Source organism: Leopardus geoffroyi, chromosome A1 (assembly GCF_018350155.1).
Source record: "Leopardus geoffroyi isolate Oge1 chromosome A1, O.geoffroyi_Oge1_pat1.0, whole genome shotgun sequence".
Classification (NCBI taxonomy): Eukaryota; Metazoa; Chordata; class Mammalia; order Carnivora; family Felidae; genus Leopardus; species Leopardus geoffroyi.
Window position 1 is genome coordinate 37,357,847 of NC_059326.1, and position 72,089 is coordinate 37,429,935.

General features: G+C 36.8%; 1 protein-coding gene and 1 long non-coding RNA gene across 2 annotated transcripts; one reads left to right on the forward strand and one right to left on the reverse strand.

The window, feature by feature from the left end:
* Positions 1 to 16,320: 16,320 nt before the first annotated feature.
* Positions 16,321 to 22,011, reverse strand: PCDH20 (protocadherin 20). The gene is made up of 2 exons (XM_045478520.1): positions 21,633 to 22,011; positions 16,321 to 20,594 (listed from the first exon to the last, which is right to left on the reverse strand). Exons 1-2 carry the CDS (start codon positions 21,762 to 21,764, stop codon positions 17,868 to 17,870), a joined length of 2,859 nt encoding a protein of 952 aa, XP_045334476.1. The 5' UTR covers positions 21,765 to 22,011; the 3' UTR covers positions 16,321 to 17,867.
* A 157-nt stretch (positions 22,012 to 22,168) lies between these two features.
* Positions 22,169 to 44,560, forward strand: LOC123598374. The gene is made up of 3 exons (XR_006712572.1): positions 22,169 to 22,360; positions 24,016 to 24,121; positions 44,403 to 44,560. It is a non-coding gene; the product is annotated as an uncharacterized LOC123598374 (long non-coding RNA).
* Positions 44,561 to 72,089: the final 27,529 nt, after the last annotated feature.

Below are 72,089 nucleotides of genomic sequence, written 5' to 3' on the forward strand. Positions count from 1 at the left end.
GTGACTTAGAAGAATACAAAATCATGCAAATTCATGTTGAAGGCATCCACTGGTTCTTTCCATAATTAGCTCCTTTTCCCAGTTATTTCAAACATCCTCCGCTGTCCACAAATTTCTGACTCTCCCTTCTGCCATTAATTCTGGACAGATAATTTCATCTTTCTACTTCTTTGGACTTCACAGACAGGGTAGGTAGTTACTCCTTTAAGTTTCTTCAACCAACTTATTATACCATTCTACAATCTCATCCACCTTTGGCCTCTACCTCTTGTCTGGATAACGTGCTGTCCTGAATTGTCTTCAACTTGAGCCACGGATTCTTCTTGATTTTCTCCTTCTAAATCTCCTTTCATATGAATTCCACTGCATCCAATGTTTTTCACAGGAGGCAGGAGTAAAGAAAACGTCCTCCAACCACACACCCTTCTTCTACTTTGCCCTATGTTTCCCCTCTCTCTCAAAGCCAAATTTCTTGAAGAGAATTGGCTGCCCCTATTTACTTTCCGATGACTCTGAATTCTACTGCAATTTCGCCTTCACTCACATCACTCATTGAAACCTCTCTTGTCAAGGCCACAGTGACCTCTGCTGCTAAATCAAATCTAGCATTTGAGACTACACAAATTATTTTCATCCACCTGCTTTTCTTTTAGTATCATTTAGACCTCGTAGTATTATCTACATTTTCTGAATAAGAAACTGATGTTCTGAAAGCTAATTTGGTCAGTATCACCAACATAACTATAGCTGGTAAAAGCTGATCTCGAATCAAAGCCTTCTGACTCAGGATCCTATGTTTTGCCACGGTAAAATAAGGTGAATCAATTATACTTCTATTCATTATTCCACGGATATTCACCATTTATTTTTTACTTAATTCTATATATTTCCATGGCCCACATTGATAGCAGATGCCACAGCATCTGAGGCTATTAATAATTTTTTTTTTTGAGGCTATTAATAATTTAAGATGACCCAGAAATTTCTGGGGAAAGGGGAAGCTAATGAGAACAGTTTTGTCTCATGAATTTCTGAGCCAACATAAAGTCACTGAACGTGTTAGAAACACACTATTTTTCTTGTGTAATGTAAATGGACTCAAGTGAAATTCTTAAAAAAAAAATCAGCAAAAGAGTAGAATCTTACCCATTGTTAGGAATTAGCTTCTGGATTGGGCTTAAAAACCAAATATTGAATGATAGATCTCTGATCTGATTTGGAAAAAAATCCATTTTTTTTCTTTGTCTTTATAAATCTCTTTCCATTGAGAAACTTCTATTTTGGTGGTAAGAAACTCATGGAGAATAGTTATCCACAAGAATTTTCAGTTCACTGCTATGGTATAGGTATGTGCAAAGTGCCCTGAAAGCAGAAGAAAATAAGCTCTAGAGAGCAGGCTTTCCAGAATAAATGGCACTTGAGCGAAGACTTAATGGATTGTAGATGTTTTTCAAGTGAAGTGGGCAAGGGAGGAAAGACATCTAAGCTGAGGGACCAACATATGCAAAATGCAGAGACATAGATACTCTGGTGTATTTAGAGAAGTTCAACCAGTTGTTCCAATGGAATATTAGTCAAGTCTCTCAAAAATCTAATTACCAGGGTGACAATTCAAAGTAGTTTGGAGAACTAAAATCAGCAGAGTGGATTTATTGTTCACACAGTGGAAAATCTTGAGTGGCTGGTTTCAAGCACAGATGGATGGGAGGATTTAAAAGATGCCATTAGTTTTCTGTTTTGTTTTCCTCTCCTGTCTTTCTCTCCCTTTCCTTCTCTACCCACCTCCCTCTTTTCTCTTTTTCCTTCCTTCTCTGTTAGCCCCATCCCCACACAGGATCTTACCACGGAGAAATCAAAATAGCTACCAGCAGTGCTAAGCTAAACTCGTCCCCATATTCCTGGATCACAAAATGTGTATTTTCTACCCATATTTCAGTTATACACGTGCCAGGTTAAGAAACCCTGTTCTAGCTGAATGGGGAGCCTTTGTCAGGAGTGTGATAATTCATATGTAAGAAAAACAGGGTAACTCTAGTACTTTTAGAGATAATTCAGGGAAACAAAAAAATTTTATGGTGTTTTTCATGATTCAGACATATGTTGTCTTAACTATGTGTCACAATTTATATCACCCATTTTATGTTGATGCAAATATATGTTTTTTCATTACTGTTAAGCCCTGCAAAAAGTAAGTCTGCACACACAAGTTTGAAGCTCTGTACAAAGCGCAAAGGGAAAAAATGCACATTTTGCGGTGTATACATAACTGGCCAATAGCCTTCCATAAAATAAATCCCAGTTTTTACTTGCATCAGAAATCTACCTGTTTGAATTTTCCAGCATGGACTCCTTGAAATTATGTAGCTTTGTAATTGTCAATATGATAATACAATTCGATTAGAAGAGAAGTTTTTGTGTGTATTTTCGCAAAGCGGGATCTAATAGTTCCCTTCTGTGTCCATTTGCGGTTTGGTTAGTAACGAGCGAGAGAGATGGTTGTCTTAGCACTTGTACTGTTTGGCAACTTAGTTTTTAATCATAAACGTATCAGTGTGTCCACCTCCAGCAGTATGACAGGTGTGAAAAGGAATTGATGAATCCAGCATTTTCACCAAAACAATAGGGTGGCAGTGTAGACTAGAAAGAAAGGAGCCAAATGAAGAAGGCATATATTACTGGCATCATGTCTCAGATGGAAGGGCCAGGAAAACAAATGAGAGAACCATTTGGATGCAATTAGGAAGCAGGAGGCAGGAAAAAGGAAGAAAAGTCTGTAAACTAAGGAGCAGATGATGCCTGTGTAGCCCACAGTCCCCAAACCTTTCAACTTGCCTTTCCTGCTTGTTCTGCTGTAACAGTGTATGTGGACACTCGCTGAAATGTACTCAGCCTTGAGATTGTTAATAATTTTGAAACTGAAGCCAGCTGCATACAAAATACTGTAGACTGAAGGCTTCAAATGATTCTCCTGGCTTTATGCATCCCCTATTAAGACATTTATCTCATTAAATTGCAGTTTTATTTTCAGTGTCCTTAACTAAACCCTGAGCTCCAAAGCGTAGTTCCAATAGCACATTTGAAAAGCATCTCTATACATGCCACATGCTAGATACGTAATGAGAATTTTTAATAAATTAATTTATGAATCAATTTTCACGTGTCTTCATGGGTTTCCCTCCCACCCCCCATTCAAAGCAACGGAAACCCAGAATAATACCCACCATCTTTTTTTAATTATTATTATTATTTGTCCATTTAACAAATATTTAGTGCTAGGCCCTGAGGATTCAAAAATTGGCCTTGGAAATTTCTATGCCCTTGATGTGTCATACTTTAAATAAGGTGGAGCAGGTGAAAGAGAAATAAACCGTTGACTGCCATGTACAAGGCATAGTGTTCCCAACTTGCATGCATTATCTCCAATGCTCAGAACAACCCCAGGGTCATCTTGTGGTGTGCATTTGGAGAAAATGAGGCTCAAAGATACTTATGAAATTTCCCTAAGATTTTAATACCAGTTGTTGGAAAATCCAGGATATCAACACCATGGTTTTTTTACCTTGTTGAATGTTGCCAGTTCTTTTTTTCTTCATGGAGCTAGGCAGTAGTTTTCTATTTCTTTTCAGTCATATAACATGGGAGGATAGGGGCACCCGGGTGGCTCAGTTGGTTAAGCGCCTGGCTCTTGATTTCTGCTCAGGTCATGATCTCACGGTTGGTGAGTTCCAGCCCTTCATCTGGCTCTGTGCTGACAGTGCAGAGCCTGCTTGGGATTCGCTCTCTCTATTTTTCTCCCTGCCCCTCCCTTGCTCATTTGCTCTCTTTCTCTCAAAAAACAATATAATTTTATACAAGTACATAAAATGGGAGGATAAATAGTGATATTAACACCAGCACCTTTTTCATTCCTACTAGTTAAAATCTATACTAATCCTGTTTTTGTCTCCTTCATATTTTCATGCCTAAAATATATTTTCAATCCTTTTCTTCCATCGTTCTTCCTTACTAAACACTTCTCATATTGGTGGTCGAAATAGGGTTTCCAGATAATGGAGAAGACAACCTCCTGAATAATTACATCTTTTGCCCCAGTGGCCATCCATGGTACTTCTGTTACCTACTCCCTCATTTTTGCATGAATTAGAACATAAGGTCTATATGATGATGGGGTAGATCATACCTGTTCTCACTGCAGAACTTCCTTAGAGTAGCACTCCCAGGTTTAGCTGTAAGTCTCTGCTCAATTGCCTTTTAAAGTCAAGATAGAACAGTTTTCTTCTAAAGTGCGTAATTATTCCAATTTGTGTGTTAGGACTACCTGCCGTTCGTGCTTTCATTCATTCCACGAATATTTGTATAAGCCTCTACTATGTAGAAGACATTATTAGGTTTTAGAGCTACAGCTTTTTATTTTTTTTAGTTAATTAAAAAAACTTTTTTAGTGTTTATTTATCTTTGAGAGAGACAGGGAGACAGAGAGACAGAAACAGAGCACGAGCAGGGGAGGAGCAGAGAGAAAGGGAGACACAGAATCTGAAGCAGGCTCCAGGTTCCAAGCTATAAGCACAGAGCCCAACGCGGGGCTCGAACACATGAACCCTGAGATCATGACCTGAGCATAAGGCAGACACTTAACCCACTGAGCCACCCAGGCGCTCTGGCAGCCTTTTATTTTTAAGACAAAGTCGCTGTGCACATCAGGCTTATATTTCAATAACTGTCCCAGACTAAAATTTCCAGAAGGGATGAATAGACATGCTATATACCTTTCTAGTGAATGGTGTCTGCTTTTGATGATGATGATGATAACAACATTCTGATGAAAAAAGACCTGACTCACGCTAATTTATGAGTTTCATCTTTAAGTATTGTTGGAAATTGTGTCCTATTTTATAGCAGGTTTGGAGGGGATGCCAGTGATGAAATGAATCCCTAATAGGCTGGACGTTAGAATATGAAGTAACAATGGCAAATTACAGAAATAACGGAATTCAAACCTGGTGATTCTCAAACTTCGTTTCATATTCAAATCACCTGGGGAGCTTTTAAAAAATCTTGATTACCCTCCTACACCCCAAAGTCATTGAATCAGAAAGTCAATAGGTGGGATCTAGGTATCAGGTGTTTGTTGTTGTTGTTGTTGGTGTGTGTGTGTGTGTGTGTGTGTGTGTGTGTGTGTTTAACTACCTGGGTTATTTCGACATGCAGACAAGCTTGAGAGCCAGTGATCCAAACACATTTTTATCAACCTTTAATGTACATGCAAATTGACTGGGGATCTTATTAAATACAGATTCTGGTTTAATAGATCTGGGGTGGGTCCTAGATTCTCCATGTCCCATGAGCAACCAGATGCTGCTACTGCTGATCTGTGTGCCACACATCAAGTGGCAAGGCTCCAAACAACACTTCTCAGCTACATGACTGGAAGAGCTCTGTAGCTAGCTACTTAGCCCTTTTCTGGGCACCGGTTACTTCAAACCCCATTCATGTCAGTGTTCCGTGACAAGGACTGTTAGAAAGCATTCAGGGAAGAGACTGCAATGTCATAGGTTTTCTGACAAGTTTGAAAACCTTCCCATCCCAACCCAAGCCTGAGCAGGAATGCTGGAACATACATCTGCACGCACGGATCTCTTCCAAGGTCTTCAAGAAGTACCATCATCGGTACTTGGCTCATGTTTACCCAATGGCCAACCTCCGGAAGAGAAGAAAAGGCCAGGCTTGGCATCTCCATGTGACACAGCAGTGCTGTAGCTTCTGCATATTCTAACTGTGTTTCCTAAGTGATTAACCCTAGTATAAACTGTTCCACAACCTAGTGCGTTAGACAGATGTTAAGAAAGACCTGTTCCTTTTGTGTATGAAAGTATAGCTTAGAATTGGGCAACATTTAGAAATGAGATATTTAGCCCCAGAAGTGATCACCCCAGTTTCTTACAAAAATGTATTCTAAATGATCACAGAAGAAGATCCCTTTGTGGTGTCTCCACAGGTGAACCACAAAACAGAATATTAATTATATAGAACAAACTGAGGATCGATGGAGGGGAGGTGGGCACAGACATGGAGTAAATGGGTGATGGGTATTAGGACAGCACTTGTCATGAGCACTGGGTGTTGTATGTGATGATTCACAAAGTTCTACTACAGAAACTAATAATACACTATATGTTAACTAACTGGAATTTAAAGACAAACTAAAAAAATGAAAAAAAAAATCCCATGTCTCCACCCCAATTCTTTTTTCTTAACTATGAAAATTCTATTCTTGTAATATATTTTAAAATGTTTCAATGTTTGAATTTCAAATGTACTTGAACCATTGTCCCCACTTTTTTCTTAGATTAGAATTTGGAACAAAATGCCTATAATCATCAAAAATGGCTGACATACAAAGTGAAAGAGAAATGTACACGTTTAAGAAAGAGAAATTTTTGCCAATCGAGGAATAATAGGACTTTGTATTTTAACCTTTCAGTCACAGGAGTTCTGATATGAATCCAAAATATTTGACTGAACTGAAAAATTATAGCATTTTACCAGCACAAAATGTATTCTATAATCTGGTCCTATTGGGCTATTACGTATTGGTTATGCCAATAATAAATGCCCAATAAAAGTCAGTGTATACTAAGTCAATGATTCTAATGAACTTCATCTTCTACAGTGAATTTATTTTACAGTAGCTTTTGAATGGGAAGTGGAGTTGGTAGAAAAGTAGAGTAAGAATGTGTTTAAAAAGAAAAATCCCCAAAGTGCTTATTTTCAAAGAATTAAAGATTACAAATCACTTCAAATGATCCATGGATTGGAGAGACTTCCCCATTAGAAAGGCTCCTTTGTCTGCAGTAACAAAAGAAAGATACATTTTAACATGCATCTTTTTTTTTTTTAAATCATAGCAACCTTTTACACATGCAATCATAACACATCTACCCGTGGTATATCTCAATTACAAATATCAGCCATTCCGTTCATCTCATCCCAAATTGGGTCTGAGATGAATTCAGCAATTCAGCACTGTTATTCCAGCTTTAGTCAACCGAGAAAATCCTTTATGGAAATAAAAATACCTCTGGTTTTCTGTTTATTTCTGTGACCTAGTAAAAATAAAGTGAACACAGAGTTTAACTGGCATGGTTACACTGCCTGGAACACAGTAGATTCACAATACATGATTTTATGTTCTGTATATATTTATGTGGATTATTCTAAGATTTGTTTTTTTTTTCTTCACTTAGCAAATTGTAATTAGACATGAACTTAACACTCTTGTAAAGAAAAATGTGAACATCTATTGTAAAAGTTGCCCAAAATTCAAAAGGATTTGGTCCTAACGAGTCAACCAAGCTCGGCCTTTAATGGATGTGTAATATATTTTTCAGGATACCGTCGTAGTTTTCAATTATTGCTTTAACAGATTACCACAAAATTAGCAGCTTAAAATAACACCCATTTATTAACTCTTCTTCCCCTCCTCAGAAGTCTGAGTAGCGAGCAGCTCAGCTGGTCCTCTCCTGGGTGGTTTACAATGCAGCAATGAAGGTATCAGCAGGGTTGCACTGCTTTCTGGAAGCGCTGTGGATGAGTGCACTTCTAAGCTCATTCAGATTGTTTGTGAATTCAGTTCTGTATGGTTACAGGACTGAAGCCCCGTTTTCTTGCTGACTGTGCATTAGGAGTCTATTTCCTTAAGTCTGGGTATCTCCCTATTTTAAGGGCTATAATGTCCATTACATATGCAAACGCCTTTTGCCATGTTACATAACATATTCCAATTTCCCTGAAGTAAGGCATGGACAGCTTTGGGGCACTATTCTCCCTGCAGATAGGCTAAGAGATGGATTCTGAGATACTGAGCTTTCCTTATGAAACACCAATAGGATGCTTGAGTAGGATCAAGGAAGCTCAAAGGGGAAGAAAACATTGATGTCTGAAGATTCCTCCTGGCTCAATGAGACAGATATTTTGTAACTTTTCATAGATAGTTTACATCTTCCAATATGCACCTTCATTTCTAAGGTCTTTTAGAAATCATCTCCAATTGGGCTAATTGACAATCCCCACCAAACAGTTTGATTGCGAATGTTGGTATGTTATGACCCTTCCAACTGTGTGTCCTGAGTCAAGCATAAAGCACAAAAAAGAAATTCATTTGATTCACTTAAATTGTATTAAATCTCTTATTTCAAAGAACCTTACCAGGCAACTTCTACTCAGTCATTCTTCACAGAAATCTGCATGCTAAATTGCTAAATACATCTGTAAATGAGATGGAGAAGATAGTATGTTCTATAGTGCTTTTTGTTGGATGAAGTCTTTTGTGGACTAGATGGAGAGATCAGACATATGCAGGATAGTTGGCTTTGCTAAATTTGAATGCTTAGATGACTCAGTGTAAGCATTTTAAAGATAAGCTAAATACCTGTTATTGAAATCCCTCTCCTTGCATTGAATGTTAACTGCTATTTACACAAAATTCTGTAAATAAAATGAATTTTTTTTTTACTGTTGGAACATGAAAGGATCATAAATCGAAAGCTGTCTCAAAGCAATAGTGTTTTTAGCACCTGGTTTATGGTCAGCATTGCCCACACTCATCTGGACTTCAAAAATGTTTAGGATTTTATAACAACTACAAAAAATGTGAAGGAAACTGGTTTCCCAAGTTAATAAGGCAGTGGGGCTGTGTGGTGAGGAGGGAAGTTAGGTGGATGATGCTTTTCAAAAGGAAAAAAAAAACCTTTTAAGCTATTTAATTTTTTAGAATTTCAATATTGTTCACTTAATTTTTTTTTCTGCTGCTCATCCCACTCTACCTTTAATGTGCAATGTTTTTTTCCCCATGAATTTTCTAGGGTTACCTTCCCTGGAGTATTTCTTCTTCATAATGAAGTAGAGAATTCAGAATGTATGTGCAGTACTTTTTTATACATTAAAATTAAAATATCATCTCATCATCCATTTTGCCATATCTCATAACTTTGAAAATTACCGTTCCATAGTATTATTTGAAAGGTTTACATAACCGTTCCGAAAGTACATTTTACACTCCTATTAAATCAAGACCTCACATTGCCAAGATGGCACCTTAAGAAAGTTTATTAACACAAAACCATGACTTTGCAATGACTTAAAGTCTATTTGCAAAATAGAAATCAGGGCTGTTTGTGAAATATAGAGGCAGGGTTGCTTGTACATATGTAGAGTCCATGAATATCATATTTATGTTTTAATTATTCTGAAATATAAATTTATGATCTTTCTGAGGGGACTAAGTGGTTTACAGTGCCTAGTGAATTTATTCCCTTAATGTTTTAAGTGACAGTTTCCTTTGAGAGTCAGGGAATTCCAATTTTCAAAATGAGGAAAAGAAATATATGTTGTAAAGTCTTTCAATTTGCTCATTCTATCCACAGAAAACACTCAATTCCTATTTACTAATTCGTATACATTGCAAAGATGATATTCCCCCAGTAATTTTGATAGTTTCCTCATTAGCTTCCAGTATATACTACATATCTCTGGGTAGCACTTTGATCTGCTATCATGACCCTTGTGTCTCTGATAGAGGTACACACGTAAGAGGAACAGGTAAGGAGTAGAGGGGAGAAGCAGCATATTCATTTCTATATTTGTGTGGTTTATATTAGTTTCCCCAAACAGGGGAGTAATCTTTTTAAAGATGGAAGAAAACTTACCATTGTGCCTAGCACAATGTCTTGCATGTATTAGGCATGGCCTAGTCATGTTTATTAAATGTGTCTAGTAAATAAATAGTTAACGATAATAGTTTTTATCTTTGTTGAAGCTTCAGGAAATTGTCTCCAAAACTCTAAGGAGAAGGACAATAATACAAAGTTCCATTGAGGTTGTAAAGTTTGTGATTTAATGAGTTCTTAACATTCAGCCATTCTGGGTTTACCCTCGTTTACCTTACTATATATGTAAGCCTGGTCATCTCATTTTACAATCAGTCATATCCCGGGTGGCTGGGTGGCTCAGTCCGTTGGGCGTCTGACTTCAACTCAAGTCGTGATCTCGCGGTCTGTGAGTTTGAGCCCTGCGTAGGGCTCTGTGCTGACAGCTCAGAGCCTGGAGCCTCTTTCAGATTCTGTGTCTCCCTCTCTCTGACCTTCCCCCATTCATGCTCTCTCTGTCTCAAAAACAAATAAACGTTAAAAAAATTTTTTAAATCAGTCATATCCCTTGTATCCACACTTGGACTTACATTTTCTATAATATATACAGGAATTTTGCATAAGTAAACATTTATTCCCATATTTTAAATAAATTGTATTCCTTCTATATTTCTGTAGGGCTCATAAAATTGTCCCTGATTATTCTTCCCTATTCTCTAACCTCTTAACGTTTTATGTTTTCTTACTATTTTCTTGCAAATATTACATTTGTCAGATATATAATTTTATAACTTTCTATAATTTTCTCTTTATGAGGAGTAACTTTATCTTTTTAAAAAATATTTTAATGTTAATAACTTTATCTTTAAACTTGTGTCTATTTTTTCACCTAGTGCATGCAGGGAAGATGCATGATTCTTAATAATTCAAATGAATAATTAGTTTTGATTGACCTCATTGTTAGATGAGATTTCATCTCAGAGAATTTTTTTGTTCTGTTTTTTGTTTTTTGTTGTTGTTGTTGTTTTATTTTTTTACTTTTGGTATTGTCTCTGTAAGTATAACACTTTGGTTAAACTTTCTGATGAAGGTAAAATTGAAGTACATGTTTTAAGGGAAATAGTTGAAGAAAAAGAAAGTAACTACTTTTCTAAATAGGATTTTGAATATTTTTTTACATTCATAATTTCTGGTTTTTCTTCTAACTCCTTAAGCTGTCAAAAATTTTTTCTTGATATTCTATGTCTTAATTTTTTCAACTGTAAAATCAGAGGGTTGAACGAAAGTATCTCTAAAGTTCCATGGTCTGACCATTTAAATCAAAGCCCTGGTCCCTCATGAGATTTCCAAATGAAAAAGAACATATGAACTCATTGTAAAATAAAAGGGGAAAAAAAGTCAGAGGGCTTAAGAAATGGATAAGTATAGTAGATTGCTTTGAGCGTATGGGCCTTCAATCTAAAACATTATCAGTTTTATGGATTATTGTTGTAAAATAAAAATGCTGATACAATGAATCCAATGGAAGAATGAGTGGACAAACGGCTAAGACAACTTCACGACACATTAGTTAATTCCAATAGCAATAATAACAGTTACTTTTTGAGGAGCACTTCACTTGTGTGAAATATTTTACACAAATTCATTTATTTTCAAAATTTCACTATGAGATAGAGCAAGTTCATAATTTCCATGCCGACGAGTCTTAGGAGGACAACTTTTTGGAAGAGAGGACAGTGACTTTTCTTGAATCTAGGACTGCATACAATACTGTTTTAACATCTGCTCTGTGTTTATTGAGCCAGGGTTTGAAATTCCCACCAGTGAGCACTAGATACTAGTAAATTAATCACTTACACAAGATAAACTGAGGCATAAGATATGTTATATGACTTCTTTCATCCCAAAATGATGTTAAACCTCAAGACCTATGTACTTCTTCACCCTAGGTACCCATTTCACAGGCTCATCGTTTCTGGATCTTGTTCAGAATTGCCTGCAAGAGACATTTCACTGTTTCTTGATACACACACAACACATGAAATTATATTTGCGTCTTATTTGTCCATTTGACATTTTGTTGTCTTTTTCCATAAATTTTTAGTATGACTCTTCCGCCTCTGGAGATGTTTAGGGCAACTACAAGCAAATAGATAAAATATTCGTCATGAGGTCAGCTTCTTGTTGGGATATCTACCACATGGGCCCACGATGTTTGTTAAATTGAATAGAATTGACAGTCATCAATACGAAATAAACTGGGTATATTAGTGCCTTTATAATTCCATCTGTGTCATAAAACCCAACATTAGAAAGGGGGTCATAGCTCCAATGCTTTCATTGCTCATTTAATGGTTAGTGAATGAGTTCCCTCTCCTTTTCAAATTTGTAAAATAGGCCTGAAAACCAATTATGAAAATTGTGAATCTTCTGGTCTCTCACATGTGTATTTCCATTTCTATTGGTATCACAAGTTTATAGCTTTAGTTTATAGCTTTATCAGCTATAAATTACTTACCTGCTGTATTCCATACTATAGAATATCTCTTTTATATTCCCTGATTGAAGGCCTGATCTTTCCCTTAAATTGTCAGTACCTCTTGTAGTGAGTCTCTAGAATCTTCTTCAACACAAGCTTTATACATGGCCAAATGATCTTTTTATAAAGTTTATTTATTTATTTTGAGAGAGAGAGAGAGAGTGCACACAAGAGGGGAAGGGGCACAGAGAGAGAATCCCAAGCAGGCTCTGCATTGTCAGAACACAGCCTGATGTGGGGCTTGAGCTCACAAAACTGTGACATCATGTCCGGAGCCAAAACCAATAGTTGGATGCTTAACCGACTGAGTCACCCAGGTGCCCCAAGATGATCTTTTTAAAACATAAATTCCTTGACCAAAATCTTCAAAGTTCCCTTTGGGATACCCAAAGATACCTTTGGGATCAAATTGCAAGCTCCAAGTGTGACACAGAGGCTCCCCTCATTACCTGCGGTACACCGACAGCTCCAAGCTCAGGGTTGATTCTCTTCATCCCTTCAACCACAAATACTAGAAGTCTTCAATCATGACATGCTCCCTTTTGCCTGTGTGCCTGTACATTATTCCCTCTTCCTTGAATACCCTTCTCTCTGTTTCTGCCAACTTCCCCTGGCTACAGTTTTAAATTAGATATCACCTCCTTTGAGAAGCTCCAAATTAGAAACCTGCCTCCTTTGGGAAGCCAGTACTTTCTAAGATTGGGGTAGGTGCTGTCCATTTGGCATCCTGGGGGTAGGCATTTATCCCACACATTGTTTTGGGATTGATTGTTTTCTTAATGGGCTTCCGCATTGTAATCTAAAGTTATCAAGGGTCGAAGACTCTGTCTTGTTCTCCGTTAAATCCCTAGTAATTAAAAGCACAATGAGATACCACCTCACACCTGCCAGAATGGCTAAAGTGAACAACTCAGGAAGCAACGGATGTTGGCAAGGATGCAGAGAAAGGGGAACCCATTTACACGGCTGGTGAGAATGCAAACTGGTACGGCCACTTTGGAGAACAGTATGGAGGTTCCTCAAAAAATTAAAAATAGAACTACCCTACGACCCAGCAATTGCACTACTAGTTATTTATCCAAAGGATACAAAATTGCTGATTTGAAGGGGCACATGCACCCCGATGTTTATAGCAGTGCTATCGCAATAGCCCAATTGTGGAAAGAGCCCAAATGCCCAGTGACTGATGAATGGGTAAAGAAGATATGGTATATGGAATATTACTTGGCAATTAAGAAGAATTAAATCTTGCCATTTGCAACAACATGGATGGAAGTAGAATGTATTATGCTAAGTGAAATAAATCTGGGAAAGGCAAATGTCATATGATTTCACTCATATGTGGAATTTAAGAAACGAAACAGATGAACATAGGGGAAGAGAAGGAAAAAAAAGATAAAAACAGAGAAGGAGGCAAACCATAAGACTGAAGGTTGCTAGAGGGGTGTTAGGTGGGGGGATGGGCTGAATGGGTGATGGGCATTAAAGAGAGCACTTGTAGGGATAAGCACTGGGTGTTGTAGGTAAGTGATGAATCACTAAATTCTATTCCTGAAATCATTATTACACTATATGTTAACTATCTTGGATTGAAATAAAATGAAATGAAAGAACTAAAATAAATATAAATGGAATGAATGCCTGATTTTTTTTTAATCATTGCAGTATTCTTACCTTTTGACATTAGTGGGCTAAGTCTTAAAAGTTCATCCAGTTTTGTCCTACACCCTTAAAGGAATACATTCCCAATCTGGGGGTTTATCGGAGAAAAAAATGCTACCATTTTAAAAACAACTTTGTACAATGACTGACATTTGAAAAATTATTATGGACTGTGTGCATGTATGTATATATTGATCTGAAAAATATGTATGATTTTTTCTTTTTTTTTTATTTATTTTTTTTATTTAAAAAAAAATTTTTTTTTTCAACGTTTATTTATTTTTGGGACAGAGAGAGACAGAGCATGAACGGGGGAGGGGCAGAGAGGGAGACACAGAATCGGAAACAGGCTCCAGGCTCCGAGCCATCAGCCCAGAGCCTGACGCGGGGCTCGAACTCACGGACTGCAAGATCGTGACCTGGCTGAAGTCGGACGCTCAACCGACTGCGCCACCCAGGCGCCCCTGATTTTTTCTTATCAGATACAGAAACAACTAGAAAAGACATTACAGTGGGTCTTTTTCCTCAGGTCTAACTCTCCTCAGGAGTTACCAATTTTTTTAATTCATGTTTTTCCTGCTTTAAGTCTATTTGCACGACTGTCAATTTTCTACATTTTAATAAATATCTATTTACAACTCACACTGTAAAGGCACATTGCTAGGTAGAGATTGCACAAGTCAGCAAAATGGTATTTTGCAGCAATTGGCTGCATTCTTGGAGTGAGTGTGAAACTACTTTAGACGGAAGGGAAGGCTCAGATATCTATTTATCTGGCCTCTGTGAGCTGAGGCTGCCCAATGTTGAGTCAAAAAGCGCCGTATGTTCAGTACTGTCTTTCCTCACATTCTCCATTGTCTTTCAAAGGTCAGGACCCCACAGAATCTTCCCTGCTTCAAGGACAGATTGGAACCCGAGTCTCCATAGACTCAGGAGAGGATTGCATATAGTTCCTCCTTTTATGGTTGTTAACTGAAACATTTTCTGGGAGTACAAATTAGAAGCCTTATGAACTATCTTACTGAAATCAAGGCAACTTCATACTGTGTCTAAACGGCTTCGGTGGTATAATTTCATAGCAAGATCATGCTTGTTGTTTTCATAAAACACATGCAGAACACCCAAAATACAAAGGATCTGGATTTTGTTTTTAATACACTCATACTACAAAATTATTTTAAAAGAAGGATCTATTTTTCTTTCTTCCTTTGTAACCACCATTGATAGAAGTGTTACTGCCAGGAAAACTTTTTTTTTTTTTTTTTAATAGGGTCAGGGAATGACTCTAAAGATTCAAGTAACAGAAATTGTTTTTTCCCCTGTAGCTGAAATTGCTACGTTGGTTTTAAGTTTCCCAATCCAAATTAATGAACAATTTTCTCAGTAGTCTAAGAATGGATTTGGCAGTGCAAAGATCAGAGCAATCTCTTCTTCATTAAATTGGGCAAAGAGGACTCACTGGTTCTCAAACTGTTAAATGGATATTAGGGTTTTTAATGAATGGAACATTTATTTTTGTGCCAGCTCAACTAGCAACATTGACATGATTAGCATACATTTTGGCAACTGTGCTAGCACAAGGTGTTAGTAAAAAGGGGCTTTTATCTTTGAGCTTAATTTGCTTTAACTTTCCTTGTTATAAATATTTTTAATGTGAAGGAGATGGTTTTGTAAAGGAAATCCTGGCACAAGACGTTATTCAGAAATATGTCTTTTTATTAATGTTACAGGCATCTCTCATGCTAGAGATGAAGTCTATACCCCGAAACACAAAAACGGTCTTCAAATTTAGAAATAAATAAAATATTCTGTTACTTATACTCCTGTTGACACCACTGCACTCTGGAGGATTTTTTAAAGTTAATATCACCACTGGTTTCATACATAGTTCCTTCCTTTAAAAAAGAGAAATAAGGTATAAAAATGGTAGAGGATGGATTCCTCCATTGCTATAGATCCGTTAGGAATGAAAAGTTTTGGGGGTTAAATGATCTTGGTTTCTTAGCTCAGGTTCCTCTCATACAAAAATATGAGAAATATTTTTCCTTTTTTTTTTTTTAACAAACAGTACTGCCTCCTATACTTATTCAAATTGTCAAACTGAAGAAAACAAGAAAAATGAGTTAATACAAATTCAAAAGATCTTGGGTGTTTGCATTCAGTTTTTTTTTTGCAATGTATTTTTAAAATGTATTGAAAGCTATTGTAACACAGCTAACAGAGGATTTGTTATAAGTATGTAGTAAGATGAATGTTTATAGCTGATACTAAATGAAAAATTAATATGCATGTGCACATGCGTGGGTATAAATTCTCATGTGAACTTCTGTGAAACATATAGGCATACCCTCTATTTTATATATATACATATATATATATACATATATATTTATACATATATATATACACACACACATATACACACACACACACATATACATACACACACACACATATTCAATGCTTTACCCAATGTTTAATTGAGTTATGAATTAGTTTAATATAAACTCTAGCAAACAGAATATTTATACTGTACCCACATTTATCTCTAAAAGCAAACAAATGCCAATAACAGGCACTTCAGTGAAAGTACAAGCCTGTGTTCAAATATAAAATGGTAAAAATGAGAAAGAAATTATGAAAATATATACCTTTAATTTGCAGACATATAAACACGTTTGGTACAGTACAGACACATGATGCCAAAAAGTAGAATGGTCCAGCTTAAGCTAACACATTCCTTGTTTACACAGATATTTTGCTATAGCTCTCCTATAAAATAAAATTCCCAGCTCACACAATGAAGTGAAAGAGATCAATCACCGAGGAACCAGCCTGCTTCATTGCAAAGGATTCAGTAAAAGCTAAGTTATCAAAGCAATCTGCTGCTGGGCTTACAAATAAACTCTTGGACCTAATCCAAAGCCAAAGGAAGGAAGCCAGAAATGGTGGCCAACAAACCTAAAGGACAACAAAAAAAGAAGTATAACTTTTATATAAGGGGCCCAACTAAAACAACCAGTAGTGCTCACTAGCATCTAGAATAATTCTGTTTTAATATGATTTTTACTTACTCATGTGATAAATGAGTCCAAGAACATAAAAACCTAATATATAACCCAAGCATAAAGTATACCCGACAAGTTGTCAAAGCACCAAAATGTCGTGAACACACCTACAAAGCAACTAAAGATTGAAACATTTCTTTGCTCCTGGCTGTTTTCCTTGGACACAATTTCCAGTTACAATGTTTGGAAGGGAGAATATATACATTTCCCCTGTAGTAATAGCAAGTGCAGTGGTAAAGCAAACAGAAAGCAATCTGAGTACATGGAAAGTGAAATACTCTTCAGCAGGTCAAATCCTTAACACGTGGCCATGTTTTCACCCTTGCTAAAGAGGAATTGCGCTTCTTCGTTAATGCCTTCTCTTTCAAACTATACAACATGTACTTGTGAGGTAATAAACATTCTGTTTACAAATGCATTTCTTTTCTTTCTTATCATACATTTAAGTGCAGTGAAATTCAATTTATTTCAATGTCATATTTCTTAAATGTTAAAAACAATATATTTAAAATATACTCTTTCATTAATTTCATGTACAACAACTGTCATGTACAATACCTCAAAACAGTTCCCTGCAAAGGAGTAGTTGATGCCCTCTTGTGGCTAAAGGACTTTTTAGACAAAAAAAATGCAATGTACCATTTTCTTACCTTATTCCCAGGTTCTACCAATCTGCTTGGTGAATGAAAGCTGCAAATCATGTCCAAGCTTTTTTTTTTTTTTTTTTATAACAGTTCTCTATAGCTGTTAGTACTAATTTTCATTAGAAAATGCTGTACACATTTTATAACCTCTGATTTTGAATTTAAAAACCTGTAAACAGCTTATTTACAATATAGTACAAGTTATAAATTAGTTGTCCTCCATTGGAACTGCCATCTACACACTCTTGTTTAGGTGATGAGACTACCCCAAGTCAGTGGAAACATCTCTGGGTTATTCCACAATGAAATGTCAAATATTAGAAATAGCCACTGGTTTCCTCTCTCTCATATGCAAGTCGATTTTTCCTTTGAGTGGAATTTGTACTTCCAAATTTTCGTCTTCCCTGTGATGCTTTTTCCCTCTCCTTAAACAGATGTATATGCCCATCCCTGTTACAAGTGTGATAGAACCCAAGCTTATTACAGACAGAGCTACTAAGGTAGGCACACAGGACACAGACTCGACTTTCCTGTGAGTTGGTTCTATGGAGATCTGTGGTTCTTTCTCCTCTATGTTAATTTCTGGTTCCTTTCTTAAAAGACTCTCAATGTAGCTCTCGTTACTGACAGTGTCGTTGACAAATAGATTCACCATGACTGTGGAGTGGAGAGGTTCGGGATAACCATGATCGCTCACTTTCACCAGTAAACGATGGAGTCCATAATCTGTCTGCAGCAAGGCCTCTTCCAAAGTAATGTTGCCGGTTTTAGGGTCAATCCTAAAGGACTCGGGCCTAGGACCTCGTCTTCCTATGATGCTGTAAGCTATGACAGCGTTCATGCCCGTGTCTTTGTCAACAGCATAGACCTCTGTGACTGGGGAGCCGGGCAGAGTAGAAGGCAGTACCAATAGGTAGGACATGTTAGATTGAGGGAACAGAACAAGAGGAGGGTTGTCATTGATATCTAGAAGGAGAATTGTGATTTTTGCAGTTGAAGAGAGGGCAGGCTCGCCCCCGTCAACAGCTTCGACCCACAAAGTATAGGAGCTCTGCTGCTCTCTGTCCAAAGAGACTTTGGCTCTCAGCATGCCCTTTCCTGTGTCTATGACAAAAATATCACTCTGGTTCACCACCGAGAGGGCGACCCATCCATTTCGTCCGGCATCAGCATCTGTCACACTAATTACCCCAATTTCACCATATCCTGGAAAGTTTTCTGGCACAAAAAAGCTGAAGTCCTTGTTGATGAACCTAGGGCTGTTGTCATTTTTATCCAACACCGTGAGAGCCACAGTGGCTACTGATTCTCTGGGTGGCTTCCCAGAGTCAACAGCTCTGACTGTGTACCTGTACTTTTCTTTCTCTTCTCGGTCCAGCTGAGTAGAAACTGTCAGAATTCCTGTGACACTGTCTAAGGAAAAATACGATGGGGCATCAGGTCCCAGAAAATAGGAAACCTGGCCTCTCTCTCCACTGTCAGCATCGGTAGCATATAGCTTAGTCAGAAAGGCATTGGGTGCGTTGTTTTCTTCAATAGTTAGTTCCAGCAAGGGTTGCAGGAAAATAGGGGCATTGTCATTGTCATCTAAAAGTTGCACTTTAATAATTTTTTTGACATGAAATCCCTCAGAGTTCCAGGCCACCACAGCTATTTCGTAGAACTGCTGTAGCTCATAGTCCATAAGTTTTGTGGTTTCCAGCAAATATTCGTTACTGTATGGTTTGTAAGGTGATAAGCGAAATGGTCCTTCACCGTCCAGGTAGCAGTTCACCTTGTATTTACCTTCTGGATCTCTTATAGTGAAGAATGCAATTGGAGTGTTAATAGGCTCCAGTTCTTTCAGGTAAACAATACCGTCCACCTCATTTGCTATATAACGAGGCACAATTTCAGGTGGTCTGAAAATGACTTTGATAATGGTCACCAGGGCTGTGGTCACAGCGGGGATGCAGCCTGGCCCGTTGGCAAGGATGGTGAGCTTGTGCGTTTGCAGAACACTCCCCCCGATCTTACTGAAAAGTTTAATGACTCCGGTGGTTTCATCCAGATGGAATAAATCCTTGGATGCCTGTGGAACTTTCTGGCTGTATGAGTAAGTGATCTGAGCATTGGTTCCCAAGTCTCTATCCACAGCCTGGACAGCTGCAACCGGTGTGCCCACTGTAGCATTCCCAAACACAGTGACATTGATTTGTGAGTCTGCGAAGAGAGGGCAATTGTCATTAATGTCTGTTATGCCAATGGTGAGGGTGGCGCTGCCCAGCAGTGGTGGGGACCCACCATCCTCTGCTATGATGATGCTCACATACTGGTCCTGGGTCTCCCTGTCCAGTAGTCCCATGACAATTAGATAGGGAGTGCGCTCCCCATTCTCATTCTCCTCCACATCCAGGGTGAACATGCGATGGTAGTCCAGCAAACGGTAGGTCTGCACCCCATTCGTGCCTATATCTGGGTCCATGGCAGGGTGCTCTATGGCCAGCCGGGTGTTTACAGGTGCATTTTCTGGCACCCAAACTGAGATTTGGGAAACGGGGAACTGTGGGGCATTGTCATTAATGTCCCGGATTGCGATTTTCACCTTCACAAACCGAAAGTACTCCTGAGGCAGGACCAGTACGTCCAGAAGCAAAAGACAAGAGTCAGAGGAAGGGGAGGAGGAGATGGAAATGCTGCCGCCCCAGGCACCTCCTCCACCTCCTTCTAGACACAGGGCCTCCCGGTCGATCTCCTGGTCAGAAGTGTGCAGCTCCCCGGAGCGGTTGTCTAGGGTCACGTACTGGCCACTCAGTCCCCGGGAAGCCAGGCTGAAGGAGAGAGGGGGGCTCCGCTCAGCCAGGGTGCGCTCAGGCAGCTGCGGCAGCTGGTTCTGCCTCCCGGCGGCTCGGGGCACCAGCCGCAGGTCCTCGGCCAGGCTGCCGATGAGCACCCCCGCCGGCAGTCCCTCGTTCAGGCTGTACAGAAGCTCCGTGGCCCGGCTGTAACTTGCGAGGCAGTTGAAGGGTCCCACGAAGAGGAAAAACAGAAAGAGATGCTGAAAGTGGGGGGAGGGGAGAAGGCTCGTTACACACACGCGGGAACACGGAGATTGGAGTCAGAAACCAGTATCACGGGGTCATATTTGCCCCCATCCCCGTTCCCAAAGGCAAACCCTCTAGTCGGAGAGGGATGGAGAGGAAACTTGCTGTAAAGGAGATCTTTGGGGCAACATTGTCGCCAAAACTTAATGTTTCTGTTCAGTTTCTGCAACCCCCCCGCCTTTCCCCCGCTCCCCATCAGCACCCTCATTGAGTTAATAATCGGAATCCCAAGCCATAAAGCATCCCTGGAAACACGCGGTCGAGTGGAGAGGACTCCGCTCAGGGACTGCGCAACGCCGCAGGGAAACCACCGGGGTAGGCTATGGAGAGGGAGAAGGTTGGTAGTGGAGAGGAATGAGCGATGATGGGCGATTCATCAATTTGTTTCCCATTGAAATGTTTCTACCACTAAGGTCCCCGGAACGCGAAATGTGCTACATCCCTTTTTGTGAGACCACCGCTGCCAACAACAATATCAATAATAATAATACGGGAAACATAGTGACACGTTTCCTTCGGACCCCCCCCCCCCCATTAAATAAACACTTTGGGTCAGAGAAGTGATTTTCATTTTAGCTCTCATCTATCAGACCGAAAGGACCTGGATCTCCACCTACTATTAAGCCCTCACTAATCCCCCTCCCCTAAGGGAAGAGTAGGGAAGGCGGAAAATGCTTACGCAAAAACAATTTGTCAATTACAGCGGCCAGTGCTAGCAGGTGCCGGCAGCAGGACCTAATCTCCGCACCCCTGTGTCTCAAGCCGATAACCCCCTCCCCCCACCTCCTCTGCCTACATTTCTATTTCAGAAACTTCCTCTCCCGACCCAAGGACTAGCCGATTCCTTGCTAAAATGAAGACACCTTATCCCAAACTCCCTTTCCCTCCCCCAACCTTCCCGTGAAGTTTGGATTAAGGTAAAAGGTTCGAAAACCGTCAAGGAGTAGGAACTGCCTCACAGCACCGCAACTTGTCTGGACCCCAACCCTTACCGGCAGGCTTCTGTGGCTGGTGCTGCTCCTGGGACGACTTAGACGCCCCATATCCAGGCGCGGGTGCCAGGTCGCCGGGCGCCAGCTCACTGCCAGGGCCCGCGAGCTGCGCGCATTCCCTCGGCCGCGCATTCCCAGGGAGGCTGCAGTCAGCGCGCTCCTGACGGGAGGGCGGCAGAAGACACTCCCTCTCTGTTCATGCAAATCGCTGGGGAACTTCAGCCAATAGTCACTGGCTCGTCAATTAAGGATGGGAGCGAAAGGGGGGCGGAAAGGCGCGGGGCTGAAGGGCACGGTCATGGTTTCCTTCCCAGGACGTGGGTGAGTCCGGACCCCGCCGGAGGAGCCGGAACGGGGGGACTTGCCTCTCAAGACTGCGACGTGGCGCCACCCGGTCTGGCCCCGGAGCGCGTGCCCACCAGATCTCCCTCCTCGCCGCACCAGTCACAGCTCAAGTCCACAGGTTGCGAGCACGACAGGGCGAATTAGCATAAATAAATAAATAAGCCTGCTTCTGTATATCTGGATAGAGAGAGCGAGGAAGTCGGCGCTACAGAGCAGCCACAGGCGCGAGCCCCAAAGCTTGCTCCTGCCACCAGTTCTTCGGAGAGACTTGGATCAGGCGGTGTTTGCAACAGAGAGAGAAAACCCGCTCTCCTCTGCGGAGGGAAGGAATCCCAAACTCTTCCTAAGGTGGTCTGAGCCTGAAAAGCAAACCTATGAATTCGGTGAGGGATTTGACCTGCTCTAATTTTGAAGCTTCGCCGTTGGTGGCCAGTTTCCTAGTTGTACGCGCCAGGGTCTCTGGGTGTCTTCCTTGTGGTCCCACTTTAGAGGCAGTTGTGGCTTCTGGCCAGGGAAAGAGCCAAGGGGGGGCGGGGAATGGAAACAATTGTGTGGTAACACAAGTAGTTCTGCCTGTAAGTAATTTGAACATACTTCTCTCCGGGTGAATTTTCTTTTTTCACTCACTGAAGCTTAGGTTAAAAAAAAAAAATTGGTTACTTTTCAAATTATCACTTCCCCCCTACCCCCCTTGGAATACTTCTTGGGAAAGCAGGCCTTTAGAAAGGAATCCTGGAGGAGTGTGGTGCAAAAATGCTTGGATATTTCCTCGGACTCTCACACTCAAGGGCCATGTGACCTGTTTCTTCATTTATAAAATCAGGGCTGGTGAGAGACTCCAACGCATTAAGTCTGTGAAACACTTTTTGATCTGCAGGGTGCCATATAAATAATGGAAAAGACCATTGGTCTTTCCCTGCGTAGACATTTCTCTTCATCACTGGGTTTCCAGATAGCCTGTGCACTGCCCTGGACATAAAATCCTCCCCACTGAATATTTAGTGACTGAGCCCAGAATACAAAAATCTTCCTCCTGGGTCAGAGAAAGATCTAACATCCCTGTGCTTTCCATAGGCACCACTTTAATCTTCCTATTCTCCCTTATACTAACTAGAATATAAATTGGTTGGCTGAACTGATTGTTTTGCTCTTTCCTCTTTTCTTTTCATCCCGACTAATTCTAGAGACATGGAGTCCTAAATATTGACAACACACTACATCAAAACACCTGGTGTATGTAAGTTTCTTATTGAGCAATAGGACCATACACAGAGTGCACAAACAGAATCCCTTATAATACATATCTGGTGTATGCTAGGGATCTGGTTTACAAAATTAGCTCCCTGAAGCTCTTTAGAATGAAAATTGAGCGGGAGTAAAGTGGTGAACACATGGGAATGTGTTCAGGTGGGTGTGAGGCCACTACACAGCTGATAAACAAAGTACCGTCAGAGAAGTATGATTTGTCTGTCCTTACCTCTTCAGCTGCTAATTCTGCCCTACCGCTGACCTTTTACCATAATTGGTAAATATTTACTCACGGATCTGTAGTTGAAACATGTCTGATTCCAAAAATCCGTACCAAGCTGCTTCTGAAATGTGTTTAATTTACGTCTTCACACCTTACCCACAGCTTCCGGAAGTTTGGGGCACATGGCTAGAATCAGGCAATATGTCAGCTGTCAGAGTACATGTAGGCTGGACCCACAGTCTGAATTAATTTTACATCTGTACAGATGGCAACAGTGGTAGACTGTGTATCCCCCTTACAGTTCATGCCCTCTCCAACAGGTTAAAATCACTCACCTTTTTTTTTTTTTTTTTTTTTTTTTTTTTTTTTTTTTTTTTTTTTTTTGGTGAAAATATGGGAATCTCTTTCCTTAATTTGTCCCTTGTTTACAATGACACCACACGGGAGCTGTAGTTTATGAAGATAATTCTATGGAAGGGACACTGTCTTTTTGTATTTATTTTGTTGACTGTCTTTAAGCTCCTTGGACTCTGTCTGTGGACTCTTAAACTCTTTCTTTTTCTACAGTGGATAGTTTTGGCACCGATGCACCATTTTCAAGTGTCCCCCACACCACATCACGGCAGAATTTTGGTCTCCTGACTATACCATCCATCTGCTCTCTATGGAAAAGGTTAGTGCACCTCTTCTGCTTCATTAAGTAGGAAAAATTAAATGTGTATTCTATAATACATAGATTTAGCAATAATTTTGCTAGAGTGTTTCTAAAAAGCATGACCAAATGGACTATAATGTAAGTTGAAACATAGAAGTTAAACATTCTGGAGATAACGTCTGGAATGTCAGTAATAACCCCCATTGCTTTGTGATGGCAAAGTCCCTGGGTGGAAGTTTGTCATCAAAACTGGAAGACCTGGGCACAATTTGAGGTAAAACTTTCCTGTCACAGTCCCAGCTGTTAACTGAGCTACTTGTTATTGTGTCTCCTTTTTGAAGATCTAAGCAGAGGTTTCATGCAGTTTTACACTGAATGAAAGAAGACCAAATACCCCTCTTTCTTCTCCTGTACCTTCATCCTGGGTACAGTGAAAGCATTCCCACCCTCCTGTTCCTTATGATGCCAGCCCTGTGACCTACCATCTGGTGTCACATATTTCTTTCTAAAGATGACTTAGGGAGCTTATGCTATTACTCCCTTGAAAAATAATACTTATGAACTTCTCAGATGTCTCAATTGCTCTGGGCCTGCTTCCCAGGTGTTTTGTAAAAATTGATCTAGAAGAATAGTTAGATTATATGCCTCCTGAGCCTATTTTTTTCTATAGACAAGGAAAACAATTTGATACAATAGATGGCACACTGAGCAGAGCCAAGAAATTTGGATTCCATTTTCTGGGTTGTTGCTAGGTTACTGTGTGACTTTAGGTAAGTTATCACACTTCTCTGTTTCAATTTCCTATAAATACACCCCTATACACTACATGGACTAATAAGCATTAAATGGATTACCTAATATCTGTCATTAATAGACACTGGATAATGATGCACAGGTCAATTTGATTATTACTTACTGTGTTTGCAATGTTTAATTATTGATTAATATTCATAATTAATAATAAATAATATTACAAGTAATATAATTAATAATTACTATAATAAATAAGTGTAATAATTAATATAATGATAATTAGTAAAATGATAAATAAATGTTAATTAATATTAATAATAATTTCCATTTACTGCAAGGCTTCTCCCGTTGCAGTCTGATCTCTTTATAAGGGGTGAGCATGCTTATAGGTGTCTATCAGGATACCATCTTCAAACTTTGTACATCTATCAAACATACCCTAAACTTTAAAAATATTTGGAGTGTTTTGTTTTCCAGGTAGCTTTTATATCGAACCATTTAACGTATTTTAATAACAGTATAGTATTCACAAAGGTTCATGGAATTAATATATACACTGATATTTAAACCTATTTTGAACCATAGTCCTATAAATGTTCTAATTAATTCAGGATTGTAAATAAGTATAAATTTAGAATATGACCTTATTTTAAGAATATTACATTTTTGCTTATTAATATATGAAATGAGAAGCCCCTTTAGATGATTTAGATATATGCATGTAAACATATAATGTATATATTACATATATGTAAATGTAAATAGTGTAAAATATAGGACATATAATATAAATATGGTATATAAAATAATTACAATATGTATTTATAATTAAATATAATTATAATAATTAAATATATATTTATATAATGTTTTTAAATTAAGTATGTATTTATATATCTTTTAAAATCCATTATTTTATAAATATAAATTATATATTTATACACATTACATAATATGTATAAATGGAATGTATGTGTGTACAGACACACATTCTTTTTCTAATGAACAATCAAGATTAAGATATGATCACATTTATAAAGCCAATACAATATTTGAAAAATAATAAAATTGACCAATTACTGAGTATCAGTTATGTTTTGAACATGCTATCTATTTGGTTGCTCCTGATAACAGTTTTTAAATGTAGGTATTATTAGTTCAGTTTTACAGCCATAAATTACATGTCTATCAATAGCTATGGCTCCAATCTGTGGCCTCCAAAGCAAATGGTCTTTCTACTCTGGTATGCCCTCCTCACCAGAATGGATGGATCTAGGCCCCGTATATATTTAAATGTATTGCAAGGAGTGCTTGGGTGGCTCAATTGGTTAAGTGTCTGACTCTTAATTTTGGTTCAGGTCATGGTTTCACGGTCTGGGATGCAGCCCCCAACCCCAACCCTCCCCGCGTTGGGCTCTGCACTGACATTGTGGAGTCTGCTTAGGATTCTCTCTTTCCCTCTCTTTCTGCCCCTCCCTCTACTCTCTCTTTCACTCACTCTCAAAATAAATAAATAAATAAATAAATAAATGTTTTTCAAGCCAACAAATGTTTATCACTGATCTACAGTAAGAAAAACACCGTCAGCCTAGATTGGCTATATGATGCCTTTATGAAGTAAAAACTTCTTTAGTCAGTTGCTATGTCCTAAACAGATATTCATACAGAAACACAAATTCCTCTGTGTTTGGCCAGCTTCACTCTTAAGATGTGTAGACTTAGAATATATTATGTGAGTATATTTATTGTTTATACTTGAAAGTCCTGCAAAGTTCCAAGTAATTATATTACTTAGATGCATTGCCTAGTTAACCCTCATTTTATATATTAGTTGAGAGCAAGAGAGATGGTACATAACTAATTCAAAGTTTAGAAGTACTCCTATTTCATGGAATAGTAGATTTTGGCCTCAGGAATGTATCTGATATTAGAGGCTAACTATGACAAAAAGCAGTTATTTTCATACCTTCTATGCCTTCCTAAAGCTTTAACCTCAAACATTGCCATCAATACCAGTTAGTTACTTCATATTTTATTTTTCAAATTCACAAGTATTTTTAAGAATCAGTACTACAGTAGTTCCCCCTTATCTTCAGGGCATGATGTTCTAAGACCTCCAGTGGATGCCTAAAACCACACATAGTACTGAACGCTGTTTTTCCTATACATATATACCAATGTTAAAACTTAATTATTTTTAAGTTTATTTATTTTTGGAGAGAGAGAGAGACAGACAGAGAGCAGGATAGAGAGAGAGGGAAACAGAGAATCCCAAGCAGGCTCTGCACAGTCAGCACAGAGCCCAATGCAGGGCTAGAACCCATGAACTGTGAACTTGTGACCTGAGCCAAAATCAAGAGTCAGGTACTTAACTGACTGAGCCACTCAGGCGCCCTGAAAGCTTAATTTATAAATTAGGTGCCATAAGAGATTAACAACAACTAGCAATAAAGTAGAACAATCACAGTAATATACTGTAATAAAAGTTATGTGAATGTGGCTTTCCTCTCTCCCTCTCTCAAAATATCTTACCGTATTGTACTCATCCTTCTTGTGATGATGTGAGATAATAAAATGCCTGCGTGATGAGATGAAGGGAGGGGAATGATGTAGGCACTGTGACCAGCATTAGGCTACTATTGTCTTTCTGACAGCGCTGTGGAAGGAGAATCATCTGCTTCCGGATTACAGTTGCCCGGGGGGGGGGGGGGGGGGGGGGGGGGGGGGGCGGGGGGTAACTAAAACCCCTGGAAGCAAAACAGAGGAAAAGGAGGGGATGACTGTAATTTAGGTAGATTGTTGGTCAAGTATATCAAACAAACTTAAAAAAAGAAAGAGCCTACATTGCATTCTCCCTACACAACTCAGAGATTAATTGTGTGGCTAATAGGAAATGAGCATATTGGTTCTTTTGCTTGAAAAGCTGTATAATTGCTTTAGTAAATAAATATGCATTTATACTCTGTGTATAAAAGGACGCACATAAGATAAGTTACTATAATACAAACTTGTATTCTAAAACATTGAACATGGGAATGTGCAGTGTATGTGACTCCTGAAAGCATTTGTCTATACTAACGAGTACTTTCTTTTTGTTTTAGAAAACTTTGTGTAAATGGGTTTTACATTTCTCCTCTTTCCCCACATATTCCAAGAGGAAGGGTGGATTGGGGTAGAACAGTCAAGGTAGGGTAGAGCAGTTCTTTTATTTTCAGAGCTTAATTAGCATCACTTTAACAGGGGTAAGTATAGCAAGGCAAGTCATCAGAAAACCCCAGGCCTAAGTTTAGCTCACACTTTCGACTTTCTCTCCTTATCCTCCAAATAAATCTTAAAAGCCATTTCCCACTCATTTAAATTTCACGTTCTTTCTTCTCACCTCTGGTAGAGGTGATAATGAGCAGTGAAATCATCAAAAGAAAGGTAGTAGGATTGAGGAGGAGACAAAAATGAAAGGCATGGAAAATCCACAAAGTAGATCAGCTGAATCCTGAACAGTTAACTGCATGCATGCAGCTTATTGATGACACATATGCCTTACTTCCCTGAGTCAGTCCCTGGGAGACGTGAAGGAAGGGAGAGGTATGGGCTGTGAGAGGATAAAGTAATCATAAGCCCTATAAATTAGCACAGAAATTAGGTCAGGGGCAAAAGAAATCCATGGAAGGAGAGACACCATTGCGAATTTCATTTGAGGGCACTGATCCTCCCATCCTATATCCTGTGTTCTTCAGATGCCACTTCTTCCTTCACAAACTGAAATGTTACATTTGGAAAAGCTTAATGAAAATTTGTGCTCAGGTAATGTTTTTACATGGATCGACAGATCTTTTGCCTGGCTTTATAAAATCTCTTTTCATCTAATTCTTTGAATCTAAGGTAGGTTGGATGAAACCTGCATGACTGTTCTGATCTCTCTGTGTGGGGTATAAAAAAGCACCCAACTAGTACTGTAGGGTCAAGGAAACCTTTTTTCTATGACGTAAAAAGGCAACATTTTCATGGTGGTGAAAGCTGTCACCATTAGCCTCTTCTTTTGGGATATCCTTTTAGGAAGAGGGTAGAGATTGCTGACCTCAATTTCATTTACTGCTAACATCTACCAATTACTGAGCACGTAACTTTTGCCAGGTGCATGGTGAACCGTAGCTCTAATCTTCACAAGGACGCTGCAAGTTAATGATGACCCCATTTTAAAGATAAAGAATCTGAGACTTTCAGAGGGCGAGGGGGTTGCTCCAGGTCACACAGCTGGGAAGTGGCCAAGTTAGGATTGAACAAGAAAAATTTGAGGTAGTTTATTTTAATGTTGATGAATCTTTGCCCTACATATTCACTGAAATAAGCACATATATTGAGTATTGAATATGTGCACATTATAAACAATGCAAAGAATGCGACAGCAACAGAATCATTTAAAAACTACCAAACTTGTAGAAAAATTAAATAATAATTGACAAAAGTAAATGTCATATTTATGAAATAACAAATATTTTTTTCTTTATTTGGATTATCAAGAAAAGGAAGGAGATTTTATAAATTAACTTTCGTTAATGGTTTGGAATTATATGCCAATAAGACATCAGTTGGTGAAAGTAATATGCTTCTTGATAATGAAATCATAAATATCCCAAAGGCCATCTAATTCTTAATTATAGATAATGTTCAAATCTGGTCAAGTTGATATCAACTTTATTTAAAATACATTAATAATTATAGGGGTTTTTTCCCTCCCTATGGATAAATTCTTAACTAGATTTTAGTGAAACAGCACTAATAATAACTAGCTATTAAAGACAAAGTTGGGGCGCCTGGGTGGCGCAGTCGGTTAAGCGTCCGACTTCAGCCAGGTCACGATCTCGCAGTCCGTGAGTTCGAGCCCCGCATCGGGCTCTGGGCTGATGGCTCAGAGCCTGGAGCCTGTTTCCGATTCTGTGTCTCCCTCTCTCTCTGCCCCTCCCCCGTTCATGCTCTGTCTCTCTCTGTCCCAAAATTAAATAAACGTTGAAAAAAAAAATTTTAAAGACAAAGTTGTATTACTAACTTTATTTAGATATTTGTATGTTCCTTTAGGATTTAAAATAAGTCAGACAAATGTAGATGGGTGACTATTACTAGATTAATGTTTCTCATTACCCAGAATTTAGATTTTGTGTGATATAACACTCATAGACAAAGGAGAAAAGAAAGCTATAAAGAAAAAAAAAAGGATTGATTTATGTGGGAAGCAAACTTTTTGTATGGTATTTTTCTCTAAATGGAAAGGATTAAAAATTCCTTGAATGTGCCATAAGCATGACATATATTCTCTATAAAAGGGATTTTTTAAATTCTAAATGTGGAAATATATGGCATGCTTTCTTGAAACAACAACCAAAAAAATCCCCACTTTCATAGTCCAGTACATTTTAAAGAAGATCTAAATCTATTAAAGTCCTGTCAGAGCTTGTTAAACTATTAAGTAATGATCATAAAAGCATTTTACACACAGCATATACTAGGCATAAAGCTGAGAAATCTAAGATATTCTTGCTAGCTGCAAGTGTGAATATTTTAGCATTTTTGTGGTATTTCTGGATCAAAATTGATTCCAGGTGCCATCTCCACATATCCATATATATGTAAGATAAGCTCTTTAAAAACTTTTTTAAAGTTTATTTATTTATTTTGAGAGAGACAGAGACCACGCGAGTGGGGGAGGAGTAGATAGAGAGGAAGAGAGAGAGAAAATCTCAAGGAGGCTCTGCACCGTCAATATAGAGCCCCACATGCAGCTCGAACTCACAGAAACTGTGAGATCATGACCTGAAACTGAAAGTTTAACCAACTGAGCCACCCAGGCACCCTGTAAGAGAAGCTCTTTAGGCTAAACGGATCCTTTGAATCTGCATCATTGCCAATGGCTCTCTGAAGTTACCCCACAGCCTATAGTTTACCTCCTTCATACCGTAATCAAACCAGCAGTGACCTTTTTTTGGGGGGGGGGGGGTAAAAGGATAAGTTTTCACTTCTACTTACTGTTAATAAATAAATATTAGAAGTCTTGAGTCACCTTTATATTTTTCTCTTCAACAGATTTTGGCAAGTAGACAGCATATTCCTTAGACTTTATTAGAGGCTAAAGAATGGCAGATACAACATAGAAGGTGCTAGACTCTTTATTGTTGTTGCTTTTGCATATTTATAGCCCACTTTCCTTGACTTTGCATGTTCATAGCCTACTTTTCCTGAATGTCTGATGCTACACTTAAGTATGTTTTGTATCCACTACCTATGACCTTTATTGATTTGGTTGGATTTCCTCTTCTCACTTTGTAGCTATAGGTTTCTCCAAAGATTCTGTTTTCTGGTCACTCACTGGGGAGCCCTTTCATTACAATTCTAGTCATCTCTTTCTATATTTAGGCTTCCCAATGCCATTTCTAAAGTCCCCAAATTCTACACATTCAAAAATTTTCCTGTCACTAGAAGTCGTCTACAGTTGAAAATGTCTTTCTCCTAGGTGACACCAAAGTCCCTCCTTAAGGATACTTGCTCCTTCTTCAAAATGGCCTGTTCTCAGTCAAATAACCTAACCTATGACAGTGCTTCTAGCATAGAGCTTAAAAACATACTAATTACTGAAGGGTAGTTCATAAATATTGTGAAGCCAATAGCTGATATTGCCATTTGTTGAGGGAAGGCAGAACTGAGGTGCGTGGTTTTGTTTTCACCATATTGATACATAAATAACTGACTGTTCCTAGAAAATAGCACATACAGAAGTTTGAAGAAATCACATAGCAGTACAGAGCACTGTTGCCTGAGAAAAGTCAGCAGCCTACCTCACAAGAGGCTCCAGAGAGTTGAATTAGAGTAGTAAGAAAATAGTAACAGCCACAGAGTTTTGAGCATTCACGGGACTAAGATACACAGTTGACCCTTGATCAACACAGGGGTTAGGGGGCTGACCATCCACGCAGTCAAAAAGCCACACATAACATTTGACTCTCCCCGAACTTAACTACTAATGGCCTTACCAATAAGCATAACAAGTCAATTCACACATATTTTGTGTATGTATCATATACTATATCCTTACAATAAAGTAAGCTGGAGAAAATAAAATGTTATTAAGAAAATTATAAGGAAGAGAAAATACATTTACACCACTGTCCTGTATTTATTGAAAAAAAAAAACCCTGCATGTAAGTGGACCTCTGCATATCAAACCCATGTTGTTCAGGGATCATTGTATATGCATATATGCATATTCACACATATAGATTTGTGTGTATCTTACATCTATATGTCATACATGTCTATTTGTGTGTGTGTGTGTCATACATAAATTCTCACAATAGCCCTATCAGTAGGAATTACTGTTTCCAATTTAAGAATGGGGACATTCCAGTTTAAAGCATTATGTACATTATCCAAGATCACACAGCCACACTGAAAGAATTTTTTTTTCTTTAAATTTTAAGTCATCTCTGCACCCAACAAGGAGCTCAGAACTTAAAACCCTGAGGTCAAAAATTGCATGCTCTACTGACTGAGCCAGCCAGGAGCCCCCACACAGCCATATTTAAAACCTTCCAAGCATTACCTTAATTCAGACACTATATATTACTGAGCTATATAGCACAAACTGAAAATTCTAATTTGGTGAAGGAGGGGAGACTACATTTTAAAATCTCAAGCTTAACTCATATTGACCTAACCTGACTGTATGTCCCAGTTTCTTAAGTCTGTTTTAGCCTGTTGTCCCAGGGCATACCCTCTTTCACTCTTAAAATACTGTGGTTGAGATAATGAAATATAAGACCAACTTAAGTGAACTGTATTTGCAAGATTGGTGCAGAAACTCAATGTGCAATGAAAATATAACTGTTACAAAGGCTTTCATACTTCTGTGGCATGGTCAGTGCATTCTTTTCTGAAGACAGATCTAAGTGGGAAGCAAAAGAACGAGGAGCGTCAAACTGTAAAGTGAATCAAATGTTTATTCATAGCAGACTAAGCTTTGGACTTTGCAGCCAATGGAAATGGGATCCTTAAAGCCATTTGGCTTCAGTTCCAGGTCACTGCTCAGTGCTTCCATGCACACATCCTTTAGGATGCTCCTTTTTTTTAATTTCCAAAGCTGGTTGGTCTCTGTGGTGATGAACACCTGCTTTAAAAAACAAACAAACAAACAAACAAACAAACAAACAAACACCCTTTCTCAGGGTCGGACAAGAAGCTGATATCTGGGAACCATTCCTTTTCATTGAAGAGCAATTTCATGCTTCTGCTCTGATTGCGTGATCAGGGAAGAGGACGTTTTTCCTTATTGTCAAGGTGTGGAAGGGCATTCCACTGTAGCTTGTAGGTAGGGACGTGGGGACAGTCAGCATTGTGCCCATGAGGCTAGGCTTTGTGGTCAGACAGACCTGGCTTCAATTCCCCATTCTTCAAGTTACTGATGGTGTTCCCTTGAATTTTACTTAGAACTTTGAAGACTCAATTTTTTCCATTTGATAAAAAATGGTATGGGGCGCCTGGGTGGCACAGTCGGTTAAGCGTCCGACTTCAGCCAGGTCACGATCTCGCGGTCCGTGAGTTCGAGCCCCGCGTCGGGCTCTGGGCTGATGGCTCAGAGCCTGGAGCCTGTTTCCAATTCTGTGTCTCCCTCTCTCTCTGCCCCTCCCCCGCTCATGCTCTGTCTCTCTCTCTGTCCCTTTAAAAATAAATAAACGTTGTAAGTCCAGTAAAATTCTCACCCTCAGGTTTCTCTGTTCTGTGATCTGCTTCCTTTAAAAAAAAAAAATGGTTTAAAATTTTCAGCACTTACCATTTGCCAGGCACTGTCATAGGAGCATTACCTATATTAAATCATTTAATTTTTATGACAATTATATAAGCTAGATACTGTCAACTATTGTTATTTTAATATGAGGTATAATGAGGCTCAGTAACTTGCCCCAGATCATACAGCCAGGAGTGGAGGAGCTGAGATTGGAAATGAGGGAGTGCGCTTCCAGAACCTATACTTACCGGCTCCCCTGTACTTTGTCCTACAAAACAGGATCGGGAGTACTTACTACTAGTGCTACATATTTAAATAAGAGAGTGAATTTAAAGCATGTCACAGTCATTAGCACAGAGTAAGTAAGGTTCAGTAAGTACTAGCTGTAAAAATAGTAGTTCCATTCACTCCTTCCCCTCTCCTTCCCATTCTTCATTTTCACTCAAATTATACCGTGGTTGTTTTTGTTTCCCATACTCCATAATTATTGCTGTTTCCAAACCTTTTTCCTCAATTTGGAAATCCCGTGTTCTCTGCTGAGCTTTTTCGAAAACATGCTTATTCTTCACAGTTCAGGGTATGGGACGTTTCTCATTCTGCTTTTGTGGTGCCTTCACATCAGTTTTCATCCCTGTGAGTTTTATTGTTAATTCGAACATTGGAATAAGTTATGATCATTTTTGCCTGTCTCCACATTTTCTTCTATATCATTTTTGGACAGAATAGAATATACTCATGCATTTGCCATGTGGATGTAAACATTTTACTTATTTCAATGTTTCATATAAATATCATCCTAATGAAGTGTCCTTTATCCACAACTTTTCGTTTATGGAAACAATTATAACAACTATATAAGCTAGATACTGTCAACTATTGTTATTTTAATATTAGGTATAATGATTATTTAGCGTGTTACTAAATATTGGATATGTGTTTAAAATGGGATGTAAAAATTGAAGGCTTTTCAGTGTGTTTCAGTAAATATATCTTGATAATTTTTTGGTAGTTTGTAATAGCACTTGCAGCGTATGAGGATAGTCATTTGTCTACATTGATATCATTACCTGATAATAGATATATTTTTAATTTATTTTCTATATTATGGTTCCAAATAGCACTTATTATTGTTTTTATTGGAATAGTAATAATTTCAAAAAGTGGATTTCTTTTATGTTTTTCATTTTTGGGGGGAATTGGTGGTTTTTCTTACTGCTTTATAAAGCTCATTATACAGTAGGGCACACAGTGCCATTTTATTTCTTTCAGATGTTTGGTAAATATCTCATTTGTTCTGTCTTGACTTGTATTTCCCCTACTAAGTAACAAGCTGTGTATATATCATGGTTAACATGGACTGGGCAAATAGTTAATGCTCAACTAATAATTAAAAAAAAATTTTTTTAATGTTTATTTATTTTTGAGAGAGAGAGAGAGAGAGAGAGAGTCAGAGAGTGAGTGGTGAAGGGGCAGAGAGAGAGGGAGACATAGAATCTGAAGCAGGCTCCAGGCTCCGAGCCATTAGCATAGAGCCCAATGCAGGGCTCGAACTCACGAACTGTGAGATCATGACTTGAGCCAAAGTCGGACGCTCAACTGACTGAGCCACCCAGGTGCCCCACTCAACTAATAATGTTTAAATAGTTAAAGCACTAATCTCTTAGCTTTTAATTATTTATTAGATATTCTACATGTCTTTAAGTTTCATTAGCAGCACAGATAATAAATTTCTAAACACAGGAGACTGCCTGTTTATATAGTACTTGCATAGCACTATTTATTTAATTTTAACGAATATAATAATGTGTGTTAACATTAAGGTACTTTGACTATAATACGTATTAAGGTAGTACTCTACTGTGAACATACACAGTATAATTAACATTCCAGAGTTAAAGTATAATGTGGCTAACTTTGTTTATTGAAGAAATATGAAATTCTTTCTTTTCAAATTCAATATAGGAAATGTTATGTTCTCATTTTCATCTCTGCTAGATGGACCTCCTAGCATCCAGAGACGGTTGGTCCCATGAGATCTTCTAATCCATTTGTTCCTTTTCTTGGTCAATAATTTCTTCCCTAGAGTTCAGCAAAATGACAATCATGTAAAGATACTTTGCTCCTCCAGGGAAAATGTTTCCTTTTTTCTTTGCTTTGATAAACTGTTCTTTTCATTTTTAGCTCCAGTTTAAAACATGAGGGAGAGCAATAAGTGAACAACTGAATGAAAATGAAAACAGAGTTGCTTCTCCAATAGAGTAAATGCCTTTGGGTGAGGAGTGACTCTCTTCTAGTCTTCCCATGGTCTCTGGTATATTTTTCTTATCTGCAAAGTACAGGAAATAAGACCTTTCTCTGATGTCATGTGGATTAACTAAAAGTGTGTCGGTAAAGAGCTTACATTTCTGAAAAAAAAAAAAAAAACGTTCTTTTTTCACTCTTGGGGTTCAAGTGTCTTCAATCCCAAATCTTGATAAAGCTGTAGCCAGAGCATTACAGAAGAATCCTGCAGTAATCTTTGTACTGCAATGTCTATTACTCTTCACTATTGTCTCTCTCTCCTCTCTCCCCACTTCTCCCTTTTATCCAGTTTCTATTTCCTTCTGTATAATAGAAAAAATATGTTGTTTCTAAAAATCAAAGGTAGTAAGTAAGTCAGTTACTGAGATATTTCTGTCAACATACAGATATTTCACTTCACAAAAATATTATATGTCCTAGTAGAGCTACTTTATATTAAAGCAGAATTTGAGACTTTGATTTTTAATTTGAGATGATAGGCATTGCAGAAATGTGAACCCGTTGCTGGCTAAATCTGGACTTAATGACAGATAGTACATTCTATCCTTGAAAATCTATTCAGTAAGGGTGTATAAAAGTACTGCTATTAATAGGAATTACAAAACTACATTGATCTTGTGCTTTAGTAAGTCTAGCTGACAACCATAAAAATAATCAGATGCTGTTATTATGCCAGTTAGAGATGAGGAAACTGAGGCACGGTGAGTATATTAGCCATCTTAGGCAAGGTTATGCTACACTAACAAATTAATTCCAAACTCTTAGCAGCTTAACACAACCACAGTTTATTTCTTGCTTATATTACATGTCCACTGTTGGTCTCCTTGTACTGTCAATCAGGATCAGGTTGAAGGAGTTTCCTTTTCTTGTGACCCTTTCATCCCATTTCTTTCTTTCTTTCTTTCTTTCTTTCTTTCTTTCTTTCTTTCTTTCTTTCTTTCTTTCTTTCTGTTTATTTATTTATTTCTGACAAAGAGAGAGAGAGAGAGAGAGAGAGAGAGCGTGGGTGGGGAGGAGCAGAGACAGGGACAGAGAGAATCCCAACCAGGCTCTTTCCACGCTCAGTGCAGAGCCTGACCCGGGGCTGGATCTCATGAACCAGGAGATCATGACCTGAGTGGAATCAAGAGTCCATTGCTTAACTGACTAAGCCACCCAGGTGCCCTGGTTCATCCCATTTCTTAACTTTCGGGGACACTACATTGGGAAGGAGAAAACATGGAGATCTCATACTGATCTCTACCTCATTATGCACATATCTTTTCCACTCATAGCTCAGTAGCCAGAACTCATCACATCTCTTGCTCGTTTGTAAGAGATAGAGAAATATAGTCCTCCCTTGTGCTTAGGAAGGAAAGGAGAATCAGATTTAAGCCCTCAGAATAATTTCAACAGATAGTTTAGGTAGCTTGTCCAAGGTCCAATAACTGGTAAACAGTGAAACTGCGATTAAAATCGAGAAACACTGGCTCCAGACCCTGTACTCTTAACAGCTTCACTATTGTTAATATCTGATAATGCCTGATGTCATTTTATGACCTCTGTCTTGCTCCAAGTTATACTCTTCTTGACTGATTTTGTAATCATTTATTTCAAATATCCATTGATTTAAAGAACAAAATAGTGGCTTCTTAAAAATACATAGAGTGGCTCAGTCTTTTAAGCATCTGATTCTTGGTTTCCGCTCAGGTTGTGATCTCGTGGTTTGTGAATAGGGCTCAAACTCACTGATGGTGTGGAGCCTGTTTGGGATACTCTCTTTCCCTTTCTCTCTGCCCCTCGCCCCCCTTGTGGTTTATCTCTCTTTCTCTCTCTCTCACTCAAAAAATAAATAAATAAACTTAAAAATTCATAGATTTACTCTTATCTAATATACATCCATAGGTGAGTACAGCTATTGAGCATGTTCTTAAATATTATATATATATATGTAAATCTTATGTGTAAGTATCATACCTATAACTAGCATATAAATATACATGATATTTCCAACAAACAACAATAACTGAGATTGTTCCAATGTCTGTGTGGTTTACCTGATATTTTAAAAAAGTGTACCTTAATTACTCATTCTCTTCAGACTCTTAAATATCACACTCTATCTGTTACTTTATAAGGTTACTAGTCAAGAAGGAGGACAAAGCATTCAGGACAATCGACTCATATCCCGGGGCTATCGAAATTCTTTTTTCTCAGTCTACAAAGAAAGCAATATTTTAGTAAGTAGAAGCATGGGCAAACTCTGCCTAATGTCCTAAGTAAACAGCAGGTTAATTTCAGATTTTCTATATTATAATTTACATCCACTCTGCAAAAGCTATAAATGATAAAATTTGATTTTCCTACCCATTACTCTATTTCCTTTAGCCTAGTCAAGGAAAACAAAACTTAACCGCACATTAGATTTCAGGATACCTTCTTGTTATTGCCTGTTCAACAGTAAATAATACGAGGATCATAAAGTCTTGAAGAAGATGCTGAATTTCTTGTGGGAATGGAAAAAAAAAAAAAAGCTCCCTGGTGTGTTAAGCTCATTCTGAAGAGTGCTTACTGGGGAAAGAAAGACATTTTATTGCCAAAGGAATTTAGGTGTACATAAGGTTACAAATTTGTATGGGTCTGCTAGAAAGAGTACATGTAATAATGAAATAAAGAATTTAGGATATTGAAGGTCCTGATTTTTTGTGCCTAGGGATTTGTGTCTTTCTTTTGATTTGGGTTCAATTTTAACTACTTTTAATCAGTTATTTTGTTCCTGTGTAAGGAAAACATTGAAATCATTGACAACAGCATAAAACCTTAAATGTAGAATTTAATAAAAACCCGTTTAATAATACAAAATGGAATAAACGTAGGTAAATTCAGTCTTGGTTGTCTTGCACAATTTGAAGAATTAGAATTATCTGGTATATTTTTACACATTTAGCTTAAGAAGATGCCTTAGGGCCCAATCCACATTGTAAAGTTCTACTTTATAGATGGGGAAACTAGGCTCAGAAATGTGTAGGTGATGCCACTAAATTTGCCACTAATGGCAGGGTAGAACATGTGAATTCCATTTATAGTTACCTTCTAATGATACATATCTCTCTTTTATCTTTCACTGAGTTACAGTTCTGAAAATTTTTCAGTTGTGGATGTTATGATCTGTTATAATTATAGATGAAGATGCCTACTACAAATTCCTTAGATTTCATAGAATAAGCAACAACAGCATTGAGGCAACGCAGAAGTGACCTCTCAGTGGCATGTAATGAATTAGGCACCGATTAACCTGACATCGTAGTGAATTTAGTTGTGACTTTAGAGGCTCACTGGTTTCTTGTCTTCTTATTTCATGTAAGGATATTACATATTACATATTCTTTCTTATTTCACATCCTCTTTCAATACCACTTTAGTCATCTCAAAGAAGAAATCCTGTTTTCTTATAGAGTCTATGAGATTATGATATGAATAGTTCCAGAAAATAAAACTTTTTATTGTGTATATAATGTAATGAGAAGCTTTTACTTTTTTTTGTATTGAAGCAATTTTTAAATTTTATTTATTTAAGTTTATTTATTTTTGAGAGACAGAGAGTGCACAGCAAGAGAGGGGCACAGAGAAAGAGGGATAAAGAGAGAATCTCAGGCAGACTCAGCACGGTCAGAACTGTCAGCACTCGAACCACAAACTGTGAAATCATGACCTGACCCAAAATCAAAAGTCAAATGCCCAACCGACTGAGCCATCCAGGTGCCCTGGAAACTCATCCTGCGTAGCAAGAAGCAATAAGCAGAAAATATTAGTTCTTATTTTAATCAAAGGGCCAACAAAGAAATAGAATTAGCTTCATTAGTAATCAGAGAAGTTAAAATTAAGACTTTATTGAGATGGCATGCTTATATTTGCTAAATTGGTGACATTTAAGAAGTCTGACCAAACCAAGTGTAGGTGAACATGACAATCAGTAGGAATACTCATATACTCCTGGTCTGTTGGTAGAGCAACCCCCCACCTCTCTTAGGAAACAATTTAGCACTGTTTAAGGATACTTATAGATGTAAAAGAACTGTAGTTTTTTGTTTTTTGTTTTTTTAAGAAGGAAATTATGAGTATACAACTCAGACTAGTAGCTGTATCTGAGAACAAGACAGGGATGGCATGGAAAAGAAACAAAGATTCAAGAATTGTGGGTTTTGGTCTAGTTCTTAAGTTGGGTGGTGGGTTAATTTATTGTCTTTAGTCAGAATTTATTTATATGTGACATATTATTTTGTTTGTATCAAGTATTATGCAATGTAAACATTAACTAGTAATTATAGCAAATATGTACTTTTATAAACTGAATCTCAATGTTTTACTAAAATTATTTTTGGGAACTATAAGAAACGTTATATAACAGTGAGCTTTTTCCCCAAGGGAAAAAATTGTTACTAGGGTATAAATTAATATTCAATGAATTGGTATCAAAGAACTTCAAGATCTAGTTGTATACAAAAGTGAATAATACTTAGACTTCTGGAAGCAGAGGGACATGAAATGATTATGATATTCTATCACACGAAGAGCACTTGCAAAGTGTAATGGAAACAGATAAAAGAAATCCCCGATGATTCCTAGGGAATCAATGGCATTTAAAGTTAAAAATATTACAAAAGGAAAATCATTACAAGAAAGAAAAAGAAAGAGCAAGCAGCATGGTCACAGATGCTCAGGAATACTTAAGCAAAACATTTTGGGAAGATCAAGTTGCCCAGTGAGTGTGACATTTTGAGGCCATGAAGTAGAGTTGTAGGGGTATGTTAACAGAGAAGAGAAGAAAATCGGGATATGAGGAGTATGCCCTCCATATTAATACAATTGGGTGGTAATTGGTAAGGAATTGAAAAATTTCTGGATGACTATGATTTATTTCTTTGCTAACTGGGACCATATTTAATGGGAAAGGTGACAATCTATAACGCTTGTTAGGTTTCATATTCCTTATTTGATAAAGAATGATAAGCAAGAGTACTTGGACGTGCAGGCCAATTTCTGGGGAAAGGTGAGACTTGGAGATGTTAATTATATTTTAAAAACATCAGCTTAGAAGTGACAGGTGAACCAGGGACTCAATAAAAACATCTAGGGATAATGGTGAGGGAAATGAAAGAATGAGTCAAAAGCAGAAATCTGGATTGTAATAATCAAGAGGCTGCCATAAGAGGCTGAGAAAGAGAAATCAGATTGGGAAGGCTGACAAAAGAGGTAATCATGTCAGTAGGGAATAAAGGATACTCTTAATAGAGTGCTTAGGTGTTAGACACTTTACTGAGACCTTCACACTCTTTATTTCATGCCGTCCTCCCCATAGGCTCTGAAGTAATATGTTATGTTCCTAATTTTAAAAATGAGTTGAATGAAGCAGAGAACAGTTAAATTTGCTTAATGCCACACATATCTAGTAACCGTGAGAGATGAAGTTCAAACTCTGTTCTGTCTGACCGCGGCTCTCACTCTTAAATGCCCCTCTGTACCAGAATAAATTGAGAGTTGATAATGCCCAAAGCCAGAAAGTAATCAAATGGAAATTAATTAGAGAATGAAATCAAGATTGAAAGAGAGGTCATTAGCTTTAGTAGTTAGTAAGAGCAAGTTTGGTGTATTAGTAGGAATCAATTAAACCTTGGGGAATTCATGGAAAAATAGTTTTTAAAATGTAACTTGGATGTAAGAAGGTTACCAAGGAATTTATAAGACAAAGATGATAGGCAGCAATGATGTCTATAGTTAGAGAAACTGAACAGTAATGGACAAGTTACTTAATAGTGTCAGTTTTCTCCCCTCTGAAATGTAAACAATCGTCAATTTGTTTTGGATGGATAAATTGAGCAACATACATACAATCTGTCAGTATAAGCAGTGGATAATAGAAGTTGAGAAGGGTAGAAACCAGACTGCAGTATGCCGGGGAGCAGATGGGAATACGGTAGTGGAGATAATGAATGTAGAGTATTTTGTAGCGTTTGACAGTAAAAAGAATTGCACCAGAGATGTAGTTGAACAGGATAATGGAATTAAAGGAGGAAGGGTCTGTAGAATAGAGAGAGAGAGAAATTGAAGATGGCAAAGCGGATGGTTCAGTGCCTTACAGGAGGTGGATAGCATAGAGTTGAATCATATGCCTGCAAAAGATTACATTTGAGTGAACCCCCCGATTATTTGTCTCTCTCCCTTCTTTTTAACCCCTTTGAATAATGGGCATTGGGTTATCTTGCAGTGGAAATTATATTAGACAAATTGTCAGTATATCTGAGGCAGAGTCTCCTCCTTGGGCCACTAATCAGCAGAGTGACTTTGGGCAAGTCTCAGTGTCTGCTATGGACTGAATGTGTCTCCTCCAAGTTCATATGTTGATGGTATTTGGAGTAGAGTGTGGGGAGGATTTAAGTGGTAATTAGGGTTGGATTAGGCCATGAGAGTGGGGTCCTCATGATGGGATCGGTGCCCTTATAAAAAGAAGAGGAGACACAGGATCTCCCAAGGTGTGTGCACACCAACGAAAGGCCATGCAAAGGGAAACTGACCATGTAGGTACCTTAATCATCTTCCAGCCTCCAGAACCATGAGAAAATATTTTGTTGTTGTTTAATCCACTTAGTCCATATGGTGTTTCATTATAGCAGCTTAAACTGACTGAAACGGTATTCCAGAACTTACTTGGTTTACCCATTTGTATAATGAGGCCATTGGACTGAGAATCCTTGTAATCCTTTCCTGTTATTCCAATTCGAGTTCTGACAGTGTCTAAAATAGGTTCTTCTTGAATTTGGTACTTTTCATCTTTTCCTTTGTTCTTAACCCAACACTAATCCCTAAACTTTTGGGGGGAAAATCACAGAAGGTAGTGCAAGAATGTGTGAGTGGTTAGGGAGGGAAACTTTCAATAGTGTGCCTAGGTAAGCCCAGATGTTTACGTATTAATTATGTACATATTAGGATCAGAGATCTCACTCTTGGTTTTTCTCTCTCCTTCTCTCTCTCTCTCCCACCCTCTTTCTTTCTTTCCTTTATTTTGTTAAAATAAAAAACAAATGAAGGCCAGCCTTGAAAATTCCCTGAGCAGACAAAACCAATTTAGTCATACAAACAAAGCTTAGGTTAGCTTATTTACCAAGACTAACATGACCTGGGTAATTTTTTTGCTTGTGCCTCTGGAAATCATCAGCAAAACTTGAACTCTTGTCCCAAATTGATATGAGGTAACCACTAATCAATTCCCTTTCATGTAAGAAAATTCTAATATTATATCCAATCACTGGAAGAATAAATGGTCACTGCTTTCTCACTATATACACTGCTTTATAACAATATGCCCCTGGGCCTCATTTCATGTTTTAGTTTGAGGGCTCCTGGTTTACAAACTGTCTTTCTGGTGTGTGCACAGTGAACTTTTACTAATTATTACTTCATTAATTCATTGGTTTTACTTCATCTATTTTTAACTTTTGACACTTTCTTTTCATTCCTTTCTTTCTTCCTTTTTCCCTCCCCTCCCTCCTTCGAAAATGAAATTAGTAAATAGAAAACGTAGCTCCTTATATGCTATGTATTCAGATAAGATAGCTGAACCATTTTATGGATGAAACATTTTAGATAATTTTGCTTATAGATGTTAAATGTTGATTTACTCATGAATTTTTATTTTAAAATGTGTCCATTTTTTTCTAAAGAACAGAATAGGAATTCTATAGCACATATATGTGTGTATTTTCTTCACAAGTCATTTGGAAAATTTGAAGGTCAACATCTTACATGGTTTGATTGACCCTTTCCAGCTCTAATTTAATGGTTATTGCCCATTCCTATAAGTGGACATTCACATACCTTATTCTCACATCCCATACAGACCTTCACACATATTCAATCACACATACACATGCACACACACACACACACACACACTCCCCCAAAACACCCATGTGCACATATACCCACATTTCTGCCAATATCTAATAATGAGGATAAGCTGTAATAAAAAATGCTTAACAAAATTATATCTATGACATTTCCAGAAAATACTCTAAACCAAATGTTTTCATACATTTTGATTTGGGGAAGAACTTTAAAGATACACTTTTTTTTTAAAGAAAAAAGTTGAAATCTCAATACATTTTAGATCTTTGATCCCATTAGCTTTTTCCCCAATTATTTCTTAGGAATAAGATTCTTAGGAATCTTAACATAATAATGATTTCTGTATTGTGTTGGAGAAAAACGAGGTCTATGATACAGTGCTAATATGATACAGCTGAAATGCTTAATACCATAAGTCTTTCCTACCATTTCTTATCACATTAACACAGGGACAGCATTCCTCTCCTGGCCAGCTTAGTCTCCCCATTGCCTACAACTATTGGAGATTCATGAATATTTAAAAGTTGTAAAAAAGCTCTTGTTGACTCTGTGCTATGGCTTAACAGCTGAGGTTGGCTTTCTTTTTTCTTCCAGAAGTTGGATTCTCTCAAGGAAGATTCTATCACCTGCAGCGGAGCACAGCACCTGAGAGAAAGGAGTAGGCCTTGCCAGATACTTCTCAGAACACAGGAATGAAGACTCTCTGATATCCTGCTGTGTCATCCAGCTGACTACACAGGACCAATGGGCTACAGACAGCACATCTACCATGTTGGCAGCAAAAGGAGAGGTATGTATGTCCATAGAGTTTTCTATTTCTTCATTGCCAATCTTCTTGCTGACTTTCTTGCAGTTGTGGAGGTAGCAATCTGACAGTTTACTATCGATCCCCTTTAAGCTGATAGTTTTGCATAAGTACTTTGCATGGCATTAAGCCATTTCACGTATTTGACTGTGTAATTCTGTATTATACCTGCTTCTTTCTCAATGAAAGAAAACAAAAAGGCAGTGAATAAATCTCTATTCCCTTGTGACTTCTGATTTGTAAGTTTTTCTTTTTGCAAAGTAGATAGGGAAGACATTCATTCAATACATATAAAATGTGCTGATAGTCATCTAGAAATAGATGTATAATTTCTTAAAAAATATACTTTCTTTTGAGTACTCTCTTTTAGTTTTAGTATGACTTAGATAAAGTTACTGTGTATTAGGTGTAGGTGAATGGTCATTCAATCAATTCACATTTATTCATTGTTCAGAGACTTCGGACACTGTCCTAAGAACTGAGCACAATAAAATGAATGTACTTAAACTTGATTAATTTTTAGATCATTTTTGGAAATAGAATTGACCTTACTCAAAGAAAAATTTGGTATCAACTTTGATATAATGTTTCCTTATAATTTTCACAGCTTTAATCTTTAGCCCGTCTACACTTAGTAGTGAAGACAAGCAGAAATTACTTTAACTTCTTTTTTAAAAAAATTTTTAATTTCATGTATTTATTTTTGGGACAGAAAATCCCAAGCAGGTTCCGCATTGTCAACATGGAGCCTGATACGGGGCTCAAACTCACAAACTGTGAGATCATGACCTGAGCCAAAACCAAGAGTTGGACACAACTGACTGAGCCACCCTGGTGCCCCTAACTTCTTTTTTTAAAAAAATAAAGTTTATTTATTTATTTTTGAGGGAAGGAGAGCAAGAGCAAGAGCCAGTGAGGGAGGGGCAGAGAGGGAAGCAGAGAGACAGAATCCCAAGCAGGATCCATACCTACACAGGGCTCAAACCCATGAACTGTGAGACCATGACCTGAGCTGAAATCAAGAGTCAGATGCTTAATCTGCTGAGCCATCTGGGTGCTCAAGAATTAACTTCTGACTTTAGTTATTATTAGCCAACAGTAATTTAATATTTATTATCTGATATTAAAATATATGATTATGAATGACTATAAGTGTCCACAAAATTCCCAACCAAGTAGACTTAAACATTTATGACACTTATGCCATATGACAGAAGGCCTAAATATAAGGTGAATTCTAGACATGGCATCATTCGGGCTCTTGTTCCATTCCTCCTGTATTTTCTTCTCTGTACTCTTTTCCTTACATCAATGTTTCTGTCCCCAGGCTGGCGAACCTCATGATTATGTCAAAGTAAAATTTGCACTAGACAAAGTCAGACATTGAAGGTCTTATTCAAAGCTACTGGGTGGCCCCAGAAGGTGTAATGCTAACGGAAATAAATCAGAAAAAGATAAATACCACATGATATCATTCATATATGGAATTTAAGAAATAAAACAAACAAACAAAGCAAAAAGAGACAAACAAATGAACAAAACCCCAGACTCTTAAATACAGAGAACACAGTGGTAGTTTCCAGAGGGGAAGTTGGAGGCAGGGATGGGTGAAATAGAGAAAGGAGATTTAGAGTACATTTATCATGATGAGCACTGAATAATGTATAGAATTGTTGAATCATTATATTGTACACCTGAAACTCATATAAAACTGTATGTTAATTATACTTCAATAAATAATAATACTAAATTATAAATGATAATAAATAATATTGCAGTAGGGGAGAGAGGTCAGAACTGAGTCTAAACTCAAGTATGGTGAAAGGCAGAGGATTTTTAAGAGCTAGGGTGGGGTGTATCATAGCACATCTGTGTTTGCTAATTGGCTTTACCTAAAGGAAAACTAAGCTATCTCATACCTCCATGACAGGAAGTAGTTTCAGAACTTGGAGCAAAGGGACTTGCAGAAGGTAGGCTCCTACTCTCCCATGGGATTGGGAGGGAGGGCCTCCATCCTCCTTCCTGATTACATTTCAAGGAGATGGCTTTAAGTCTTTGAGAAAGACAGTCCTGGTTTGTAAAACTGGCAAGAGTCTTTTTAAGAGATTTATATCTCAAAAGGGCAGAGAAAAGATTTATAATTACAAGTCTTCTAAAGTAAATCTCATGGATAAGGAAAGTCAGGGGTTGCTGAGTCAGGGAGAAGCCTGTCTAAAGTTTAGTTAGGCCTAGGGGACTGTGAAGGCTGTCTTGTTCAGTTATATCATGGTTTTCAGTAGCAATTAAAGCAGTCTGTTTCTTTAAGGTTAGTTGGAGAGAGAAGAAAATCTATCTTCCAACTATGGACTATAAATTCTTCTTCATGGTGTGGTTAGTAAACTCAGTGCACATGCTCCCTTCTAAAGAGCAGTAATGATGAACAGGAGAATGTCATCTGGTGATTGGCCTAAGCCTGGACTTCTGAGTGAAATAGGGATTCCCATTAGAAATCCTATTTCCATTAGAAATAGGGATTTTATCATTGGCTCACACTCACCCTGGAGTTGGCAATGGAGAGACTAAGTTTGAGTTAAGTTTGTGTTCTGTTGAAAAAAAGAAAGGAGGAATCAATCCTGGGTGGGCAAGAACCATTGCCACTACGTCTTATTTTAAAGATTGTCTTCCTTTAAGTTTGTGTTTTACTTGGGGGAGGGGTATGGGTAGCTGTTGTTTAGTGGATATAGAGTTTCAGTTTTACAAAATGAGAGAGTTCTAAAGATTGATTGTACCCCATTGTTGACATACTTAACACTATTTAACTGTATACTTAGAAGTGATTAAGATTGTACATTTTATGGCCATGCATTTTAATATAATCAAAAATTGAAAATATGTATCTATTCATGAAAATATTGGAGTAATTGAGGATAATTTAAATAAGTCAACTATTTTTATTTTCTAATCATTGTGAAATTTTGTTAAATTTTCTAATTTTATTTATTTTGAGAGAGAGTGCATGTGCGTGTGTGCATCCACACGCATGAGCAAGCAGAGGAGGGACAGAGAGAGAGAGAAAGAGAGAATCCCAAGCAGGCTCTGTACTGTCAGTACAGAGCCCTGTGTGAGGCTCGATCTCATGGACTGTGAGATCTGAGACCTGAGCTGAAATCAAGAGTCAGATGCCTAACTGACTGAGTCACTCAGGTGTCCCATGTTTTTAATTCTTATGTATATATTTTGTTCTTAAGGATATTTTAATTTTAATTTTTGTCTCATAATAATATGAATCAGGAAAAACACTGCAACATTGAACATGATTTACTCTTCTCTGAAAATATTTATCATATTAGCCTGTTAAAGATGTTGGAGTTAGTTTATCTTCATTACAAAAGGCAGAAAAATAAATGAGGGAATATAAGACATTTTCAACCCACAAATCATTTAGAAAACTGTAAACGTACTCCTTATACACATCTAAAACTGCCCAATGCATTGTCTCCCCTACAAGAATACACACAACTTTTAGCTGTCCTATAAGGAAGTGAGTAGCTTTTGCTTCTGAAAACATAACATGGAAAAAGCTTTGATTGTATTAAGAAAGTAATTTTATTTTTTTTTTTAATTTTTTTTTTCAACGTTTATTTATTTTCGGGACAGAGAGAGACAGAGCATGAACGGGGGAGGGTCAGAGAGAGAGGGAAGCACAGAATCGGAAACAGGCTCCAGGCTCTGAGCCATCAGCCCAGAGCCTGACGCGGGGCTCGAACTCACAGACCGCGAGATCGTGACCTGGCTGAAGTCGGACGCTTAACCGACTGCGCCACCCAGGCGCCCCAAGAAAGTAATTTTAAAAGTTGGAAATAGATATAAAAATGGATATAGAAAGATACTTAAGACATAAAAATACCTTATAGATATATAATATATAATATTGCAGGACAAAGTTTCAAAAGTTAATGTCCCCTGAGAAAGTTATTTTGGAACAAAGTAAAGCATGCAACTTTCCTAATCATGATAAATCTTCTAAAATAAATGTGAAATACTTCTCCATTAAGATAAGATTTATGAGTTCTGTTTTATGAGTCATTAGGACAAGAAAGTGCTTCTTGAAATAAGAAGGACATATGCCAGCTTGTAAAGAATTAATAAAATTGGATAATGACTATAATTGTTTACTTAAATTTTGTTTTTCTAAAATATAAACTTACAAGTTTACTAACTTTTAGATATAAATTTTATAAATTCATTACAAGATTATTCAGAGTACTTATATGTCCCCTATAACTCCATTCAAGTAAGGGAAGCATAATTTACCAAAACAAGTTGGTTCTTGATAATTTAATTGGATGGTTTATTTCACAAACTCAACATTTACCTAACCAGTAAAGTAGAATGTTAAAAAGTGGAAGTAGAGTTATATATTATTAAACCCCCTTAATTATCAACCTCAAACAACCATGTACTTTTGAATGTCTGAAACTCAGGGGATAGGAGGGGGAAGAGAGGAGAAATAGAACCCAAAGCCACCTGGACAAGCTATTCTAAATCCATTTGATAAAATTGTGAAGTTATCTCATTCTCAGTCTTTCAGAGTACTTTTTGTTTTCAGGGGAAACAACTATTTTAAGGAAGGGATTACATACCTGTAGGTATTACCAGTGTATTTTTTTTTTTTTACAAATATAAAATTTGCTATATAAAAAAGTTCAGGCATAATTTTCTATTTAGTTTGAGACCTAGTTATTAGCATTCATATTATGAATTTGTATATTTTTATAATTTTTAGAACTGAATTAATAGTGATTATTTGGGATCACTTAGCTGTTCTATGTGTAAAATTACTTATAAATGGAGAATTATTCACCATTTCTTGCCAATAGCATATTCTCATGTTTTACTTTATTTTTTTCTAATGTTTACTTATTTTTGAGAGAGAGAGAGCAGGAGAGAGGCAGGGGGAGAGAGAGAGAGAGAGAGAGAGAGAGAGAGAGAGAGAGAGAGAGAATCTGAAGCAGGCTCCAGACTCTGAGCTGTCAGCACAGAGTCTGATGTAGGCCTTGAACTCATGAACCTTGCGATCATGACCTGAGCTAAAGTCAGATGCTTAACCGACTGAGCCACCTAGGAGCCCTATTTTACTTTAAATAAAGCAGCAGCAATACAGTGTCATCGGACAAGTACTACCAGGAGAGAAATAATAGAAAAAAAAAAGTATGTTACATCGATGTTTTCTGTTTCTCTTTCTATAAAAAATTATATAAAATGTGTAGCCATTATTTAAAAAAGAAAAAAAAAGAACATTAGAAAAACAAATGAAACACTAACAATATCACTATTAATCCAGCCAAACTTTAGGAAAAGATAAGAATCCAGATATTTAAACCTAACACTACAAGCTGCCTTTAGCCTGTGGACATTTGCTTATATAGAACTGGGCAGTTTTTGGCAATATTCAAGGAAAAAGACAGAGTTTGATACCTTTTCCCACCTGAAGCTGAGACTTGATTGTTTACAATTTCATGGAAAAAGTAATTGGAATTATCAGGACCTCATCAATAATTACAGTTCAGTGTTCTGGTACCTGAATGGTCCAGTAAACTTCACATGTATAATTGAACTCAATATTTCCTGGAAATATATTGCCCATAGGATTCCAGATGAAGCTGGAATGAAATTCTTTCCTGGGAAGAAGATCTGCTAACCCTGACCTCAAATTATCCCGTAAATTAATTTTCACACAGTGTTCAAGTTATAGCCTAAAATAACTAGACATACAATAAGACTTAATGAATAAAAATCAGTGAAAAACCTAAAAGAAACAACAGCACAAAAACTTGAGACATTGAAATTATCAGACACAGGCTATAAAGTAACTGACTTTGAAAGACATGGGGGAAATCCTGGAAATTATTACAGAGAGCAAGAAAATTTTAAAATCAAATACTGATTTGGAAAATAATCAAAAAGAAACTCTAAAAGTGAAATACACAAAAATGAAAATGAAAAACTACAGATTAAACACAACTATGTGAAGGTTATGAATCAGAATTATTGAAGAATACAGAGAAAAATTTGGAAAATACAAAATAGAAAATAGGAGACGTTGAGAATACTATGAAACTTATAATAATCCATTACTCTCTTCTGTAATATGTGTTTACAATAGAATGAGAAAGTTTGATTTTTTTTAATTGAACCTGGAATACTATGCCCAATGAATTATATATGTCAAAATCACTTTCAAAATACATATTTTCAAACAAACATAAACATGCAGCTCACCACCCAGAGAACTACACTAAAGGAGATTATAAAGGACATGTGTAAGTGTAAGGGAAAGTGATCTGAAGTGGAAGATTTGAGGGATAAGAAAGAATGAGGAGCCAAAGCAATGCAGTAAATATCTGGGGGTGGTGGCGGGGGTGGGGGGACAAATGAGCATTAATTGTATAACCCTACTAAACAGAGAAGAAAATAAAACCATTTTGGATTACGAAACAGAGAATTAAATACAGAAATAGTACATAAATGACAAAGAATAAACCATTTCAGTACTTTAATATAATTACTTTAACAAGTAAGAGAGCAAAGATTTTGATTGAAGTTACATTTGGTAAGTAGAGGATGCATGTTGAAATCCAATGAACCAATACAAAAAATCTGATTTTCAAATCAACCTCCTACCCCTTATCAAGCTTTACAATTAATTTTAAGAATAGAAGTGTTAAAGAGGCTCTGCATAGCAGGGAGGGTATGGGCACTGAGGTAGCTGCCCAAGTGTTTCTTTCTCTGGAAAGATATCCAGTCTGTGGTCCAGCCAGGAAGTCATTTCTAAGTGAGGTGCGTAAGTTATTACCTCACACAGCTGGGAGTGTTCATTCATGTCCATTTCATGTTCCCAGCTTACACGATGTATTTGTAGAGATAAATGCTTCATAAATTTATGGATTCTAAAAGGCTTATTATTATAAGTAATCATTTAGCCTGAGATTCCTATTTAAAACATTCCATTGATAAAGACTTACCTCCTAGAAAATATCGTTAATCTATTTACCTAGAATACCAGGAATTGTATTGATCAGGAAATTAGACCACATTCACCTGCCTTGTTTTCTTTCCCCTGGGTGTATCCTTCCTGTAATCTAGAAAGGAATGAATTAGAGGTTAGCTGTTTAACTCCTTTCTTTCCACTATAGTAACCAATGAAAGAAGCAAAATATGTAAGTTTCACATTGGTAGAAAATACAAAGTGGAATAGTAAGAAGATAATCCTTTAATACTACAGAAAGCAAAAACAGAAAAAACAGAGGACAAATTGAAGCATAAAATAAGATGATAGAATTCAATGTAAATTTTGCAGCAATCATATTATATGTTAGTGTACAAGTATGTTTGCATTCAAAGATGATAATCGTTTGATAAAAATAAAATCTAATCATAACTTGTTTATGATAAACCTGAAATATAGTAATATAAAAAGTTTTAATGTAACACTTACATTCAGATAGGCATGGAAATACCAAGCAAAAGAAAGCAATGTAAAGTATATGGATGACATTCAAAATATACTGTATTGCAAAAAGCATTCTTAGAAATAAAAGTTACTTCAAAATGGTAAAAAAGCATTCAGTTCACCAAGGAAGTATGCTATTTTAACTCATGTCTCAATAATGTTCTTAAATTGTGCAAGGCAATTGAAATAAATCCATAATCATAGTGGCCGATTCTATCTATCTATCTATTGATTGATTGATTGATTGTCATCCAAATCAAGTTGAACATTCATTTGTTCAGCAAATAATTGTTCAGTGCCAGCTGTGTATCAACAACCATTTTTTCCCCAGGTATAATTGACAAATACAATCATAATGTTTTATGAAGTGTACAATGTGATGATTTCATATGCATATACATTGTGAAATGATCACCCCAATCAAGCTAGTTAACGTATTCATCACCTTACATAATTATTATTTTGTGTATGTGTGGTGAAAACACTTAAGATTTATTCTCTTAGCAAATTTCAAATATATAATACATTTTTATTAACTCTAGCCACCACCTCTGCATTAGGTCTCCAGAACTTATTCTTTTTTTAAAAATTAAAACCTAAAAGTTTGTAACTTTGGCCAACATCTCCCCTCCCCACCGCCCCTGCCCCTGCCCCCCATTGCCACTGTTTGACATTCTGTTTCTCTGAATTCAACTTTTTTTTTAAAAAACTAGATTTCCCATATAAGTGATACTATACAGTATTTGCCTTTCACTGTCTGGTTTATTTCACTTGGCCTAATGTCCTCCAGATTAATCCCTGTTGTTTCATATGACAAGATTTCCTTCTTTTTATTGGCTGGATAATGTTTATTTACCCACTGATCAACATTTAGGTTGTTTCCCATGTCTTGGTTGTGGTAAATAATGCTGCAGTGAATATAGGGGTGCAGTTATTTTTTTCAATATAGTGACTTCATTTCCTTTAAAAAAATGTCTAGCAGTGGAATTTCAGATCATGTGGTGATCAATTTTTAATTGGTAGTTAGTTGTTTTTTTTTTTTTTTTGAGAAATCTCTATATTGTTTTCCATAGTGGATGTACCAATTTACATTCTTGTTCCCACCAATAGTACACAAGAGTTCCCTTTTCTCTACATCTTCACTGACATTTATTACCTCTTGCCTTTCAGATAATAGCCATTCTAACAGGTGTGACTTGCCTTTCCCCATAATCAGTGATGTTGACGTCATTTCATATACCTATTAGCCATTTGCAAGCCTTCTTTGGAAAATCATCTACTCAGGTCCTTTGCTCATTTTTAAAATAAATTTTATTTATTCATTTATTTATTTCGAGAGAGAGGGTATGTGTGAACAGGGAAGAGGGGCAGAGGGAGAGAGAGAGAATCTTAAGCAGGCTCCACTCACTGTTTAGAGCCCAAATGACCATGAGATCATGACCCAAGTAGAAATCAAGAGTTGGCCACTTAACTGACTGAGCCAACCAGGTGCCTGACTTTGCTCATTTTTTAATTGAGGTATTTAGGGTGGGTTTTTTTTTGCCATTGAGTTGTAACAGTTTCTTATATATTTTAGATATTAACTCCTTATGGGAGATATGGTTTACAAATATTTTTCCCATTCTATAGGTTGTGTCTTCATTTTGTTGATGGTTTGCATAGCTGTGCAGGAGATTTTTTTAATTTTATTTTTTATTTTTTAAAATTTACATCCAAATTAGCATATAGTGAAACAATGATTTCAGGAGTAGATTCCTTAATGCCCCTTACCCATTTAACCCATCCCCCCTCCTACAACCCCTCCAGCAATCCTCAGTTTGTTCTCCATATTTATGAGTGTCTTCTGTTTTGTCCCCCTCGCTGTTTTTATATTATTTTTGCTTCCCTTCCCTTATGTTCATCTGTTTTGTCTCTTAAAGTCCTCATATGAGTGAAGTCATATGATTTTTGTCTTTCTCTGACTGCCTAATTTCACTTAGCATAATAGCCTCTAGTTCCATCCACATAGTTGCAAATGGCAAGATTTCATTCTTTTTGATTTCCAAGTAATACTCCATTGTGTGTGTGTGTGTGTGTATATATATATATATATATATATATATATATATATATATATACTTCTACTTTATCCATTCATCCATTGATGGACATTTGGGTTCTTTCCATGCTTTGGCTATTGTTGATAGTGTTGCTATAAACATGGGGGTGCATGTGTCCCTTCGAAACAGCACACCTGTATCCTGTGGATAAATGCCTAGTAGTGCAATTGCTGGGTCGTAGGGTAGTTCTATTTTTAGTTTTTTGAGGAACCTCCATACCGTTTTCCAGAGTGGCTACACCAGCTTGCATTGCCACCACAGTGCAAAAGAGATCCTCTTTCTCCACATCCTCACCAACATCTGTTGTTGCCCGAGTTGTTAATGTTAGCCATTCTGACAGGTGTAAGGTCGTATCTCATTGTGGTTTTGATTTGCATTTCCCTGATGATGAGTGATGTTGAGCATTTTTTCATGTGTCAGTTGGCCATCTGGATGTTTTCTTTGGAGAAGTGTCTATTCATGTCTTTTGCCCATTTCTTCACTGGATTATTTGTTTTTTGAGTGTTAAATTTGATAAGTTCTTTATAGATTTTGGATACTAACCCTTTATCTGATATGTCATTTGCATCTTCTCCCATTTGTATGTAAAGTCTTTAAGGATTAGGTTGGCTTGTCCTCTCTCCTATGGTGGTTTATCTGGGCTTCTTTACAGAATGTTGTCTCATGGTTCTCAAAGAGCAGAAGCAGAAACTCCAGTGAGGAGTGAGACCTAATCTAGGAAGTAGAGCAATTTCATTTCATCCTCATTTCATTGGTTAAGACAAGTCAAATTCCAGCCCAGATTCAAGAGGAAGGGAAACAGACTGTTTTTTAATGGGTTGAATAATGATAGCAGTTACATTGCTAAGGGCATGGACAAAGAGAGGCATGTTTCATTGGGACTCTCAAGTGTAACTGTCAGCCATATAAGTAAAAGAAGAAGACCAAAAAAAAAAAAAAAAATTGTAAATGAAGGAAAAATAAGAAAATGTAAAAAAAAAAAAACAAAAAAAAACAAAAGAATAATCAGACCACTACTTGGCTCTGAATAATATTTGTACAACCATTATAATAATGTAAATATTATTTGTCAATTTGAATACAGAGTGATCATTTGGGGAAGGTGAAATGGTCATCCAGTGTCACAAAATATCAACACTTAATTTATAAAATGAATAAATTAAGGGAAAGTAGCATAGTATCACATTGTTAAAATTTGGAGTAAATACTTGAACAAATAACTTGAAGAATTGAAAGTTGTTGCCAGTAGGGAGTGGTTTGTAGACTGGCAAAACCAGGAATTCCTGCTTTACCTAGGGGCCTTTTGTCAATGTTGTAATGTGCATACAAGGGTTATGATTATTAAACTTTTAAGGAAAATCAAAAGCAAATGAAACCCAAATACATACAGAAATAAAAATAATTAAGTTGATGGTTTTTTCTTAAAAAGCTTGATCCTGCCTAGAACAAATTCTTCCAATAATTAATTAGCATTATCTAAGATACTGAATAAGGCAAAATCTCTCTACACACTGTAAACTAGGATCTGAAATGAGCCTGTTTACTTAAATTGACAGACTCCAGAAGGAAGTTTTTCTAATTGCAACTCTGAAGAGAATGCCCTTTTAAAAAGGCATAGACTGTGCTTAATCACCCAAATAAGTCTTCAGAAATTTGAGTGGACTCAGAAATTCAACCTGAAAGCTGGGCAAATGTACCTTTGGGGGCAAATGTGCCATACCAGAACAGCCAGAAGAAGAATCTTTGGACTAACAAGGCCTGAATCCATTCCTGGATTGCACCAACAAACCTTTGGCAGGAAGTCTTTGTGGTTGTTGGTGAAGCGTGGGCTGCAGGAAGTGAGGACCATCAGTGGTGCATTACATTTTGCAAAAGAGTCCCAACAATCAAAGCCAGGAAAGAAGCCCTTGTAAGCATCCAAAGGGTTTTGCATTTTTTATATTATGCTTTGCATTTAGTTTGCATACAATTCCATATTACAGTTTTTTTTTTTATGAGCCCCTTCTCTTTTAAGAACCTAGCATACAGGAAAAGAATATCCTATTTCAATTCAGGAAAACAGCAGTAAAAGAAATCCTGTTTGATATGAGGATTTGAAATGGGAGCTATGCATATGAACATACTTGCAAGCTGGGAAATGAAGGTGTAATTTGAGTAGAAACTATTTTTGCATACTATTTTTATTGCATTTATGGAAAATACCCATGGCAAAATGAATGTAAAAATATGCTGTATCATGTTTAGGATGACTGTATCTAGGCTGTAGGATTCTGGATTTCTTTTTTAACCTCAAATGGTTGTATTTTCTGTAGTAACTATAAACTACTTTTATGATAGGAAATAGCTATATTAATTTTTAAAAAGACTTAATAGGACAGTGACTTTTATATTGGAAAAATAGGAAAAGAAGCATCAGAACAAATTCTGGACGTGATCAACTTAGCAGGATGATTGTATTTGGTAGAAAAAATAACAAAAGAAAAGTCAGTTCCTGCACAGGGTGGGCAAATGTCCACTGGTCCTTTTGGTAGCTCCCTCCTCTTTTAATGCTCTTGGCATTCTTGACCACCAGGGTTGTAACTCCATCCACACTTTTTATTGATCCTAATTGGGTCTCTCCTTCTAAGATGGTTAGTAAGTTCATAATATTCTTATATGCTCTTTACTTCCTGATAGCACTCTGGCAATGTAAACAACATTGTGAAGGTGTATGAGTTGACCTCATTAGATGGTATGAAACTATTTATTTAAAAGAACTTAAACCTTATACCTCAATGAGGTACACGTGGATACCTCAATATAGTATAATTTGTAGTAAAAATTAATACGTAATTGCAAAATCATCTATTGGCTACTCTTGTACACCTTCCCTCCCATTAAGGGTACAGCCTATTTCCCTGCTTGTTGACTTTGGGCTTGGCCACTTGATTTATTCTGACCAAGGAAGTATTAGCAGATATAAAGAAAACAGAAGCTTGAACTGTGCTTGTGTGGTCGTCTCAGCCATTGCCATAAAGGGAATTTAGCAAGATTATCTCACCGGTCCAAAGAAGATAAGAGACATGTGGAACTGAGCTGCTCCCAGATGAGCCCTGCTCCAGTCAACCACCCAGGCATGTGAGCAATAATAAATTATTGCTATTTTGAGCCACTAAGTTTAGAGATGCATTGTTTTTTTGTTGTTATTGTTGTTTTATTTTGAAAGAGAGAAAGAAAGAGTGGGAGACAGGCAAAAAGAGAGGAAGAGAGAAAATCCCAAGCAGGCTCCACGTTGTCAGCATGGAACCCAATGAGGGGCTCAATCCCACAAACTGTGAGACCTTAATTTGTGCTGAAATCAAGAATCATTCTCTTAACTGACTGACCCACCCAGGTGCTCCTAAAGATGCATTGTTATACTGATATAGAAATTGTTACTGGTAAGTGGGATGCTGTAGTTATATATGTATATATTTAGAATTGGGAAGTGGTAGGTTCAGAAACCTGTTAAAAGATATAAGAGCATTGTTACAGGATGCTTTAAAATTTGCAAGCTGTGTTATGTGTTACATGATAGTACAGTGACTAACTGTCACAGTTTGTCTGGAACTGAGAGGTTTCTTGGAATGTGGGACATTTAGTGCTAAAACTGGGAAGGGTCATGGGCAAATCAGGATGAGTTGATGACCATGTGAAATGTTGAAACATTTGGTAGGGTTGTCTGGAGTAAAATGTAATGTGGTAAATGGCCTTAAAAACTTGTCCACTTGAGTAAGATGATAGCCAGGTAGATATCAAAATCATGAGAGGTGCATGTAATACTATTCTGCAACTCGTAGGATCAGGGAAGAATTGTCCACTTTGCAAGCAGAATTGCTGGCTTGGAAGCTAGGACTTTTTCTCATTTCTAGACTCTTCTGCCAGCAAAATTTCAAAACAAAGGTGCAGACCATGAGATATATGCCCAGAGTAAAAACCAAGTCAAGGATATGACCCCAATACCCTTCTGTTAAATTCTCTACAAGTGATAAGGTGGTTTCCAGTGGACACTTTCACAGGCAGTAGGTCTCCTAGAAAACATATGGGCCAATATGCCCAAAAAACAAAAAAATTAAGTCTGGAGAGAAAGACATTTACCTCCAAGAATTGTGGAATCAGATACATAGAATGCCCACAAGGTATTTGAAAGACTTATCTTACAAAAGTGCCATAAATCTGAACTGAAAGGTACTAATGCTGTTTTAAATCATAAAAAAAAAAAAAAAAATGTTTCTGGGCTCCCAACTTGCTGCACAAAGAAGCAGTCTGAGAAAGGGAGAGATGTTTCATTGCCAAAAAAAATTCATTTTATGATGCTGTCTTCAAATATGATGAAAGAGGATGAAAAACACGTGAAGCAGCTCTGAACACACTGAGCTCAGGCCAGGAACAGACCTCCCCTTGGCCTATTCACAGAGGGTGAGAATAAATGCTTGTTCTAAGCCACTTAATATCGGGATGGTTTGTTACAGTCAGCAACAGCTGGCTGACACAAAGCCCTTTGTATATGCTCACAAATCAATGTGAGACTCCATCCCTACTTAATTTTTTAATTTTTTATTTTCTTTTTTAATGTTTATTTTTGAGAGAGAGAGAGAGAGAGACAGAGAGTGAGCGGGGAAGGGGCAGAGGGAGGGACACATAGAATCCGAAATGGGCTCCAGGGTCTGAGCTGTCAGCATGGACCCCGATGCAGGGCTCAAACTCAGGAACCGTAAGGTCATGACCTGAGCCAAAGTCGGACGCTTAACCGGCTTAGCCACCCAGGCACCCCTCCATCCCTACTTTAAAGGAAATTTAAAGGTGGTAAAAATAACAGACGCCTCCAAGAACAGCACATCTTCTTGTTCTAATTGCAAAATGAATATTTAATACATATTCATTGACTTGGTCTATAGCTTAATGTTGCTAAGCTATATTTTGGAATATGGGACAGATATGCTCCGTATCTTAATATTATTGTAATATCTGGGGAATGTGGCCCATTCCTTGTATGATTGATGCTAAAAAGTAAGGTGGAAATTAGAAGTAGTAAAGCATGTGTGATATAAATCAAAATATTCTGCTATAGTCAATCATATGGCAAATAGCTTATAATCTTGATATGATATTTGGTTATGTTTTCACATTAGAAAGAATGCCTCAATAAGGTTTAGAGCTCCAAATATTATGAAAATGTCAAGGTTACAAATAGACTCAAAGTAATTATAAATTATAGAATTTTAGTATATAAAGTGAAAAGCAAAATAAACACATAATTAGATGATTGAGCAAAATGCTTTTGCTTTGTTTTAGAAAATAGGTTTTACATGTGAGTAATAAAAACTAATAAAAACTACTAATTATTATTTTATTATTTTAATTAATGTTTATGGTTTATTTTATTTCAACTACTTTAAAATAATGCTTTCCGTTTTATATTTCCAGAAATTGCATCTCTATAGTTTTCAAAGCAGAACGATTTCATAGCAGCATTAAAGACAAAAAAGTTGACATGCAAAAAAACGAATGAATGAAGTTAATTTTTCACTTATCAAAAAAGGATTTCCCACTATTCCAGTTATAATACACATTGAGTAATCAGTCAAAGCCATTTTTTGAGTGCTTACTTGGGGCAAAGCACAGGGGGAATATATAAATGTTTCCTTATCCTTTTAAATGTCATTTAAATAAAAGAAGCAGAGAGAAAAAGAAGTGAAAAGTTGAAATCCCAAATATTAGAAATGTATTGTATAAATATAAATTTCATTTGTAAAAACTCACTAAAACATCTGAAGAATAATTGGAGTGAATAGAATTCAAGGAAACTTCCTGAGGTTCTCAGAAAATAACTCTGGTTTATAAAAGTAAATGCATTGCTGATTAATGCCATTCACTCTTTTCTTGAATATGTAACATACAATCACCTCCATTCCCAGAAAGTACATTTTAACTTCAGTCTCTAACAACAGAACTCAGTGACTGTATAATTATGTGATTCAATCAGGGAATAACCTTCTTACCAACTTTCTTATTAATTCACTTCTGCTTCACAATCGGAGAAGCCATCAACCTTCCTATGAGAGCGGCTCTGTCTCAGAATAGTGAGAACTTTACCCTGAGAATTGACACCTAGGCTACACTGGTCTAGAGTTACTGTCTGGAGACACTTGCATCATTACCACTCATGTATCTGTTCATTGCATAAACCTTCACTTTGGCAATGAGGAGGCTAAAAATAGCCAAACATCCACAAAAATGTTGTTCCAACTTCATACTCCACTAGTCATCAAGTAAAATGATCTTGTCGTCACTCTGTTGAAAATAAAAAGGGAAACACTATTTAGATTTAACATGCCCAAGCTCCACTTTGCCTCCTCTGCTCTCACCTCCCACCTACTCTTCCTCTGATTTTTTTTTTTTTTCCTCTCGGTAAATGTCACCACGATCTACCGCACTGCCTAAGCTGAGTACATCACAGTCATCTTTGCTTTTCTGTCATATATCCGGGTTCAGATAACTTACAAATTATCTTTCTCTGTATTTTTAACTTTCATTTCCACTGTGCCTGGCCCATCATATGAATTCAATAAATGATAACTGTTACTGTACACTCCTCAGCAAGGCCCTTTGCTGCAGTCTACTTTCCTAATCTCATCTTTAGCTGTATCTTCTCATGCTCACTGGACTGTACAGTGTTTCCTAAACATGCACTTTCAGACAGTGATTTTGCACAGGCTCGGAGCTCTGTTTGGGCTGTCTTCGCCCAGTTTTTCTACCAGGTGAACTGCTACTCAATATCAAATTCGCAGCCTACATGAGAATTATTGACATTTAATTAATGACATTCCCTGACATTTAATGAACTCCCTGATTATGTTCCTATCAAGTTTTCTATCCACTTTTATTTATTTATTTATTTATTCATTCAATTTTAGAGAAAGAGAAAAACAGAGAGAGGGAGAGAGAGAGAGAGAGAGAGAGGTAGCTTATGAATTGGGAAAGGGGCAGAGGGAGAGAGAGAGAGAATCTTAAGCAAGATCCATGTCGGGCATGGAGCCTGACATGGGGCTCTAACTCACAACCGTGAGATTATGACCTGAGCCAAAATCAAGAGTTGGACACTAACCGACGGAACATCCTCAAGTTTTCTGTCCATTTTTACTATGTCACTTGTCACTATGCATTTTAAATGTTTACTCTTGTTTCCTATGATTGCATCCTGAGAGTAGGAGTCGTGTCTGATTTATTTTTGAATTTCCAGAGAATACCAGAGTGCTTCAAATAGTAAAGGTGCTCAATAAGCTGTTGATAGTTTTCTGTCCTCTATGCAAACATTAAAGATCTCATGATTTATAAAAGACTTGAATGTAATAACGGTGTCTGTGCCATGCCAGGTGCAGAAGTAATTGTCATTTGGAACCACAGATGATAGAAATTTTCATTAGGCCACTTAAAGTGCTATAGATGCAGATAAGTCTGCCAAATTTATCATATAAAAATACAGCACCTGCAGTTAAATTTGAGATCAGAGAGACAATAAGTAATTTTTAGTATAAGTGGGTCTCAGATATTGCATGGGACATACTTACACTAAAAATTTGTTTAGTCTCTGTCTGACCTTCAAATTCACCTGGGCATCCTGTTTTTATCAGGCAATCTTACAGGTCAAAGGGAAGTAGAAAGTGTACAATGGACGATAAGCAGTAATTACGGTAACTATAAACCCTGGTTTGCCCTCAGGAGGACTGGTTTACATTTACTGTGTTCATTAACTTTCTCACTTCATGATCATTCCCACTTAGACCCTCAAATACGACTACATTTGGATGTGGATTATATGATCACAGCATGTGTCAGTAGTGGCTCAAATCATTATTTAGCAGAGATGACAAGTATAATATTGTGATTAGTTCTAGCAATACACTGTTAAAATTATTACAAACCCAAACGTTCAACTTTGACAGCAGACGAATGCAGTTGGAAGAGTGACATTTCTGGACAGGGTGAAAAATGGTGGATGGAATTGGAGACGCTCATTCAGCTGATGTGGGAAACAGAGGGTAAGTACTGTCATGTATATTATAATGTTGAACAGGGTGTAAATAAATGTATTGGATGTCACTTTAGCCAGGGCGGGGATAGTAGCAAATTTAGAAGGCAGGACCGTTAGGACCCTAACTACGTGACCTTTTCAACCTCTCTAGTTTCCCCTTGCGGCATTTTCCCTCTTGTGCAATCTGGTTCACTTACTTTGTCCCTCTTTTGGTTTCCTGAATGCAACTGTCTGCTTCCCTCTTCAGAACCTGCACATTTGGTGTTTGGTGTTCCTTACTCTGACCAGTCTTTCCTCCCCTCCTTTCCTCTGGGCACCCTCCATTACTGTCCCCCCCACCTTCCATTTAATTCCCCTTTCATGCTATAGTACTTTTTAAAAAATGTATTTGTTTTGAGAGAGAGAGACAGAGAAAGAGAGGGAGGGACAGTGAGAGAGGGAGAGAGAGAACCCCAAGGAGGCTCCGTGCTGTCAGCACAGAGCCTGACTTGGGGCTTGATCCCACAAACCGTGAGATCATGACCTGAGCTGAATCAAGAGTCAGATGCTTAACCAACTGAGCCACCCATGCACCCCACATGGGTGTCTGCGTGTGTTTGCGTGTGGGGGAGCCCCTGGAGGATATCAGGTTTCCCAGCTAAACATTAACTTTATTTCCCTTCTCTAATATTTATCTCCATTTATAATAATGTATTCGTGCTGTTATTTGGTTATTCTATATCTTCTCTATTGCACTTTCTATGATTTCAATGTGTTCAACACATCTAGCGTGAAATAAATACTCGTAGCAAGTATGTGTGACTATAGGGAAAGAGTTTAATAGAAGTAAAATTTAATAAAGACTCCAGCTGTCCAGATGCAGAATGGGCTGCCTTTAAATTACTGAGCTTGTGATCACTTGACATTTTTAACCAAAGGATGAATGACCATCTGTCAGTGACAAGGATGTTCCAGAAGGTTTATACAAAAAATGGAGTGGGAAGTTGATGGCCCCTAAAGTCTTTTCTGACCTTTATATTCTGTGACTTACAAATGAACTTTACAATACAACTTGCTTATAATATAGAACTGCCAGTATTTTTCAATCTTAATTATCCTGAAATACGAATAGAATGAGACCCCCTGATTATCGAACATTGAATTTCTGATAAATATTGATTAAGTCAGTGAGATTGAGAGATGGTTTTCTTTACTTTTTTTTTTTTTTTTCTTTTTCAGGGAAGGATTTGAAGGCGCCCTTTAATTCATGGAGGTGCCAAGTGGAAGTTTGCGGTAGATTGAGATTTAGAACTCAAGATTCAAGAACTCTCCTTTGCATATCGGATAGTGAGTTTCTGAATTCTTTAATCTTTTAAAGCCTAAGGAAAAGAAGCCTAAGGAAAATAATGTGAAAGCATTCTCAGTTTCCTAAGTTAAAGTAACCTCTACATCCAGCCAGGATGGGACTTGAACTTAAAACCCAAGCTCAAGAGTTGCATGCTCTACCGACTGAGCCAGCCAGACACCCCTAGCAAATGCTTTTTAAATATTAGTGCATGAAGCCCTGATAAGAAAGAACCCTCCAATAGAAACGCTTTTAAATTTTAAATTTACAGAAGAGGAAACTAAGATAAACAGGTATTTCAGATAAATAGATGTTAAGTCAGTTGACTGAGGCCGTAGGTTGTAAGTAGTGAAACTAAGATTTGAACCAAGTCTGGTTGCAGCTTGATACTGTTAATCATTGTTTGATGGCAACTACAGTTGTAACAGTACAGGAGGATAAGAGTGAAAGTATCTTGCCCCATTCCTTCCTCATGTCTTTTACCACTTCTTAGAGGCAAGCGTACTTAGCCTTTGGTGTTCTAACTATGTCTGGTAGATATCACCATAACTTTAAACACCTTTAAATGCCTTTATTTACCATTTTTTTTTTATGTGTGCATTGAATACACTACTTGTAATTCTTTTTCAACCTCCATCCCCATATTTTTGTTACTTTGTTTTGGTTATTTTAGTTCTTGCCCTTGATCGTTTAGAAAATATACTTAAATATCAAAATTTGATCCATCAACTTGAGATACTTTTAATATAGATAACCCTTCTCTTTTCTCCTCTTCTTTGTGAGCCAGGACATTATATTGTCAAAATTTACATAAATTCCATTTTTAAAAGGAAACATAGTTGCTTTAAAAGCTAAAAACCATTTAAAAATAATTGTCAAATCATGTTTATATAATCATTATTTAATTTAGAACCAAATACTGTGAAAAACCTATAATCCAATGCCATTAAAATCTGAGATCATTTTAACTTCTTTCCTTATAATTGTTCAAAATTATGCTACACTTTTCTTTGCTTAAATGAAGACCAATGCCTTTATCATACAGCTCTAAGGATTTTCTGTATTTTATTTACTTTATTAAAGAGATATTATAATGGCCTCCTCATTCATTGGTCATATATGTCAAATATTAGATTCAATTTTATAAGTAATCATTGCAACAGAGTTTATAATATTGTTATTTCCTACAACAATATCAGTATCTATACACATAAATATACATAAATGAATCACTCTTTATACTTAAAGATTTTTACAGATAAGCATAATTATATATTTGTATAATAGGAAAAAATATATAATGTTACTATATATGTAAACATAAATTATATCAGTTTGAAATTTGTCAGTATTATGTAGCATGTGGTCTTAGTTCTTTAGTTAATAGGAACCATTGATATGCCTATGATAATCCTTTAGTCCCCAAGGAATATAAAATAATTATACCAAGAACCCTATTGAAACAATTTTAACACTGAGTTACCCTTTCCTCACTAGGTGAGCTAGTCCTCTCGACAAAACCAGTAATTGTGAGACTTTTATCTTTTTTAAGATTTTTTTTTTTGAGAGGGGGTAGGGGCAGAGAGAGAGAGAGGGAGAGAGAATCTCAAAAAGGCTCCGCATTAAGTGCAGAGCCTGTAGTGGACCTCAATTCCATGACCCTGGGATCATGACCTGAGCTGAAATCAAGAGTCAGACACTCAACCAGCTGTCACCCAGGCATCCCAGTAATTCTGAGACTTTTAAACAAACCCAGTTCACTTTGTCCAGTACATGAAGATATTATGGCTGCTTACTGTGGTTCTCATTTAAATTTTCAAGGGAACTTTTTAGTGTATTCTCATCATTAGATGCAACTTTTTTATCCGCCTCTTATAATGGTGTTGAAAAGATAGTAAATATTCTGAATGGCCTGGTTGCTGAGATTTGTTAAAGCAACATGGACATCCCTCACTCACAAGTTTATATCTTTCCTATCCCACCTAACGGGAGGATCCAGGAGAAAAAGAAAAGGGGAAAGACACATAATTAGTAGGATGACAATAATCTAAGGAAAACAATGGAAAATGATGTCTCCTGTACTAATGTAAATCTATTAAGAGCATACATATTTTATTCATATGGACAATTATATTTCCCTGGATATTTTCCTATTGAAGTTACTCAACATCTAATTTTTTAACATAATTGTTTCCATCCCATTTGAAATATTCAGATTTGGTCAACTATACCATAATAACATTAAACATGCATGTAATATTAATACTAAAATTTTAAATCTTAAAACAATCAATATATTCCTGTGAAAATTTTGGTCCAAATAATTTAAAAGTGACTTAGTATAAAACATAAGATTGTATGATAGAACGGAACATTCTATCAAAGGCTTTAAAATAATAAAATGGTAAGTAAAGTTTGCGTTAGAGGTAAACATGAAGATATTCTTATATAATTACTGTGGGCATAATCATGCAAAAAATAATGAATGTCTACAAATGGAAAATATCAACATTCACTGAGTAATCAGAAAGTATTCACACCCATATATTTTCTTGGGAAATACCTAAATAAACATCTACACTGCATATAGAGTAACTGCATACACTGCACACACAATATTGTCTAATATTTTATTATCAGTATATTAATCACTGGCCAACCTGCCATTGCTTGCAGACATAAATTACTTGTATAAAGTTTATGCAAAATAATTATCTCCTTCATCAAGGCTTGGATCAATGTTTGTAGAGACAAGTGTGCTGAGGTGATAACTATTACCCCATTCACAATTCCAATCACCTGTACATCCATAACTTTACCCCAAACTGATGGTATTTAGCATGATGGACATTTGGGGGTTTTACTAAAGTGTTAAATCAATATATGGAGTGGGAATAGAAAACAGTCAGATTTTAACCATTGATTAAACCTTAAATAAATTCCTCAAATTTTTATGGGAGGATGCCATTGACTTCAGTAACTATTCTGGAAAAAGGCAAGGATATGCAAACACTTATATGAAGAGAAATGAGAGCAACCAAGTTTTATGTATGTTTACTTTGCTAAGAAATAGAGAAAATGTTAGATATATTCTCACGTTGGAAGGAAGTGATTGTTTTCAGCTGTGGCCCTGAAAATGTATTTTCCTATGATTTTAACCTATTATTCTAAAAACTGTCTTGTTTGACAATATCTATCAAACATTTATTGCCAGATAGAATGATGATAGCATGAGGGCAAAACATACCTGCATCAAACATAGTAACTGTTAGATAGCATTAAAGCCCCCATAGAAAAATAGTCTACAATATCTTTTATATAACACTTTCTTTCGAGTTGAGTTAATCTTAAAGTAGCTAGAATGTTTAAGAACAAGAAAAGGTAAAAAGGTGTTATTCATAAAGGAGATAAGCACAATTAAATATAATCAATTTGAAAAGAAGACAAATATATATACTTAAGGAGGAATGAAATATAAATAGGCTCATTTATTGGAATAGGATGGGAATCATGATTTCCCTGATTCTAAGAAAATGTTTATTGGGTTAAGGACAATTATGAAAGGGGAAGTCAGTCTCAGGCAAAGAGCAAAGAAAAGAATATTGCAATGCTTATTTTAAATACGAATCTTACAGAGGGGTGGATAATCACACAAATCAGTGCTATATTGTCTTCTTACTTTGCTCTTGGTCTTTTGCCACTAGCATCTTTTGTCACGGGGAAGTTAATGTTATTTATGTTTGAGAATACATTTCTTCTATTTAAAAGTCCTCAGTGGTTCCTTACTGCTTACAAAATAAGTCTGAAACTACAGAACAAGGCAATTGTAAATGTGACTCCAGTTTTCTTTTCAATTTCATGCTCTCTGTATCACCAATAAGTCCAATATTGGGGTGCCAGACCACCCAGGTACTTTGAACTGAGTGCCATTTGCCAGAACAACAGGCATTTGTATTCACACTCTCCCTTGACTTCAGCCTTCAAGGCTCTCAGAACAAATGCCACCAACGTGTGCCTCTTTCTTAGATGAAGCAATCACTAGAATAATACAATCTATTTGTTTTGAAGATATATCTGTATCTGTTAATGTATTTAATCTGTAAGGTCCTAGAGGCCTTACATGCTGCTTTATTCATCTTCATAACTATGTTTTTCAGGCTCAGTAGAAATTCGATAAATTCTTTTCTAAATGAAGACTGATGTTATAAGCTATTTTTTTATTACTCTCTCTCCAAACAGACCAGTTTGTGTGTGTGTGTCTTTTTAATAGTGTGCTTAGATTTTTATGACCATACATTAGCAGACTAAAGGATTTTAATAAAGATCTATTAACGTGCAACTTAAAAGAAAAATCAAGGTTGTGTATCCAACTAGGTTTTCTTTTTAAAGGAATGGCTTTCAAATTTTGTGATTTAAGGTTAAGATATCAGAGACATAAGAGAGTTGATACCCTCATTTTTCTCTTGTGTGTTCCAATATATTTATTTGCTTGATAAGTATTAGAGATATTCTTTGTCAAATTACATGTTTTATTTCCGATTGAATATACATTTCCAAAAGTTTAAGATGTTTTCCAGATATGGGACTAAAGTTTTTACAAACTCGCATAATTGAATGTGAGGAAATCAGGGAAGTTCTTAGGCATACACACTTAAACACACAAACAGGTACACATAAAATTTGTTTTTAGATTGTTAGCATATTAGGAACCCCAAAACACCAATAATGAATAAGATATAGCAGTTTGTTAAGGTGAATATTCAAGTATATATAATTATAAGAATACGGTAAAACCTTGGTTTGTGAGCATGATTCATCCTGGAAACATGCTTATAATCCAAAGCACTTGTATATCAAATTGAATTTCAAGAACCATTGGCTCAGTTGTGATCACGTGATGTTTGGCATCATGTACTACTCCTATTGCAAGACATCACTCATATATCAAGTTAAAATTTGTTATAAATGTTTGCTTGTCTTGTGGAACACTCGCAGAACAAGTTACTCGCAATCCAAGGTTTTACTGTAATTCATGTAGTTTATGTTATATTATAAATTAATTTTCCCCTCTAAGTTTTCTTTTTTACATGTATAACGGATACTCATGTCCTTATAAGTTGTGAGTTGTGTGTGTGTATACATATGTATACGTGTGTGTGTGTGTATAATTAATCATCACGCAAGTTGTATACATACATTGTTATTCAGCACCCAAACACCCATGACATTATGTCAAGTTTCTGATGAAAGAAAATTATATTTTCAGTATATTTTCAGGAAATATTTTATAAAGAGTGATTTTATATCTACAGTCTTGCCTCTAATCACAGATTGTATTTTGCTCATGCCCATAATTTTTGAACAATAATTTTAGAGCAACATCTATATGTCATGTCATTTGTATATACTTAACAGAGTCTGTGATTAAAATTACAACAATATATTCTGCTTAACATTAAAACAGTGTAGTTCTTAAGGAGTTATTGGCAAGAATAGAGCTTGGAGTGAATGCTCATTCAAAGAAAAAAGCTTTCTTCTCTTCCATTTTTCTTTTCTGTCTCTTTAAGTTTTGGTAGATTTGGGGTGTCCATGCTATAATTTAGCATCTTCCTTTTTTTTCACATTATTTTCCAGTGAACCTACCAACTGTCTGCCTGGTGTCTTATTTTATTGTAATTTATTTTTCTTAAAACACAAACCAAACCATGTGACCCCGCTGTTTAGAGTCCCTCAGTAGTTCCTCAGGGCTAACTGGGATAAAAGACTCTCTTCAGTCTGGTCCTGCCTGTCTTCTAGCCTTATCTTTCAACATTTGTTCACCAGATGCTCTGTACTTGGGCTATTTGTGGGTCCTCATTAGGCCATGCAATTTCACCTTTCCAAGCCTTGCCCCTTGTTATCTTAGAAAACTGTGGTGCTCTTCAAGATGTAACTCAAAATGCTGTTACTTGCTTTCTTCCTCTGTCCTATACGTATCTGTATGTGTAGCCCAGTTGCCATCAATCCATCTTTATTTTATTAGTGGTGTATATATCTGACCCATACTTGACTGGGAATGCCTCTACATCTTTGCATCTCCTTAGAACAATACTGTACTTAGTGTAAAAAGATAGAGTGACTGACATTGGGGTAAATTAACTAAGTATTTATCTCACAAAACAATTGCCACTGGTGTGTTTGGACACGATTAATTTAGAATATAGGATCTATATAGTTTGCTTCTACCTCTTTTTCATCACCTACATGTAGGAAGACTTTCTTTACACTGGATCTATCGCCTCATATTTGTTTGCAAGCTTCTAAATTTTCAAATATGTAAATATTCCTCCCACTTTGCTGACAATTATGTATTTAAACTCAAATTCAGTGAGTCAGAAGCAATAGAATGATATTATCATAAACATGTATACATAATATATGTTATATAAAACTTGTATAGGTTATATACACATAAATATTATGTATATATAATATGTAACACATACCACACACATATACAACATACACACATCACATCACATGAAACAATATGTGTGTGTTATATAAATTATTGTATATATATTTACATACACTTATCTTTCCAATAAATTTATGAGGACTAGATATATTCAAATTAAAAAGCTATGAAAATATCTAGGATATAATAGCATGGACTATAAATGTGGAAATTGACAAGCTAATTGAACCATAACAGAGGCAGTGCTTAATATATTGTAAAAATAGAAACATATATGTATATATATAATTTTTCATAAATATACCTAATACTTTTTCCATTATTTCTGCATGTTAAAATCCACCATATTGTTAAAATATTACTAAGTTCTTAAAGATGTTTATACTATAGTTTGTAACTATTGTCTGCATGTATGATACTGCCTCTTTAATTATCGTGATCCAAACATTTCTCTTCAGTGTCTAGATATTATTCTTAGATTCACATTTTTTTTTAAGTTTATTTTTTTGGAGAGAGAGACAGAGCATGAACGGGGGAGGGGCAGAGAGAGAGGGAGACACAGAATCGGAAACAGGCTCCAGGCTCTGAGCCATCAGCCCAGAGCCTGACACGGGGCTCGAACTCACGGACCGTGAGATCGTGACCTGGCTGAAGTCGGACGCTTAACCGACTGTGCCACCCAGGCGCCCCTAGATTCACATTTTGAAAGTCAACGTAAATAACGTCTGTTTTGACCAATAGCATAAAGTTGCTTTGAGCTACTTATACAAAACGTTTTCAATATTATTTAAACCAGTGGTTTCTAAGCGGGGGTGATTTCACTCTCAAGCAGACACAGAAAGATGTTGATTTTGATTGCCACAACTTGGGGAGGGGGTGCTGCTGACATCGAGCGGGCTGAGGCCAAGGGTGCTGTTCTGTTAAACATTCTACAAGGAACACGTGACCCAAAATGTCCCCACATTTGATCCAAAATGTTGCTGTTGCCAAGGTTGAGAAACCCTGGTTTAAGCAGTTTGTGTTCAGTCCCTACATTTGAAGAATCAATGAAGACTATGAAAAGAAGTAGCCCAAATGCCCATGTGACCAAAGTAGCCTTAAGTAGAATCCAGTTCTGTTATTATTTTGTATTTCAAAATCATTTTTTAAAAACTTTCAAAGCTTCCACCCAAGTAATGCTATTTTCCGTTTCTTTCTGAATTTGTTGATTTGGGGCCCATAATCATATCTTAATAATTATTTACACTGGGGTCAGTTCTTTTTGTTCAGGTCCATGACAGATGCATCATGTAATAAATCATACATGCCTGTGTTCAGCGAGATAGGTTTCCACAGAAACCTGTTGTAATCCACTATTTCCTGAAAGACAGCTTGTATAAAGGGTAGAATAGAACCAGGGAGCTAATCTAGTCCCTCTGGCCTCTCTAGGCAACAGCCTAACTAAATTATGCCATGTAGATGAAATAAATAAATAAATAAATAAATAAGCAAGCAAGCTATCCTTAGAAAAAAAACATTTCATACTTTCTTTAGCATCCAGTTCAACTCAGTTGAAATGATTGAGGCAGTGTATAAGTGCGAAGGAAACTAGGAACACTGACATCCTTAATTTATTCTCAAAATAAGATGTGGGATAAAAGGTACTAAACTAAATGATTTGTTGCCATGACACCAAAGTATTAGGAGTAAACTCTGAAAAAGTTGCTCTGTTAAAGTCCATTGCAAATTATGTTCCATTTGGAGTTAAAAATATGTTCTGAGTCTCACTCTCAGTATACTTGTAATTAGCTTTTTAATCAGTTTATTAAATGTGACTCCTAGTAACATTTGTAATTCCATTTTAGATCTATTTCTGTGAAGAATTTCACATAAAGTCCCATTTATATATGTGTGTGTGTATCTTGGACTGTGCATATATATGGTACATGTATGTGTGATATATATTTGATATGTATGTGTGTGGATATATATACTTAAAATTGCTATAAATATAAATACTTACAAATATAAACTTTCATCCCCCTGAAGAATAACTGTACAATGAAGGATGC

Coding starts and splice junctions, on each gene's coding strand:
- PCDH20 (XM_045478520.1), bottom strand. CDS start 21,764: ATGCGCGGCCGAGGGAATGCGCGCAGCTCGCGGGCCCTGGCAGTGAGC. Junction 20,595..21,632: donor CCAGCCACAGAAGCCTGCCG/GTAAGGGTTGGG, acceptor CCCCACTTTCAG/CATCTCTTTCTGTTTTTCCT.